This window comes from Trachemys scripta, chromosome 18, assembly GCF_013100865.1.
Source record: "Trachemys scripta elegans isolate TJP31775 chromosome 18, CAS_Tse_1.0, whole genome shotgun sequence".
Classification (NCBI taxonomy): Eukaryota; Metazoa; Chordata; order Testudines; family Emydidae; genus Trachemys; species Trachemys scripta.
The window spans coordinates 5,852,380-5,924,104 of NC_048315.1; the positions used below are offsets into that span (position 1 = coordinate 5,852,380).

A 71,725-nucleotide genomic window follows, 5' to 3' on the forward strand; every position below is an offset into this window, starting at 1 on the left:
CATCCTGGAGATACCCACTGGCTTATTGTGCTCCACATCCCTTCCCTCTGAATCACCTCTTATCCAAGCTCTACGTACAAACGTCTCTAGTCTTTCACTCTCTTCTAGTGAGTCAGGACTCTTCATTCTCCTCATCTCTGTGCTCCCCCATAGTTCTGGTAACATGGATTCCAGAACTAAATGCAACATTTGCAAGTTGGGGTTGCCCTCAGGCCATCAGACAAAATGGCAATGAACACTGGAAATGGGGGGGCTGCAAACTGGTATTTGGGCAGATGCGGAAATAAATTGACGATTTCAGATGTGTCCCTCCTTAGGGTCAGTAAAAAATACAAGCATAGGAGAGCTACTTCGCTGGGATTATCAGAATTATTCCCATGTGGCAGAACAAGGAACATTCATTCCCTTCATCCTGATTGAGAAGAGCAATGTCTCTGAAAGTAGGAGGTTGTTAAGCTTAGAGGGCCTTGAGTGAGACTATTATTTCTCAGAGTCACTTTGAGAGCAGCCCCTCTATTTTCTTTCCACTTTCTCCCCTTCCACATAGAAAGGTCTCCAAAATGCACGTGATACCAGCAGCAATTTTCCATATTCCCCCTGCAACAGCACCTGTAACCTTCAGTTCACTCTGGCCAACCCCTGCATAGCAGCAGAGCTGGGGTCCGGCCTGTCACCTTAGAGACCTCTCTGCAGTTTCACATTGGACTTCCCACCAGGGCTTGAACTGGGCCAGCTCTCAATGCCTTGCTGAACTGGACTTTTTGGGGGGCAGAGGGGCTGCAGGCATTGAGATTTTGCTCTTGAGCCGCAGGGGCGGGCCATTTGATGTCAGCTGGGGTCACCCCAAACACAGTGTCTGAGGAGAGGGCAGGGGGGCACTGCCTCCATCCAACAGGACCCACCACCAGTCACAGCTTGCAGCCCCTTTGAGAGAGCGGTGGGGTCCATTTGCTGCTGCCAGTCATTGTTGGTTGCTAAGCAACACAGCACTAACCATTTTCTTCTGAGGGGAGCCCCAACAGCGCCAGTGCCCCAGTGGCACAAGAAAACCAAAGCCAGAAGCCCACTGAGAAAGAGCCAAGCCCAGCCAGCATCTCTCCCCTATGGGCAAACAGTGGTTTGCAAGCAGAGCTCAGGAGGGTACCACTGTTTCCTCAGCCATCCCAAATTCATGCCCCGCTTTAGATATTATGTGAATAAATCCCCAGGAGGGGACGGGCCATGCCACTCAGCAATTTGCAGAATTGCCAATCCCAAACATTCAACAGTTTCCCCTCTGTTGATACTCACCCCTTCTTATCAACCGTTGGGAATGGGCCATATCCACCCTGACTGAATTGGCCTTGTTAGCACTGACCTCCCTCCTCCCCAGCTTGGTAAGGCAACTCCCATCTTTTCATGGGCTGTATATTTATACCTGCCTACTGTATTTTTCACTCCATGCAGCTGATGAAGCGGGCTCTAGCCCACGAAAGCTTATGCCCAAATAAATGTGTTAGTCTCTAAGGTGCTACAAGAACTCCTCGTTTTTCCTAGTAGAGATGCATCCATAATGCAAAAAGTACCATGACAATTGTCATCCCTTTGCTGTAGCTCAGAAGGAATAAGAGGGGTGAGTAGGCCAGAAAGACTAAACTACCCTCTGCTGCTTAGAGGTGGGCCATTCAGATCACAACAGGAGCACAGCAAGTGTCCCTGTTCTGTACCTGACTTGTAGCAAAGGCCATGGGCAGTTTGGTTGATCTGACACTATTTTCAAGCGGTAAATCATGGCAAAAATAAGATTATTCTAGTGATCTTTCATGCATGTTGGATTTCTGTACAATTCATCCTCCTTCCCAGGCAAACGGAAAAAGAGTAACTTACATACACCCACACACCTTGTAAACCCACCTAGGTCTGTTACTAACTATCTGCTTCACTGCATTGGGATCCCGTGTACTGCAGATAGAAAGGTTCTTTTCCAATATATTTAGGCCACCATGTGCATTTCTCTACCAGAATATAAAGGAGAAAACAAATTTGCAAGAAATGTGCCTACACGTGCTCCATCTAGTGGTCGCATTTGCTAAATCTAACAGACGCTTTTGACTGCTCATTTTAGTTCTACTCAATGGGACCAAATCCTGCCATAAGCCTCATCCGAGAAACCTCGTTGAAATCAGTGGAATTCCTCAGGTGTAATTCAAGGCAGAACGCGACTCAAACACTTCCAGTCTGTAGAAGTTACCTTTTATTTATAAAAATAATCTGGAAGGTTGAGAGGAGGGAATTCATATTTAACTGAACAGAGTTTTAAAAATCTAGTGGGTCTTCCTCTTTGCCCTCTAAAGTTTGACATTCACACTAGAGAGAGAGAGAGAAAAATGGACTACCAGGCAATTCAGAAGGGGCAATACCAGATAAGCCAGACAGGACACTGCAATAGGGTAGAGGACCCTTGCTTAAAATATTGTTTTCCAAATGGTCGGTTGCAGGAAGGTTGTAGATGGGTCACAGACGGCTGGGGGTAGAGTGAGAGCCCATCCCTGCACTCATCCTGCAGTGGTAGTTCCTTGTATCACGGGGTGGGTCCATCTCCTCACTTTGGGCATTACGACCCAGTACACAGAGTCACAGCACCGCTCAGATTTGGCCCGATTGCCCCTCCAGATAGGCAAAAATAGAAAAACAGTGGCAATGCTATGATTCACTACCCAGCATAGAGGAAGACTTACAGAAATTAGATGGGCATTAGACAGTCACATGGTCACAGAGTTTTGGAAAGCCAGGGGATTCTAGAGTTAGTCCCCAATCTCTGAAAGTTTCCCAATGGCATATAGCGGGGCCTTCGGTTAGCCAGTACCACTGAGCTACTTTGGCACCATTGTGGTGGGTGAATTCTAGAAACATGAACATTCCTGAGTGTGGAGTGTAAGCATGAAACAAGGACGATCAGTTTTGCTCTGGTGGATGGATCTCAATGAATCTTGTTTTTTGTTTGCAAGAAAATTAGTCGAGGAGCCCAAACCTGGGAAGAAGCAAGAGAGACGAGGAACTGGAGGATGGAGAAAACGTCTTCAGAAAGTTCTGTTACAAATGTAGTTAAATAGAGTTTAGAATAGTTAAAAACCCAGAGTCAGAAAGCCACAGACCCTGCCTCTGCATCCTGGGCAGAAACAGAAGGGACAATGAGGGGTGTCGTTCAGAATGGGATTCCAGCCTTAGCTCTAAATGCTGCTCACCTCTTACTTTTGACTTATGAAATAATTGTTTATTTCCCATCTGAAGCCATTGCATAGTTTGATCATGTGCTACATGTTGGATTGTGATGAGTTTGTTGGGTCTCAGTCCAACAAATCAAGCAGCTCATCACATTCCATGTGAAAGGTGGGAACTTTTCAGTGGCCCACTCAATTCCACGTGCACCTCTATAGCGCTGTCAGGGTTATCTAAAGTAGGTCTCAAGTGTGGTATTCCAACCCATCACGGCATCATCATTAGCTACCTACACCACCAACTTTAATCTTATGCACTGAATAAAACCACTTGGGTTTGGATACACAGGGATATTTACCATGGCTGGACTGTATTACGTACACGAATGGTCTCTCATTATTCCTAAAGTATCTCATAGTGCATTTAAAGTGACTCTCCCGTTCCTGCAGGGTGCTGAGTTGATAGCAATGGAAACTAAACTCCCTATTGATCCATAGAAAAGCTACAGCGAGGACAATGGCATTGTCCTTGCTGCCCCCTAGCTACCAAGTCCCTCCCTGAACTGGAGGGACCATATCCAAGGTCCGTGTTCCTGAGACACGCAGTTTAACTCTCTGCTGAGCCTGCCAACCAGAGGGCCTGGTTGGGAAGGCGGGTTTTTGATATGCAGACACCCTTCCTACAGGAACTGGACTGAGACCCAACAAACTCATTTCACAAAGCCCCCCCCCCCCCCAGTACTCAGATGACAGGAATACCTTTTGCTTAAAAAAAACCCAAAAAACAAAAAAACCCAAAACCACACACACTCAGTAACGCTTTAAAAAATAAACATTATATAACATGCCAGTCTGAGACCAGGAACAAAAGTTAAGGTTTTTAACTCAAGGTCTAGATCATTTAATAAAATAATCAGGTTCTAAAATGATCTACAATCCAACATGTAGCAGGCCTATTTTGTTATCTCTCCGTTTCTTCATACATCATTAACAAATATTTGGTCTTGAGACAATATTTCAGTTTTGGGTTGGTGTGATCATTGTTATAAGGTGCAGTTCTTGGCTATAGCAGGACAAAACATGATGGCTGAGCAATCTGTGTATTAATCATAGCGAAATTGTACCACCAAAAATATTAGCTTTGGGTTGAGTCAGAGGCAATGCAGCACTGCAGGCACTTGATTCCACTGTTAACTTGTTCAGGGTGGAGTAAACCTGAGATTAAATCATGTAATTAGATTAGTACAATAAAAGTAGGAGAGGTCTGGCCCCTGAGTGTAGGGAGCAGTTTGAATGTCGGCCAGCAGGCGGATAGAGAAAATAGATATGTATATACAGGAGGGGTTTTAGGCCAAACTCTGAAAAACAGAGCCTCAAATCAGCTCCTAACGAAAAGTGGGCGGATGTTGAAAAATGCCCTTCTCCCAACAGCTCCCCTTGAATCAGCAGAGTGCAGGGACCTTTGAGAAATGTGCCTGCTTATTTGGGAGCCTACATCAGGATTTAGGAACAGAGTTGCAGATTATTGTTTTAATCTCGGCTTGTGTGTGTTGGGGATTTGCGTGTATTGGTGTGGGAGGGTGACCGGGTAGGGTGTATGTGTAGAGATGGGGAGGGTGACTATTTATAGAAGGAAGTCCAGTGTGTTGGTTGCATTTCTCTCTTCTCTACCTTATGAGGGATCATTTTACAACGTGTTCACATAACCGGGCTCTTCACTGGGATACAAAATAGACCAGTTCTCAAGCATCCTTCTGGCTTCCCTAGTTTGGCATTTACCTTTAGTAAAGATGTTGAATAATCTGCTTTAGGATTTCAGGGCCAGGGCTCTTTACATGGAATTAAACAATTCCAAGGAAGCCAAGTGTTAAACCTATTGATTGGTAACAGCTGTAAGAAGGCGCACACGTATCCTCGTGTACCTTCAGTGAACTGCAGATGTGCGTGTGCAGTAAATTGCAGGTGTTCCAAAAGACAGTTCGGACTTTGACGTCGGGCGACATCTGGTGGGGAAAATGTGGAATTGTTTTCCGCAGAAAATTTCTTCTTGGGCTATACGTAGCATCTGCAGCGGTACACGGGACCGAAACCCCCCCACCGCTCTAAACACGCTTAATGACAACAAGGTTCCCTGCGCAGAATTCACTTCAAATGGTACCTGTCGCTGTCAAACCAGAATGAGTCATCTGCTGTTACTGCGAGTGGTTAAGACCATATGGTCAAAGGGGCTAAATATTCCAGCCCGAGATTGTGTGTGTAAAATTCGGCTTCGTATACCAGGGAGGGCTGCAAAACCGGTTTCTTCCCGGTCAACCCAGAGCGCATTCAGTTTCCACAGGGAGGATTGCTAGGAAGAAAGCGGCTTGGTGTGGATTAGGTGGGGTCTGAACAGTACACGTTTAAAAGCAGAGTTCAAGGCAGGGCGGAGAAAGGAATCTAGTTTCCGCAAGTGTCTTTCTTATGAAAGGAGGGTAGATCCCGGGCTTTAGGCTCTAAAGGCTAGATCTTAATGTCAAGACTCAGAGGGGTAGCCGTGTTAGTCTGAATCTGTAAAAAGCAACAGAGGGTCCTGTGGCACCTTTGAGACTAACAGAAGTATTGGGAGCATAAGCTTTCGTGGGTAACAACCTCACTTCTTCAGATGCAAATCATGCATCTGAAAAAGTGAGGTTCTTACCCACGAAAGCTTATGCTCCCAGTACTTCTGTTAGTTTCAAAGGTGCCACAGGACCCTCTGTTGCTAATGTCAAGACTGTTATCGCCTCCTTTTCTGAATCAGAATCAGCCTGTCCCCTTCGGAGCTGTGCCCCGGTTCTTGTTTCACGTAAGGGAAAAATGCACTAACAACCTTTGCAGTTTCAAATTAGAAGCTTAGAGTTCATCCTGACAGACGTCAGTCAGCCGTTTGCTGTTTAACGTTTTTGTTTGTTTTTGTTTTTGTTTTAAAAAAACCCTCTTGGGGCATATTCGCTAATCATGTTGGAACATGAAGTCTTCATTTTCTAAATAACATGTCCCAGCAGCGTCTCTCCCTGGGAAAGTTCATAGGGATTCCTGTTTAATTTGGAGATATACAGTATATATAAGTTGAGACTTAGAAAGATACAGATCTCATTCACTGCCACACCAGCATTTATAAATCATTTAAATAAACGGAGAGACTCCCCTTTCCCCTCAAACATCCTGTTCTTAGAGCAAATGTTGCTTTTTGCTAATAATAAGCTTTAAGTTTAAGTAAACAGTGTTCTCCCCCCCCAAAAAAACCAAGTCATTAGCACAAGATCAAAGCATAGATTCAAGCTACCTCCACTGTATCCCAGATCCTACTTACAAACTGGGAACCTAAACCTAAATTTTGTCTCACAGTAAATTCAGCCACTTACACTGGGGACTGGAATCCTCTTCTGTCTGCAAACAGACTTCGTTGTGTTACTCAAAGATCCGGACACCGGCTATATGGGCAACCGGCCTGTACAGGATTACCGTTGTTTTCATGCCCCGTGGTTTAGATGCTAAAAGCCCGTGTCCAGAGGATTAAACGCCCATCGACTACAGCTGGAGATTTGGGTACTGAACGGTTGTGAAAGCCAGAGGTGCTTCGAGTCTCCAAACAGTGGCTATTGCTAACGAAAAGCAAACGGGGTTAGGATCTGCGTGTGTCTCATCTGCCTGAAGCACGAGGCAAGAACAGGTCAGGATTGAAGCATTGTCTCGGCTGTGCTGAAATCTGTCTGCAGTTCACTCCTGCTTGCTAGCCGGCACTGAAAGCTGGGCAGTATAACCTATAAGTTTTTCCTTATAAAACGGCTGTAGAGCTCAATATTGACCAGTGCGAGACTTTCTTATGCGTTGATCTGTTTGGGGCACCCTTTGAGGCCTTGTCACTGAGAAACCCCCCCCCCACACACACACACACCAATCAGCCAATTTAGTGATTACCAGCGGGGTTCTGAAGGCAACAGAGTTTCCCTACAGCAGGGAAATAAACCAAAGTGCACAACACCACACACACCTTCCAGCCTATGCAGCCTTCCCCAAGCCCCTTCCCCAGAGAAACGGAGACAAAAGTGATCGCCACACAAAATCTCCGTGGCCCAACAAAAACATCCTGTGCCGAGTCAATGTCTGAACATGGCAAAAACCATTTGCCCTGGGTTTTCAGCCACAACTCGTACAAGTCGGACAAGAGGCAGTAACTATTCCTATGGACACACAGTGGCAAAGGTGGGTGACACGCAGGACAGGGGGAATCACTGTGGAATTTACCAACAGGCAACTGACAGAATCTGGTTCATTGCAATTGACTAAATCCCATTTCGATGTACACCCCCCACCCCACACACACACACACCCCATCAGTTTTAATCGGTCTTGCAAAAACCCCTGTCCCCTTTTGCTCTGCAGAGGCTGTGTCACTGGGGAGCAATATCTGCCCCTTTTATTGACTTGGGCAAGGCCAGCTCGCTCTTTAACTGCCCTAAATTTATGTAACCTTTTGTCAATCCCCTTTCTTGGCTGACGTCTGAGTTAGCAGCTCTGCCTCAGATTAATCTCTCGTCAATTGAAATTGCCATTATTGTCCTGATAACGACCATTATTTTTTAAAAAGGAGACCAAAGACATCTTAAAGCGTCTCGACCTAATGACCTTGTCCCTGGATTAGTAATTGGGGAACAAAAGGGGAAGGAGAATCTACTTTAGCCAGAAGAGGCCATGGTAGAAACAAGTGCTGGGGTCGGGGGCACTCTGGATCCCTGATGTTGTAATAAAAGAAACAGCCCAGCAAAGCGTTTCAATCCAGATAACGTGCACGCCGATGTAAATAGCTTTCAAGATAAACTGGATTCAAGGAGAGAATTATTGTTGTTGGGGTTTGATAGTATTGCTGCCACACCGGCACCCCCCAGAGAAATAAAAATCAAGGGAAGATCCCTTATACACCAGCACCCCATGAGCTTGCCAACAGGAGGAAGGAGAATTATGAATGGTAGGTACCTCTAGTGCCAGGCATGATTTGGAATTAAGGCAATCTATGAACTAGCTGGACTGCAGAGGTTATTATTGATCAGTTTCACTCCCTAGCTACTGAAACAGTGTCATCTTCTGGGCTGCACTTTGTTCTAGCATCCTGTAAAAACAAATATGGATCCCAATCTCTCTTTCTCCATTTCTCTTTACCTCGATCCTACAGAATTTACTTGTAATGCCACTCTCGTGAAGCACAATGGATGTGAAATGGTGCCGAAGGATTCCACAAAGGGAAAGAAAACGGACCTGTCTTTAACCGAGGACACTATTTAGTACGTGTGTTACTGGTGTTCTTCAGTTTACACATATCCCATTCCGCATTCGCTAGGATGTTTATTTGACCTGTATCCGTGTCAGCAAATGCATGTGCGTGAAGATATCTCCCGTGAAGTGCAAACTGTCACAGATCCAAAACGTAGATACAATGACAAGGATCCAAAAACCTTGTGTGTACATCTGCATCCTCAATGTATAGAGGCACATGAGTGCAACACATACTGCGTGAGTACTACATATCGCCCCGATATGCTGAAAACTTCTGATTCACTCCCGTGTGTGCCTGTGTATTTGCACAGCGCCACACACGGATTTGTATTGACACCGGTATTTATGAGCACAGACAGATTCACATATTGCACATAAATACCGGAGTCAATACAAATCTGTGTGTGCGGATGTGCAAACACACACACACTGGAGTGAATCAGAAGTTTGCCCGGCACATACTTGAACACACGGGGGGCGTCTCACATATACTGAATTGATCACACCGCTTTCTGTACACATATTTGCATTACACGTACATACAGTCCAGATCCCACTGATCCCATTTTAATGCCTACGCAGGTAGGCGTCTATCTAGAGGGGTGTGTCTAGCTCTCTACAAAGCAAGGAGTTACCTATATAACATCTAAATGACCAGGGTGCCATCAGCCTACCTGTGTGTGTCATATAGGGCAGGATAGCGGGGGCTGATGGCACACCTGTATATGTACCCTATAATCTAGGGGATCTCACCCCAAAGAGACCCCGTCCGAGGGGGCTGTACCCAGGGGTTTGCCTGGACCAGCAGGCCCGGCTCCCACTCGCCCCTGAAGGGTTAAAGTCAGTTGACTTGGCCTTTTATCTGCTGTCTCCCCGGAACAGCCCTTCTTGTCTATTGATCAGCGATTGATCGCTGCAGACAAAGGGCTCTTCTCTCCCGGCGTGTGAGCCCCGGCGGCCCGCCTCGCTAATTGGGAGAGCGCCGGGGCTGGGACAATGGCCGGGCGGCTCAAGGAGGCTGGTGCGAGGAGGGCCCGGGAGAGAGGCTTCCTAATTGGGGGCTGCCGCTGGAGCGATCGCCCCGCGCTGCCTTTGTCCCCGGCCCGGGGAGGCGGTGTGCCCGGCAGGCAGGCGTCAGGCGCCAGCCCCAGGACAAAGAGATGTCTGCTGCCAGCTCCCACCCTGCCGGCTTCCCAGCCGGCCTTAACCCCTTCGCCCGCGGCGGCGACCAGTAATGAGACTCGGTCCGCTAGGACCCGCTGCAGGGGGGCAGGCAGCCCCCTGCACTCGCCTCGTGCTCCGCCCAGAGGCAGCGGTGAGGGGCTTGGTCCCCTCAGAGCGGGAGGAGGGGGTGGGAAGCAATTGGCCCCTCAACGGGTTTGTGATCAGCGCTTCCTGGCAGCCAAACCCCCTTTCCTATCCCCCCCCCCCGCTTCCCATAGGCTTTACACGGAAGTTTATTCTCCAGGGCTAAAAATACAGCCAAGCCCAGGGTGGCCACGGAATCGCCGCGATGCTAACAGTATGCCGGTGAATTTGCCCAGATAACGTGCCCGGCTCATGCATCCAGAGCAGAGCGCGCTGCAGGACGCTGTTTAGTTAACCCACCCAGCACCCCTGCGAGGCAGGCGGGGGGAGTATCAACAGCAGCTTGCCAAAAAACCTCCCACAAATCATGGCCACAACGGCAAAGTAACTTGGCCAAGGCCATGCCGTGAGTCAGTGACAGAGGCAGAATTATAACTCAGTACCACCTGACGCCCACTCCTTCTTCCAGACCCTTGCTGCCTTCTGCATAATTTTCTAGTGGGTAGTTGTACCAGAGGAGTTATTTCATTGACTCCATGGCTTACTGTTCAAAATTCCAGCGTTTTGCTTTGTTGCCATGGGCTATATACAAGTCATGTTCTAGTTACTATTGGGGTGAGTGTGTCAATTTGATTTCTGAGATGATACTCAAGGTGAAAAGCCTTTAAAATCCACTTCCCATAAGCATTTGCAGTAATAAAACTTGATTGCCTAAGTGGTGGTGGAAAGGGAATAGAGAAAGGAGTGTGAACCGAGTGCCTCAACTTTGTTCTAACATTTGAATAACATTCACAAAAAGGTATTTTTGCAGCTTTTACCCTGTTGTGAATAAAAACTAAACACAGCTTAAAAAATGAAATTGGGTTTTCAAACAGGTATGGACAGATCTGTGCCATCTTTCAAAGCAAGGCAGGATTGCTAATTTTCTGTTAGAAGAGACCCTGAGCAGCAAAGTCTGGCTCACTCTCTCTCCTCTCCCCTCCCACAATAACATATTCAGTGGCAACAAAGCCACACTTTTGATTCTATTATTTTATTAAGAGGACCTCTGGCAACACTACATATTATGGCCTGTCTAAAACCAGTTTACAGTCTCTGCTATGTATGCCTGCCCCCTTTATTCTAATATCACATAAATGCCGTCTTATGTCACTAAAGTTATAATGCTCATCAACTCCATTTACTAACCACCCCAATCACATAACATTGTCCTCTCCCCACATGGCCCCTCCCTGTGTTGGCATCTGCTCCTCAGGTTTTTGCCAGAATATAGGCCCTGAGTCTACCAACCCGCATGTGTAACTTTACTCACATGATGAATAGCTGTATTGAGTTCAGTAGGCCAGGAACAGAGTTGCATATGCCTCTGCATAAGCATTTGCAATGTCAAACCGCTCTGATGATGGGTTCTACATGGACACAGGAGGATGCCCACAAGGATTAGACTGCAAGGCCTTCAGGGCAGAATTCTATTTACAGCTCTCTAGTAGAGCACTGGGCACATCTTGTCCACCACTTTCAAGAGGAATCAGTAATTTTAGGTGCCTCACTTGAGACACATGAAATGAGCTTGATTTTCAGCAAATGCTAAGCAGTCATCCTCTAGGGTGGGGTGGGGGGAGAAAAAATCTGCCCTTTAAAAATGTTCAAGTTGAACACCCAACAAAATTGATGCAGCATCCAAAGTTTTGCCATGGGTATTGTGATGTGCAGAATTACATGCATCTCCAGTGTCACTTCATACCAAGATTATACCACAGGGTGTGTCAGACCAGAGTAATTTAATGTATCCATTTATAACAAAAAAGGCAGTGTGTGGCCAACGGTTACTTATGTTGTTAGTTAAGTCACTTAAATATAGGATTTATCGATGGCTTCAATTTCTGTCTGGCTGCGAGGGAGGCAGATCTGTTCTTGCTGGAACGCTTTGCACTGCCACAAATGAAAAATCCACATGCCCCTTTGGTAAGCAGGGAGAGTCAGGCTGCTCTGGGAGGTCACGCTTTCCATCCCTGTATGTTTGACTTCTGTGGGAGTTTTGGCTAAGTACTGGACTACTGCGCCCTTACATACCTGGGGCCAGGGTCTGTCTTCAGCTCCACCAGTGTGAAAGGACAGATCCTCCTTTCATTGTGGTCAGTGGAAGCCCCCATTCTGCAATGACATGGGCCTATACAGAGCCCACTGATTTCAGTGGGGCTTTGCCAGCACTACTTTTCTTGAGGCCTTTCACAGTCATGTCTATCAGGCAGTGAAGGAGCAGAGTTCCCTTTAGCTTGGCTCCAGTAGAATGGTTTATTACAAGGAAAGTGTAAAAGGATGCTCTAGTCCTTTCCTAGCTGAAGGATATAGAGGAACTTCCTGATATACACAGCCAGTCTAGAAATAGTCTTTGCCTAGCCCCGGAGCTTTATACCCCAACATCTCAACAACAACAACTCACTGCAAGAAGGAAGCAAACATTTAAACATTTACCAACCATAGCCTCAGAATAGGTCGGATGGCTCTATTCTTGAATCCGGGGATGTGAATAGAAGAGATTTCCCTATAGATATTTATTTTAAACCTAACTTCCTTGTCTCTCCCTCAAGCCAGCCCTTCTCTAATTAAACAAATGTAAACATTGCTTTCTTGCTAGGTATTTGTGAAGTGTTTTTCTTTATAGTATATTCCTTATACTTCCTAAAAAAACAGACTCAAGGTATTACCCATCCTGAAATATATTTATTCAGAAATGATTCTGAGAGCCTGTTTCAGTAATTTTATTCCCTCCCCACATGAAAGTAGTTTCCAAACTGGGGGATCCATTACTTAGTTTTCGATATTATCCCCATTAGATTTATCTTAACACCATTGCACCAGTAACTTCACCATTCTATTATCTTACACCCCAAATAATCACACACATCCAGCTTCACTGATTTAAAAATTTTAATCAGTTAAGCAATTTATATTTGTTTTAAATGAGAACTTTGGATTATCCCAAATTTAAACAGTTAAATAGGACAATACGCCAGTGTTGGCGAGCAGGTTATGTTGACCGTTAATTTGATTATACTATTTTAAGAAAGATGGGAGAATATTGTAACTAGTTAAACTGAAATAAATGGGGGGAAATTACTTTTAAGGAAAAAGCACCAACTATATAAATGAAACAAATTAAACTAACAATTACCTAGAAACTCGTCCAGTTTCCAAGCAGAAAGTTCACCCTTGTGAAAGGCTGACCTCAGGCGTGTTTGTTAACTCATTTCGCCAGCAGAGGGCCCCCTATACACAACACCGCTCTGAGAGTGACCCAGTAAACTTCGAAGTTTTTCCTAACACAAACAATTTAGCTAATAAATCTTCCAAAGAATGAGAAAAGGGTAATTGGTGAAGAAAAGGGTTGTTTATGTCATCCTTTATTGCTTTACCATAAAGCCGGGAAGTTCTCCTCAAACCAGAGAGAAATTAGGGCCTCCCGACCTCTTTGGAAATATAAGGACTTGGGTCAGTTTAAACAGATTTCATAGGGGGAATCATGCTTTTGGAGGATGAAAGGGGGTGGGGGGGGGGCGCCTAATACCTGAGGGAGACTAGATCCTTGACCGAAAGAGAGAAGGAAATTATTTGAAAGCCAATCGTGAACTCTCCAACGATCCCATATAAAACTTCAGCAATTAACAGAAAGGAGAAAACGACTGGGCTTATGGGCCCCGTTACCTGGGAAGCAGTTGGAAAGCCAGTTGGAAACTTCTCCCTGGTTTTTTCAGTGTCTTGCCAAACAAGGAGAACTCCAGACAGCACTAGCTGTTTTCAAGCTGCAACCATGACTAACCAACGGCCTCTCTCTAGTCCCTTTGTCCTTCACACCTGTTAGCAAACTCGCTAAAATTAGCCTATTAAAACAAGACGAAGTGTAAGAGTGAGTATTATTTACAGGGGGAGGGGGTGGCGCTACCTCTCTCTTCCTGCCTAAAACAGTCATCGCAACCCACGTTAAAACAATTGTAACGAGGTATCTTTTGACCTAGAAATGCTAATTGGATAGATGATTAATAGAACGCAGCTTGTCAGCAGCTGTTGGAAATGTTCTGTAACAGAACGCGCTGGGTTTGCTGCGTGGGTGAGAATTCATGTTCTGAACGTTTTAGCGGCCCAACTCTGCAAACGTTCACTTGATTCACCTGAGGAGGTTCTTTGGCGTTCCTTGCTCAGGTGAACAGACATTCGCTACTCAGTGATTAAATGCCAGCAAAGCCTGCTGCTGTACGGGGGCCCCGATTGCAAGAATAGCAGAGATGTCTTTGATTATGCGCGGTGTACGACTTTTTCCTAGGAGCCTTGGTTTAATGCAGGCTCTCGCAAAATATCCCCATTTTTACGTTGTTCTCAACACATGGTAGCCACAGATTTCGCAACAGGAACATTTAGGTAATAAAAGCTGGCCCTAGGAACTTATTTTGGGGGTGGCAGGGGAATTCCAACAAACCACTGACAGATAAGACACAAAAATCCAATGTCATCAAGCCAAATTAAAACAAAAGGCTTCCTTTCCGCCGAGATGGGAAACATTTGCAAATAAACAAGGCAACTTAGCCAAAATGGTTTTCAAAGAGCAACAGTTTACATTGGTAATAAAGGGGGGGGGGGAAATCTGATTTTATGTTATGTGTGTGCTTTAAGCTAAAAAAAAAAGTGCAGCAAAATGTTGCAACACTGTCGCTGGAAACTGTATCTGCTGCTGTCGCTTTAAATCAAACTGTTTCTTTTCGTTTATATCTCAATAATACAAAACGGATGTTTATATGCATTGAAGCATTTTAATCTTTCCTGATCAAAATTAAATGCAGGCTCGCAGGATTTAGAACAGACTTTCTACACATCCTCTAATTGAAAATAATAACGAACATATATATAAAAAATAGGCCTAACCTAATAAAGTCTCCACGTTTCAGATTCAAAGTCTTCGGATGGTAATTGAACTCACTCAAGTCTTCTCCGGGAGCTGTTGGATCCACGAATCTGGGGCGAGTACAGTATGTTAATATGCATGCCAGGGGTTTCAGATGTTAGGACTTAAATGCAATGGGTCCTTCAGCACAGACCTGCAGAGAATCGAGGGCTACACAAAATCCACACTTTTACCCAGCTAGTTCGGTTCCTCCTCCTGGGTTAATCATTTACTCTTTAAAAAAAAATCTAAAGTCAAAGGTGCAGGGAATGAGGGTGATATAGAATCAACCCCCGCAATCCTTTGTGTTAATTAAAGCAAAATAAAGCCGCAACCAGTTATGCAGGTGCTTAAGTGTTTAGCACGTGACTTGTCAGCACTGTTCACGTGCTAAAGTTAAGCACGTGGCTAACTGCAAGCTCACTGCATGAACCTGCATTACTGTAGTTAACTGAAGGCTCTCAGACTTACCCTTGGTAAGAATGATGTCATCCCAGTTGTAGTTAGCCCTGACATCAAAAAAATTTGTTAGTGGTTTTAATTTCTTAGGGTGATCAAAATCTCCACTCAGAACTCGACGTGCATGCTGGGCTATTCAAATTTCGAGGGGGGAGGGTGTGTCGAAATTCCCTACTCCCAAACGTTAGAATAAAGTAAATAACCCACATAGAATCATTCTGAAATGCTAGGAGAGATGAAAAACACCAACCTTGCAAAGCTTCTTAGAATATTTTTTATTGAAAGATGTGAGAGAATTCATCAAAAAATGAACAGATAGATACCCGAATAACCAGCACATTTCAAATCCTGTATATTTTTATTTTAAAACAAATATAGCGCACAGTCCATGTGATATTTAAATTTATTATATTTCTTTTTTTGTTCTGGAGTGAAAAATAAAAACCTGAGGTTTATTCCTGCATTTCCTGTACCCCGCACTGTAAAGATATTTTCATTGGATTTTTTTTCCTTGTAAGAGTTCCTTAAAGAATTGAACTCTGATTTTAGTGACTGAAAAGTGTATACTGATGGCACATGATTGTCCTAGAGAACAGGCGGGATAAACAACATTTTAAAACACAGTTAAAGAAACCAAGTTCTCCTTCAATCACAAAGAGCTAAATATTTTTTTCATTTACAATATATATGTTCATGTAAAATGAAAAAAAATTAAATGCGATGAGTTAAACTCTAAATATTATGTACACACCAATGTACAACTGAATAAATTAATACCAATTTGCATATTCTGGGATCCTTATAGCTTATTTACACAAATTTTCATTTATTTCATAAATATTTTTTTCTGGTACACAGGTAGATTCCAAAACCACCATGTCACACTGCCTGTACCAGTTCTGCGTGTTGGTGGCCTTTGAAATCAGTGGTGGATGAAATAGAGCTGACGACAGTTTATTTCCATTTTCCCCCTGACAAATCAGGTTACACACATGTTCATAGTCACTAGGCTCACCCAGAGTTATTATTTTCCTCTTAAAATTGTCTGTTTTAGGTGAGGGGGGGGTTGAAAGCATCTTCCTCCCTTCAGAAATCAGTCGCTACAGAAAACATCAGTCACCTTTCCCGCAGTCTCTTTAAGGGAATGACTGGTACATTCTTTCGCCATCCCGGAAATTGCATGTGTTCTGGGTAATCCATTGATCAAGAAAGTTACGCTGCAGATTGGAATCCTTCTGCTTTTCCAGATGTATTTGGAGTCCAAACCAGTGGGACTGAGGAGGGGAGGGAAGGATACTTGCCGTATTTTCTCCTGATTTGGGTTTAGGGAGGGGAGATCCTATCCATTATATTCTCCTGGGTCTGAGTGGAGAGTGGTGGGGAGGGAGGGAGGAATAGTCTCCCATAATTACCCCTGGCTACGGGATATTTTGCTTGCGGATCATTCACTTGGCCTCTGCTTTGTCTGGGTATCTGTATGGATCACACTTGTATCCCTGTCTTTAACTGCCTGTCCCCCTCCCCTTTTTTTCCCTTGTGTTTTTTTTTTTAATAAATATTTATACTGTGCTGTACAAAATCCCAGTGCTTCTCAGCCCTTCGGGCTGGCGTGTTGGCAGCTCAGCCAGTCACTTGGGGGACTCCCTGCTGGGTGACACCTCCCTTTGGCTCTCCAAGCAACTGACCAGTCTCTGGATATTCTGCAGTTCATTGATGGAATCTTTCAGGGAGCTTTTGGGAGAGAGGGAGCCCCTCTGGCTGCTGGATTTGTGCAAAGGGAGGTCTGGGAGGGGGCTGGATTCCCTGCTGCTGCTGGGCTTGGAGCCTTCCGAGCCTGGGTTCAGGCTGGCGGGCAGACCGGTGGTCAGGAGGTTGGTGCTGGGTGGGATGGTGACGGGGATCTGGTACGGGCTGAAGCGCAGGCGAGGGCGGGTGCTGCTCAGGAAGGGGTTCCGGGACAGGGAGCTGGCCGCAGCCGCACTGGTCGCTGGCAGTGCTGAGGCGGCGGCGGCCGCAGCTGCCATGTAGGTGTACGGATAAGGGAAGAGTCCGCCAAAGGTGGGCATCGGAATTCCCTGCAAGAGAGAGACAAAGCAGGAGAGTTTTAAGAGCGCCTGGTGGTGGGAACTGGCCACATCGCAAGCTGAGGGGCAGGGGGAAGAATGCCAGGCAACCAGAAAATCCAGGTGAGCCACCCTGATATCTTTGAAATCAAGGGATTAGGAGAGAATCTACTGCCAAGGGAAGAGGCCAGGAGAGCAGACTCCAGGTGAAAGGGGTTGGCACCTGCATCCGGTTCATTGGAAGGAAGCTGGGGACCAGGGATGGGGAACCAACCAATGCCCCAGAGAAAGGACGGCGGGCCTGGGACCAGGGCATTTCATCCCGGGGACCCAGGAGGAAGTCGAAGTAGCCAAGCTCCTGTGTATCACTTCAAACGCAGAGCCCAAGAGACAGAGGCTTGTCTGTCAAGTGTCTCTGCATTGGGTGAGCTTCTCTGTCCTCTGGGAGCATAAATGACCTTCCACCACCAGTGCAAAATCAAGTCAAACTCATTAACTAATGGAAATGGAATATTTTCTTCCAATGCGCTCACCCTCCCAGCTCAGCACTGTCCATCCCTCTGGGGCAAGAGAGATGCCACAAATTTGTGCCTCCTCTCTACTAATAAATATATGCCACGTATCAGATCCTGCACCCTTTTATTCCGAATTTCCCACTGAAACAATACACCCCGTATGCAGCAACAGAGATTTAAACATCAGGGAACCGTGAAAGGAATCAACCTGTTGAAACAGTCCCGGGCACAGACGCAATGCCCTCTTAATTAGGCTGGGGCACTGCTCAAGGAATAGGTAGGGATGAAGGTAACCTGTTGAGTTCCGAAAGGATCTTGTAAGAAATGGGGAGAGGATCCGACCTGATAAATAGAAATAAAGTTAACTAGCAGGTCTGCTGGGCAGCCTGAAACCGCTACCAGAGACACGCCTGTTGAAAGCTAGAGTAGTACACCACAATAAGGCTCTGCCTTGAACAGGTCTCCACTAGGACATAAAAAGCAACATCTTCCCTCTCTGCTCCAGCCTGTGGCCCAGGTCTGTGCATCCTCACACAAGTTTAATCACATTAAGACACATAGTTAAGTAGGATCGATAAATTAGACGGTTTAAATGACATCTTGGTGTGGTTGGGTTGGGACACACACACACACACACACACACACACACACATACACATTCTGAAGATGGCACAACCCTAGTTTTGGCCAATGGAAATAGGCTGGATCTTTCTCCCATTGAAGTCAGTGGGCAGAATCGGGCCCTTTCCACTTACTAGACATGCTCCTTAGGGGCCCCTCTGATTTGGGGGGGACATAATGAGCCTTGAACGCAGCTACCCCCGCTAGCACTGATCCTTACAGGCTCCAGGAGCGCCAGCCTGCTGGGTTTGACTCAGGATTCGCCCTGGCGCTGAGCACCCGGTTCAAAGCTAGGGACAGGCACAGAAGTGGATAGGCGCGGCCATAATTCCCATGTATCTCCTGTTTGCATTAGCAACAAGCAAGCCGCTGGAAAGTAATAACGACTGTACCCGGTCTGTAGGAATGGAAGGTCAGTCCTGGCTTTTGCAAATTACACACACTCCCACTCAAGGAGAGACTGGAGCTAGACACGTTTTATTCTGTATCAATTCAATACCCCTGTAACTGGGGTTTTGAAAACGGGGTCAGGGCCGAGCATCTCCGCGGGCTGATTTGTTACCCTTCAGATCTGGCTGCCTCTAAACGAATTAAAGTGTTACAGGACCAAAGGGAGGAGGATATAAGCAATTATTGGCCGGAGACAAATGTCATGGATAGAAATAAAGGGACCCTCGGGTGGGGAGCCGAATAGCATTGCTCCTGCAGAAGAAAGCAGGCGATAATGCCGCTATCAGGCACTCGGTCTCCCCTGTCTCCCGGATGGGTTGATTGATTTTGTGCTGGCGAGGGAACCGCACCGAATTGCTCTCCGGATAGCCCGATCCGAAACGTGACCCTGCTTCAACCCGCCGCATTTCTCCGGCCAGTGAAACAGCCGAGGGGTATTTGAAGCAAGCAACGTGGTATCCGATTCAATCCGCGAAGGGGACTGGGATAGTGACCGGTAACAACCCAGCCTCCCGCTGCCCGGCGAGCCAGGAGAGGGGGGAGGGGGGAATGGGATGGCCTGGGGACACAATGAAAGAGCCATTGTTTTCCATTGCGAGTGATGCAGCCAGCCCAGAGGTGCTGGGCTCTGCCCTGGCACGAATTCAGCCGTGCGGGGACCCCAGGCTCCGGACCCCCCCAATTCTAAGCAGGAGATGGGGGGTAAGAAGAGAAAGAAGGGGGGTTAACTAGGGCAATGAAGGGGGGAATTAAAGCAGATGCGGGATAAGGGGGGTGAAATGGGGGATACATTCGTGGGGAGGGTAAAGGGAAGGGGGCAAATTGGGGGCCGGGGTGGGGTTTGGGGGGGGGGGACCGCGGCTTGTCCCAGCCCCTTCCGGCGAGCCCCGCTTACCTGAGAGGCCAGCATGTGCTGGGAGAGGTGGAAGGGGAAGGGGGTGGCGGTCCCGGCTGCCCCCTGAGTCGAAGCCAGGGCTCCGTTCTCCAGGCCCCCGCCGGCCACCGAGGCCAGCAAGTGTCCCATGCCCATGGCGGAGAAGGCCCCGGGGGCCATGGCGAACTGCCCCGGGTGCAGGAAGAGGGGCTGCCCGGCGCCCAGCGGGTTGAAGAACTGCTGCCCGTGCAGGCCGGAGAGCGCCAGGCTCTGCAGGTGACCGGCGCTCAGGTGCGGGGGACTGTCCGTCTGCACCATCAGGGGGGCGAAGGACTCTTTGCTCAGCCCGCCGCCCTCCGCCTCCTTCTTGGAGGCATCCGGCTCTTTCCGCCGCCCCTCGGGCTTGTCCTTCTCCAGCCCCTTGGGCTTCTCCGGGCTGGGTCGCTCCCGGCTGCGCTCCTCCGGCAGCCGCGGGCTGCTGCGCGGGCTGGCCTCCTCCGGGCCGGGACTGGGCCCGCGGGCCGGCCGCTCCTCGGGCAGCTTCTCCAGCTCCGGGTCGCTCTCCGGGCAGGATTTCTCCTCTGCAAGGAAAGGGGGGGGGTGAAACGCGGGCCCATCCCGTGCCCCGGGGGGCTCGCACAGCGGGGGGACAACGGGAATCACCCCCCGGCCTTCTGCTGCAATCAGCAGCCCCGGTGCAGGCTGCCAACCCCCTTCTCCCCCCTTGTATCACACACCCATAGCAACCTGCCTTCCCCAGCCGGCCCTGTCTGCCTGGCTCTATTTAAACTCAGCAATCAACCGTTTTGGGGGGAAAAAACTGGTTATTCATTGAAGAAATTCAATCTATTTTTCGGGGGGGGGGAGTAGAGAATTAGACCTTTATAAACTGGTAATTGTGAGGCACAGGGGATTAGCACCGCTTTGCCAAACAGGAAGAACATATTTGCTAAGGGCACCAAAATATATGACAGCATCCTATCAATTAGCTTCATCTTCACCCTGGTCTGCCTAGTTCATGACGTGCTCCGCGGGTTCAAACAAAGCAAAAGCCATCGAGAAAGGAAGGAGTATGTGCAGTATTGGAAAATAATCGATTCATTTATTGTATAGCTAGATTAAGTGTAAATGCACCTTATGGACCGATTAGAAAGGCAGGGGGTTGTTCAGATTAAATCCCCATGAAATAAGTTTGTCATGATCTGTTCTGAAAAAGCATTGATCAAAATACACATCATTGTGCAGAGGGAAAATAGTGAATTGAACCATATTTCGCAACAGAATAGATCATGCATACAAGCATCTCTGTAGTCTGAGGTAGCAAAGATCCCATCTCGGCAGGTAACTTCACACATCCGGATTTAAATAATATCGGACTAGTTGTGATTCAGAGAGCAAAAAGTTTGAGGCAGCTTAAGTTAAATTCCTTAGTTTGAGGTATATATTCATTGCTGGTTTAATGGATTTAGCTGAAAAGCTCCTAAGAGGGCCAGGTGTGTCATAAGCCCTGGTATTAGGTAAATAATATTTCTGCAATTTCATTAATTTTTGCAAGCCAAAGAGGCAGGCCTAAAATAGAGGAAAAGGATTTTTTTTTAAAGCAGCAAATCCACTGACACTGTGTCAGTGCCAAACATGGTAGCTGAAAACTACAATGAGAGAGCTGCTGAGTTTTATTTCCATTTACTAGATGTGAGCCTCCAAGTTCCCTCCTCTTAAAAAATAGGGATTGTTGTGGAGGGGAGTTTAGTTTAATTTACCTTTTGCAACCAGAGAAACGCTCCAGAAAGGAGTTCTGGAAGCCAGTAAGGCTTATGTAACATCATAATTACGTTTATGCAGCCTGTTGTTTACACAAATTTACAACAGGAATATGTTAGAAGCTGTAAATAAGGTTTGCATTCCCCCCTCCTCAGCTACATTTCTTCAGTGGTAACATTTGGTTCTGTTGTACTGATCAGCGTCTCTACCTCCTTCTCCTTTGGGTTGTGCACATTTTTCTTCCCACTGGTCTGAACCCCGAATTTGCAATGAGTCGGAAGTGGGCTAGAATTCACTCCAGCCTGTTTTTAATCTGTATTTAAAAGTGGCACCTATATCATTGCCAAATGAGGAGCCAAGACATACCTGAAATCCGACTCCTCAGGAAAGTTACTTAAATTACAATTTTTTAATCTATTCTTTTCTTCCTCATCTTCCCATTTGGATTTGACTTACAAATACCTCTCAGTTCTAGTGGGTGGAAAAAAGTAATTTTCCAGTTAACAACCTTGGGATCTGAGTTACACCTCTGTTAATTCGAAGCCATTCCTAGGAAGGCTTTAGGATGTAAATCAGATTCGAGTCTGATGATTTTTGTTCAGAGAAGGCAAGAGAGAAAAATCACCTCTTTCCTTTTTTAACAGACGTTCATGCTGAGTTCTGGAGTGAACTGTCTAATTACCTCTGCTGCTGCGGTTGAGTCTCAGGGGACTAGGGGCTGTACCCAATGGGGAGTGAAGTGTATCGCGCACTGGGGCAGGATCACACGAGGAAGCATCGGATTCGCCCCCATCTCGGTCAGGTTTGCACTGCTCCTCATACATCCGCAGGGAGGGGAGAGTGAGCTGTTTCCTTCAAAAAGAACAAGCCATTACTAAACATTATCTTTGTGGTGCATCCCAATAGATACACTCATGGTTCCACCTTGTTAATGGGGATAGGGGAAGGTGGAATCGCTTTACAACACCCGTTGTAAATATTACTTTGGGCTAAACTAAAATCCCCACTGAAATCTCTCAAGTAACTTTTGGAGATCAAAAACAAAGGGAAGGAAGAAGGAAATATCCATGTTACCACGAGACTAAAACATTCTAGCTCGGATAACAATTTTACCTCTTTTCTCGCCTTCCATTCCCGGTATCTCTGAATCCTTTTGCAAATGGGTTATTATCGATTTTAAGCTGGGTGATCTGAAAACAACAACAACAATTAACTGCGAAAATTATCCTAGAGACAAGGTGTTATGCAGAAAGGGTTAAAATATTCTCTCTCTCTCTCTCACACACACATTTTTGGACTGTGTGGAAATACATGTAAAATTGCCCTTTAAAACAGCAACGATGAGACAAATATTAGTCATTAAAAAGTGATGGGAAATAAAAATAAAGAGCAACCTTGTAGCTTGGTCGCTTGACCTGTGCTAACCTCCAAAGTTCAACGGTGCAGAATGTCAGTGTCCTATTTAGGTTCTGTTTCAAACGGTTTGAAACACACACAATCCCCGGTTTAACACACCGCATGCGTTATTAAAAATGATGCTGAGGTTTGGCCTGAATTATTAATAGAGTTTTAATGATAGGAAGTTATTTTTCACGGCCCCCTGGAGGGAAGATGGCGACTAAACATTGCTGTGTTGGTTAAAAGCTATTCTTATCTCTCCCAGAGACTAACTTATGGTGCTGGCGACATAAGGGCATTCAATAATTCATGCTTTTGAAATATGTCCCCTCGATGGTTGCTTTAAAAATGCATGTTTGATCTGCTCCACATTATTTCTGTAAAAACAAATTGCTTAATCCCCCTTTTACTTCCCAGCTTTTCCACCAAGCAGGTTTTATTTTGTGCCAATAGAGACAGCGGGGAAGAGGCAGTGCATACCTAGCAAAGCAGGTATAATAGATCTGTCCCTTTCCAGCCCTAAACTGCCCCTCACTCCACTCATCCATCTCCCTTCAACTGCACTGATCAGAAATCCCGCCCCAAAGCAGGGTTTTAGTCTGAAGAGATGAGTAGTCTGTGACAGCTGGCTATACACCCTCCTAGCTTGCAGACCTGCAGGATGTGTGTGTGTGGAGGTACACCCTCCTAGCTTGCAGACCTGCAGAGAGGGTGTGTGTGTGTGTGTGTGTGTGTGTGTGTGTGTGTGTGTNGACCTGCAGAGAGTGTGTGTGTGTGTGTGTGTGTGTGTGTGTGTGTGTGTGTAGCCCATCAGAAAGACCCAGGCTGGAACAAGTGCTGAGTTGCGTTGCGGTAGCTTGCGGCGATGCTGCCGCCTAAGTGTTCTTTAATCGATTGTGACTCTTTGCCATAAACTTTACGAGGGAAACAAGCCCACCAGGACCCTCAGACAGACCTGTCAATTAACATCAGCAGCCAGGAGTGGAGGTGCCGGTCAGCTTTTGGGTGGGGTGTGTGTGAAACCTCTTGAGGGGGGGGGGGAGGCACTAAAAACCGGTCAGGTCTGAAGAACAAAACCCAGCTAAAGCACCACGAGAATCAAAGATTTCCCGCCCATCTCCAAAGCTTTGCTTGCTGTTCTCCGGCCCCCCCCACCCCAAGTGAAAGGCTAACCCTGGTTAATCATGAAAGCTATTGAGTTAGCCTATCTTCTTGGTCATTTTACTGGGCTCCTCATCAAAAGCTGCCTTTAGAGGTAATTCCCTCCAAACGCTCCTCATACTATATCATTTCTATCTCCTTAGTATCTGAAAGCTACTGAGCAAAAATGTCCGGCCCCCGTGCCAAAGAACCAAAAAGAAAAGAAAAGAAAAACCAGGCTCCCGGGAGGGGGAAAGTGGGGTACTGCCTCCTCATGTGGGGGCACCTGTCTGCAATCTCTCCTTTCGCTCCCACTCCCCCAAGCGCTGCCCCTCGACTTGTCTTAAGCCCAAGGCATGTTTCATCCGGCTGGCTCAGGCAGAATCAGAAAACACACACACACAATTAACTCTCTGCTTTGATTTTTATCTCCCCCGAGTTAGCAAACTCGATTTCCAAATAGTTGGACTCTTTAAAACTAACAACCGCGAGCGAAACAGGCTAATATTAGTAGGTGGCAGCAGAACAGGAGACTTATAAGGGCATCGGAGTCCTTGTCCAATTCCCATTGCTTGGATTCCTCCCCGGGGGACCGATCCTGATCCCATCCTGAAGTCAGAGATTTCAGGGGAAGCAGGATCGGATCCCTACATCTGCTCAAGAAGAAAAGGTTCATTTAAAAAAAAAAAAACCTCGTCCCCTTACCTTGTCGTTCTGATATGCGGTGACTGCTATGAAGTCTGTTTCAGGGAACACATACGTCCGGAAGGTGCTGTAGGGAAGCTTTAGGATGTCATTGGCTCGCACTATATGAAACCTGGGCTGGTACTTGTGCATGGAGTTCAATATGGTCTGTGGGTTAGGAAATGAGCGAATGACTGAAATCGAGCAAATACAAACCAATCTCCCCTGTAGAATTGCTAGACTCAGAGCCTGCTAAGCAGGATTCCCCCATTCATACCAAAAGGCGGGTTTTTTCCCCCTCTTATAATAAGTCATTTTTTACAATCTGGCCTCTACTGATCAGGTCTCTTGGAAGAAAAAGGCTTGTTGAAATTTCTTTGTAAATGCTCTTTAAAAATGCAGGCTGATGACTATAATGATAAGGAGGGAAAATATCTCTCCCCAGATTGTTACAATCCTGAGAATGAAGGGAGAGCCCAGCTCCATTGCATATTTTCTAGCAATCTATATCTATATAAAATTATCTCACACAGCGCAGAAGTGGGTTATCTCACCGCAGTTGACTGCCACAGAAAAATATGTTCCCAGGTAAGCTACTGGAATAGTGAAAGGATTGTTTCACGCCACGATCCACGTGGATTTTATGTTTTAGATGAAGATATTACAGATGAACAAGCATTTGCTCCCTAATCAGGGGTCTGAAACTGTCGCCAGCAGTCAAAGCCATTCTGTATTCCTTATTTTTTTAATTTTAGAGCATTTGGAAATATTTCTAAACCAGAACCACAATTTGAAAGAAGAGTCAAATACACATTTTAATTAGCTTAAATTGCTCTGAAAAAGAACACAATTGTTGCGAATTCTAAATTCCTTTCCCCCCCCTTTCAAATCACACAACTGAAGTATTTTCTTGCCTGTTCTCGATTTAATAATTCGGTAACCCGATGTGTTCAGGATGAAATGCAATATTACCGAAACAAAATTGTTGCTGGCTGGTGAATTCTTAATTATTGTAAAATACTATTGCCCAAGTGGCTAAATAATTGTCACTTCATTTTGCTGTAGAAGGCAATTAAAAAAAAACTATTTTAACCCCCAAATAGTCACCTGCTGGTGACCTGTCAGATCAATATTATATCGATGTAATCTAGACGGGATTTATAAAGGAAATGGTGCAAAAATTCCCATTCAGGCTGTAAATTTGCATTCCTTTAAAAAAAAATTCATCCCTTCCATGACCAGATGGCACAGACTAAACCCTGATCTTTCCGATTTAATACACGCCGGCCTTTTGAGAACAACACACACCAAAAATATCGAATTGATGAAGAGGAACCGTTCAAAATGTTAGATCCCACTAGCTTTCCTTGAATAATAAAAAGCTATTTCTAATACTCTCTTGCTATTGATTTACACATTGCATTCTCGAAACAGCGCAATGTATTATCGAACGGGCCAGTTCTTTTCCTATCTAGACAAAGTAATCTTCTCACCTGAGAGATTTTTCATGCCTTCTATTGCCCATACTGCTGTTGGGTGCAGCCCCCACCCACCCTTGAGTGGGCGCTGACTGCCTGTGGCATGGATTGACTGACAAACCACCATCTCCAAATCCCAGTTAATTACCATATCAAAAACATAGGACGATGAACTTTCTCTTTATCGCCCCAAATGCTTGGCCAAAGGCTAAAGACAGCTTGTTTGTGAGCTCTGATTCCCTCCCTTCGCGCCCCCCTTCACCGGGCATTAATGGAAGAATAAACATCTCTCTCCCTAGTTCAGATCCGCTCTATGCTGTGGATATTTGCAAATTGCTAAGACACTTCGATTTTTTGTTCACTAGGCGAGGAAGATGATCAATAAAAAAATAAATAGGGACGTTTGATAGACTTCAAAAAAATCCTTCTCTGCAAGGAGACTTCTGCTTCCTGGAATAACAAAATAAGCTTTCCATACTCCCAGTGAAACTAAGACAGGTGGGTCACTTCAGCCATCTACCAGCTGAAATATACCAAGACCGGTTTTAACCAAGATCCCCGAGATATTGAATTTTGCAGCTGACACCCAGCCTTGCCCATATGCGGGCTGGCATCTCCTTCAGTTGCACCTGTAGAGAGCATGGCTTCTTAGTGTGCTCCCCACTCTACCCTGTTGCCCTCAGACACCTCTTACCTTTCATTTAAAGGGAGGAGATTCTGCAGCCAAAACCAAACCAAACAACAAACCTTATGAAATGACCCTCTATTTTCCTTTATTGCTCCACCAAAAAGTCAAGTGATCAAATAGGTCATTCAGGACTTGCCCATTCACACTGAAATCCTCTCAGAGATCACAGTCTCCCCCATCTCATTTCGGCAACTGTATTTAATCCCAAATCATTTTTACAGATGTAATCCCTCCACACACACACACACACTTTCTCACACACACCGTCCCAATCTTTCCCAGGTTCTGGTGACTGGTCTGCCAAGTAGATTGCCCTGTAGTCCTGCAGTTACAAATGTCAGAGCAATTATGCAATTACCTGAGTTTATAATTATTACACGGTAGGCAATCTCCTAGCAATTCCAGCTCACGTTTAAATCCAGGAGGGTTTACAGTGAGTGAGGACTGGCAGGATCAGGCCCAGTGAAGGAAACTGATCTGGCATATTATAAGGGAGGAAAATGAGTTGTGCATTGGCAGTCACCCGCGTGACTCAAACATGAAGCAAATGGTGTAAGGATTTAAACCCACAATGCCATGTTCTTAAGCGTTCTTCCTTCCAAACCTGATTTAAAAAAAAAGTTTTCCACTTATTGTTATGGCGCAGAGCCTGTATCTCCCTGCTCCCCACTGTTTAATGGATTTTACTACATGGTTTTCAATAACTCACCCTGGAATTGAAATAGGGAATATGTCAGGGTCCTCTCCAAATTACAAAACCCCATGACATCTAGAACGTGCAACCACTTCCATTTACCCTCCGCCCAACCTTAGACATTTGAGGCGGTTAAGTTAGCATGTGCCTACACCATGTGTCTGAAATTCGCAATTCATACTGACTCAAAGGCCCAAGTGAACATGTTGGGGGGGGGGGTATACACACACACACACATAATCGACAAGGCGATTAATCTTAATTAAGAGTGATGGATCCCATGCATTTTAAGGCCCGCTATGTGTGTTATGAATTAAAATGTCGTGATAAGAGCTGGTGATTTACTATTTACAGATGATAAGCGCACATTCAAACTGCGCTGTCTGCGGGGGGAAATATGTTGCCTATTTCTAACGGGGGCAGTTAAATTCATGGCACAAGCACCCATGTTTTCCTCCGTTTTGGTAATAGGTGGGTTCTTCTGGGTCTATTTTTAGCGAGTACATAGGAACCTCGTAAACGACAGTACCTGACGACTAAGTTCCCAGAATTTTGACGCTTGTTGGTTTTTTCAAACAAACCCCGGTGATCAAGAGATGTCTTTTGAAATGTGCCCACCAGAGCTATGTTTGTTTCCCTTTGCTCCTTGGTGAAGATAGCAGCTGTTCGGGTTTTTTTTTAAAACAATCCATGTATTAAGATGCCGTTTCTGTCTCCCCCATGCCTAGCTTTCCATCTGTCCTTCAGATGCACAAACACACAACACTTAACGGGCAGCTAGCGAGACATTGGTGGCAATGCAAAAAAACTTCCTTTACCATCACAGCCCGCACGACAAATGACCCCCACAATCGCTTGTCGAGGTGATACTTACAAATCCGTGCTTGTCCGAGATGTTGTTAGTGAGCTTGAGTTTGTGAAAGGCAACAGGTTTCGCCATCCACTGCTCCCCTGTAGCAGGGCTGTCCGGGTGGATGTACATACGCTTGGGCATCTCGGGATCCGCCTTCCCGGCTACCATCCAGCGAGAATTGTGGAATTTATACCGGCAATCATCCGCAGCCACTATATCCATTAATAAAATGTACTTGGCCTTCTTGTCCAGGCCGTTCACACGCACTTTAAACGGGGGGAACATTCTCCTAAGGGAATAAAAAACAATAGGAGAAAGAGAAGAGTTTCGTATTAAAAATAATCCGAAGCACTATAGAGTTGGCTCGCTTTTGTTACAAAATATGAAAAGAAAAGAAGCAGGGGGGTGTCTGAGACCTATTAAACCGGAGGCTGCGGGCACTGCGTACCCCCAGCCCTGTCTCTCTCTCTGGGTTTGCATCCATCGTGTGCCCACTGCTAAGTAAACTGGAAATGTGCATTAGAGCCATGTTGTTACATTGTAAAGTCTAGACCCTGGGCCTCCGCTTTCAAAACGAAGTGAATTTTTAAAAATCAGCTCACACCGAACTAGCAATTCGGAACAGGTCTGTGGTCTCAGAACTACTATGAAAATCAAACCTTCTTGTAGAGATTAAATCCTGGTTCAGGTCCGAATTCTACGTCCTGGGCTCTTTTGTGTTTTGCCATGTTTTTAAAAAGTGCACACACTGGGTTTGTCTCCCCCCCTTTAATCTAACCGGCCGCTTCTTTACATTTCGCTTCATTCGCATGACAGAAAACGAGCAAAAAGGTCGAAATCTCAGCGTGGATTTCTCAGGACATTGAGACTAGAGATAAAATTTCATTCTTGATACATGTTAAAGCAATTTCCTTCCCCTAAAAAAACCCAACCCAAATATTTTCACGGAGCAAGTTTCTAATCATTTGCGAAAACAATACCAACGCTGAATTTATAAATATCCTACATGTAAAATAAAAGAGAGCTAATGCAAAGAAAAAGATTAAAGCCAGAGATACCTGGAGTGGGTGGGTGGGTGGGGAGATGGGCTATTGCAAACCTATTTTTTAATGATTATTTTTCAAAAGGGCTGTTAATATTTAAATACAGGTATATGGAGGGGGAAAAGCCAACTCTCAATATTGGCCAGTCATGCAGTGAAGAAAGTGCTGGAGCTCTACATATACCAAATCGTTTCCATTTTACGAAATTAAACAAATACAAGCTACACCAATTTAATCTGAGGCCAAGGTGTTAATTACTGCATACGCATTTAATTTGGAATCTGGCTTCTTTCTTTTAAAAAATGAAAGTGGGGGAGAAAATCCACAAAGCCCAAACCATCCACTAGCCCTCTATTTCTTATTTGTATTTCATTCACTGAATCAGATTTTCCCATCAGCAGCTTCCTCCCACCCTCGGGGAAAAAAAAAAACATTGGTAAATAAATAAAAATAAAAAAAGAAAGAAAAATCCCCAATCCGGTCTGAATCAGTGAAAACGACTCACCCTGAATGTGCATTCTTTTAAAAATTATCTAAGTCACAGGTGCAAGGAGGGGGTGGAAGAAGGGGGGGGGGTTGTATCACTTTTAGTGGCCCTTGTGCAGCTACCAAGCGGGGTGTGTGTGTGCCGGGGGGGGGGTGTTCATACCTTCCTGACTTGGTGATCACCATCTCTGTCCCCAACTTGTGAAACTGGTCCCAAAGCTCTTTGGCTTCCAGAGTCACTTTGGGGTCGTCCTCGACCTCCTCCTCCGGTTCCAGGCTCTTGAGAGATCGCAGATGGGCTGCCTGGTGATGGTGCCCCAGGGCCGAGACGTGCAGACCAGCTTCTGCAGCTCCAGCTAAAGTAGGATCCGGGATGGGTTTAGCCAGCGCCGCCGGAGGCAGAGCTAGAGCCGGGAAAAAAGACGGCTGGGCGGCCGCTAGGAAAGCGGACATGGGGAAATCGGCTGGTCTGGGAGCGTGGAACGGGTGATAAGCCATTGCAGTCCCTGGGAAGGCTGGATCTCTCATCGGTGCATCCACAAAGCCAGGAGAAAAGAGGGGACCCCTGGCCCTGGTTTTGGCCCGGCGAGCTCCTTCCAAGTCTCTGGAGGAGGAAAAGGCAGAGCTGGGTCAGAACAGCTCCCGGCGGCGGACACTCCCCGGTGGCAGTTGGAGATAGTGGTAGCTCCTGATATTTTTTTTTTTTGTTGTCGTTGCAGCGAGGCGAGCGGGCGCTGGGCGCAGTAAAGTCCTTCGCCGGACTAAAATAGAAACAAAAGCCGAACCGCGGCGGTGCCCAGGAACCACGCGGGGCTTTCAAAGGGCTCCCCACCGCAGCGAGTCTGGGGGGAGCGGCCACCACGGCGCCCCCGGAGAGTCAGGAAGGCGTGCGATCCGGATCCGCCTCTGGCCAGGCTGCGCCGGGCGAAAGGACCCGGAGTGGAATGGTTAGATCTTGTCCTGATCTCTGTAAAACTGTGACTATCTCACATGTCCTTCCTGCGCTGATCCCCTCGCTAATGAGCCAAGCCCCCTTGATTGCTGATTTTACGCGTTTCAGACCAATTGTGGATCTCCATAGGCGTGGTTTTGACAGCTCCGGCCAAGATCTGGGGTAAGGGGGGAGGGAAGGGAAGGGAAAGGAGGGAGGGAGGAAAGGAAGAAAAAAAAGAAGGTGTCGGAAGCACCGGCAGTAAGAAAACATGTCAACAGAATAAAATATTAACCAATGACAGAGAAAAGTGCTCGAAATCCCACCCCCAGCTCCTTTCCGCATACCGGGTCAGCGCTGAATTTGCTGCCGGCGGGGAGCGCTTCGCAGGCGGGGAACTGCTGACAGAGGCACCGGGGCAGCCCGGAGAGTCGTGTGGAAACCTCAGGAGAGACAAGAGCTAGCCCACATCAGAAGTGCAAAGCAGAGCGCGCGCGCGCGCGCGCGCACACACACACACACTCACACACACACACCAGCTTCGCCTGGGCGGGAGTAGGGCAGGAGTTGCACAGATGAACAAGTCCTAGATGTGGCGCGGGGGGATATTACGTGTAAATGCGCCGTAGGCATCTACAAGCGGGAGTGTGCCCGTGTGTTTTTTGTGTGCACCGAGAGGGCGGTGTGCGCATACCTCTGTGCTAAGATAGTGTGGGTGCATATACGCCTGTGTGTGCTCGCAAGTTGTGTGTACAATGAGAGAGAAATCTGAAAGCCCCCAATACAATGCTGTGATCAAGTTGTATTGATTTAACGTGCCTTGCAAAGGGCGCGCTGGCTCTGTATTCTAAAGTGGCTTTTGACTAGCAGTTCAAAGCCCGGACTCTTCTTTGCAACCCCCTAATTTTATAAGAAGTAGAGGGGAGAAGGGGGAGGGGGAAGATAAACTGTATGACTCCAGCCCTACGCCAGATACTGGACACTGAATCTAGGTGGGGCCCACCACCGCGCGCGGTGCCTGCCAATCGATGCAACTGCGAAACGCTCCTGGACCGTAGCAGACCGTGAAGGGCGTCAGAGCAGGCAACGGCGAGGCACGGGGAGGCTTGAACTATTTGGGGGCGGCCGCGCGGCGCATCGCCGTTTTAAATCCCTGGCCGAGGTCACTGGCGGCGGGGTTGGCCAGGCAGCGTTCAGCGGGGGATGGAGCTCCAGAATCACACGCCAAGCGCCCCGGGGTGAGTGCTGGCCAGCCTGGACCGCGGCACCGCGTTCATTGCTTCCCCACTGCACCGGGGGGGGGGGGGGTGTTTTGCAACTCGCTGGGTTTTCTGGGGAAGTGACACTGGGGGGAAAGCGCTGCTTTGTGCCTGGGGATGCGGCTGACGAGGATCAAACTTTGAAGGGGACCCAGGCAGTTCTGGGGGAGTCAGCCAGGCGGAGGGAGGGGGGTTGCGATCTCAAGGCCCCGTCTGCTGTTTCTCCTAGCGATGTGGGTGGGGGGGATGGCAAAGCCGCCAGCAGGAGAGGTTGAGTTGATAACAGAGGGAATTTAGGGTGCTGCAGAGAGACAGCGATAGTCCCTTAAAAAAATCCCCGCATCCTGCTGACGGCTGAGTTTTACACAGGGTTTGAACTAATCTCTTGACAAGTTATTCATCAGCTTGGCGCGTTAAAAAGCCCCCCTGGTCTGCCTGCTTCAAGGTTGGTTCTTCCCTCCCCGGGAAGACTGATCCGGAGGGTTTGTTTACTGGGCGCCTGGATGCAGATAATCTTGAAGGAAAATCCTGAGTCTGTTTGCAAAGGGATTATGGCCGGGCATCCCCCCCCCCTTCCCCTTGATAGATAGTCTGCTAGGGGGTGTCACCCGGAGGGGTTAAAGGCGCAGGAGCTATTGTTTGGGGGTGGGGAGGGGGTGTGTGTGTCCTTTTTAAGAGGTCCATTTGGAGATCTGTTCTGATTAACTGGGGGCTCCGTTTGCTGAAGAGGGGCTTGGCGCCAGGCGGCTGAGACTCCACAATAAAGACCCGTCTCTTGTCACTTCATATTTACCCAAAAATCTTCAAACAGCGCCCTGCAATCCTCCCAAGGCTCCTGTCCCTGCCGCCTGATCGTCGGCCCAGACGCTTCCCTGGGAGATTGGGGAGGGGGGCGCCGGGAGATCGCCCCCCCTCCCACCCGAAGGAACTGTCCCAAGCCCCCAATAATCCCGATGGGGCGCAATGCAAACGCTGGTCCCCTCCTTCCCCCTCCAGAGAAATGCCTCTCCCCTTCCCCTCCCCTGCACGCACCAGGCTGGTGAATAGAAGCGTGTGACCCCTAGATGGCCGCCAAGGCAGCCTGTGTGTGCCCCTGCGCGGGGAGAGCCCGGAGGGGGAGCGAGATTCCGCCCAGCCCGGGGTTGTTCCCAGCTCCAGCTTTTTACGCCGTTCCTCCGCGGCGCGCAGCAAAGAGCAGGCAGGCTAGAGGGAGCTTCCTCCAGCCGCGGCCATCTGGGATGGCTGCAGACTGGAGGGGAGGGATGGGTCCGTCTCACTCGCCCTGTGCGCCGGGAAACAGATCTCGTCCTCCAGAGCAAGGGCTGGCCCTGCTGTCCTTAAGGCGCGGTGCGTGTAATGAACACCCAAGGTTCCCGGGCACCAGCCCGTCCACACGGCTATGCCTGGCTCTGCATCATCCAGACACCCTCGGCCGGCTGCAACCTCTGGCCCGCGGCGAACCTAGGCCCGGCTTGTCAGCAGTTTCGCTGACACTTGCGCTGCCCTGTCTGCCCCCCCGTGAGCCCTGTCACTTCCCTGTACGCTTGTGCACCCCCCCTTCCTTCAGGGCTGGGGGCGAATTCACTGCTGGGGTTTTGATACTGGTCTGTTCTCCCTTAGGCCAGCCAGGGGAGGACACAGGCGTGGGGCTGATGGCGAGTTGGAGCAGCAGGAACCTAAAGCCAAACAAGGGTCAGCTCCCCCTTTGCCCCCTGGTTGTTGTTACATTTTGCTGGGTTGCCGAGGGCAGCCCCTGGCGCCACAGGGGAAACCGAATCAAAGCCCAACACTTGTTCTCCAGGACACTTCACAACCTGCCATTGTCCTGCGGCAGGTTCACCTCTGGCCATTGTCGAGGGTGGTTTTATCGCTCCCTTCCTTGCTGCTTGATGGGCTAGGGAGCCCAGATTGGCGTCTTCTGGCTGGCAGCCCCTTACAAAAGCCAAACTCACCCTCCGCTGCTGGGGCCCAAACGAGCGGCAGTAGGGAGAAGGGAGTGCTCCGAGGGGTTCGGGAGGTCGTTTGAACTCACCAGAGCACGGGGCATTGTTAAAAGCTGCAGGGGAAGGTGTTAGGATGGGGGGGGGGGTCAGGATGTGTTGACATTTAGACACAATTTGGACTTTGGATTTTCGCCTCGGCGGAAATGTGCTGACGGCAGCGGCATTCGAATCCAAACCAAACGGGGCTTTTGCCGCAAAGCAAAATCGGTGCGTTTTAGTCCCGGGGAAATGCAACCAGCCCGTCACTCGACGGGCCGCTCTGGCGCTGGACGTCCTGGCGACTTTCAGATCTGGTCTGAAGGAGCAAAATGCAAACTTCAAATCTGGCGGATAATAAACGCAGCTGTTGTGAATTAATGCCGACCCCTTTAAAAAGCAGCTACCGTGCAATGAATAAATCATCTGAATCATCCTCTTACTTCATCTCTGAAAATCCTACAGAGGGTTGTTTTGGGGAGACATCAATATATATTCTTCTCTGCTGCCTGAAAGAGTTCAGGGGCGGCTGCATGCCGCAGTTAAGAGGCTACAAACACAAACGAAAAGCCAGTCGCCTCACTGAAATTCGGCGTGATAATAATATTTCGCACTGGGTGTATGGAGGACATTAACTTGAATAAATCCAGGATCCTTTTTCACGGGACACCGAGTGTCCTGGCCTTATGAATCCCAGGCTGATAAAGCTGCACACGCAACAAGTCAGTCTCAGATCGAGAAAAAAATCACAGCTCCCCCTGATATCACCCAGAACAATTTACTCCGTATTTTTAATTACCTCTAGTATGTGTGTGTGGGGGGGGGGAAGTGTTAGAAAAATCTATTTGCAACAACACTTCTACTAAGTTTTCCAGAAAGCAGGCTGCTTCGGTTCTCCACAGTCTCCTAATTCGTTTGAACAGGATAAATAATAAATAATAATAATAATAATAATTAATCTCTCCTCTTCCGCCCACTCCACCACCACCACCGTATCCAAGCCACTATGTTATATAATTACAGATTAGGAACAAGGCAAAGAAAGGGGTGGATGTATATACCTACACCGTGCCTAAACAGATTCAGATCTTGTTTGATCAAAAATACCTTTCTCCTTATCACCTAGTGAGCCGTAATTAACAATCACCGTATTCATTAAATATGTTAATACACCCGTCCTCCTTAAGACCCAGAGTTACTTACTCCCTTTTTATTCCTATAAAAATTCGATTGCATGACTGACTTTGTTAGCTGCTAAAATCCCACACACAAAAGGGGGGTTTATATTCCCTATTACCCTTCTTAGGTGGATCAAACTGCAGGGCTACCTATACAGTACAGGACAGAGCAGTAGGAATTGCTAACCTTGCTAAATGTAAACGGAGGGAGAAAAACTCTTCTGAAAATAATTTGTAAAAAAATCAGTGTGAATACAAAGACTGAGGCAATACAAATGCGTATCCCAAAGACAGTGGAACTACTGAGATGTGTGTGTGTGTGGGGGGGGGGGGGGAGGTTGTAAGGCAGTTGAGATCCCCTCTACAAAGTAATTACAAAAAATCTCCCCCCTTGTGATTGTGTGAGTTTTTTTGGCCTACTTGATTTTATAATAATGAAGGCCTTCTACTAAATGTAGAGCGGTGAGGTTGTGAAAGTGTACATGGAGGTGTCCTTTATCTTACATAGGACAACTCACGTGGAATGGGGTTAATGGAGCACTGTATGGGGGTTACATGTTTAGTATCACACTGCACGAAGTTCACCCTGAAGCAAGGGGAAAGATTTGGATTCTCTCTGCTCCACAAATACGCAAGAACATTCTTCATTTTGTCCTCTGCGTTTTGATCTAATCATTTCTCTGCCATTTCCTTCTCCTGTAACCTTCTGGGTCTAGCTCTCGTTTTAATGATGACTTATCTTATATAAATAGAGACGATTTCCTAACAATAACCCCTGTCCTCGAGGTGAAACAGTGGTGAGGGAGGGGGAATCAGGATGGGAAAGGGCCACTTACAGTTGTTTACAAGGCATGGGTTTCTTTGCCCGTCTTCTGTTTGTAGTTCCCCCTCTCCCTCTTAGCCTTGGGCTTTACCATCAGGATTGCAGATCGGGGAGCTAAAACGTGACACTTTATGAAACATGAAACAGACTCCCAGCATTAAGGGAGGCGTAGCTTAGATCACCAACCGCTGGGGGTTAATTTCAAAGAGGAGAAGCCCGGGAGGAAGAGGAGAAGGAATCGCTCATTACAATAGATTACTGCTATCAATATAAAACAATATGTTGCGCTTCCATACAGTGTGTCTGCTTGAAAACCCTCTGCCTGAGTCCCAGGGTTTAAGTCTTGCAACAGAGTCTTTTAAGGCGATTCCTCCCCGGTGCCCCCAGTTAGCCCGGACAAAGCCCTCCCCCCAAAAGTTTAAGCAAACATCTAAACTTTCAACCGAATTTCCCATTCCGTTTTCTCTCTTCCCCTCTTTCATCTTTGCCCATCTCCGCTCCTCGCCCCCTTTCTATTTTTAGCTCGTAGACGCAGGCCTTGGCGCCAGGCCGTTTAAGACCTGTCAAAGTCCTTCATATTTCCCTCATGTCACATGGACCTTTCGCTCTCTCCCCTCTTCATGCAAAGCCAGTCATTTGGATCTGGGAGTTCGTGAGCGAATGCAATTTGCTCTTCTCCACGGCTGTGTTGTCTCTGTGACCTCAGTCAGCAGGGCTGCTGGTGTCCTGTCCTGTGCACTTAGACAAATTGCGAGTGATTGATGAAAAATAACAATTCTCACAAGCAGCGATTCCCCTCTCCCTTTCCCTCCTCCCCGCTTCAGCCCGGGCTCGCTAGGCAATGAATGGACAGCTCACATGTAGCAAACCAGACACACTGAGCTCGGAGCAGAACACAAATGCACGCCACAGGTTGAAACCAACAAACAGTGGAGATAGAGGTAGGTCCTGTCACTACCTCTGTCTACACCGCTTGTTCGGTTCAACCCGTGGCGTGCATTTCATCAGCCTCTCTAAAGGAGAGCGAGGCACAGACAGCCATTTAATTATTGTTGAGAGAGAGAGACATCAGTGTTCAGGAAAGGTTTTTGAAAAGGAAAATTGGCAGCGTTGCTTTCCCCAAATAGCCCAGGAGCTCCACGGCGACAGAAATCGCGGGTAGTATCTGTTCTCCAGGACAAAGAAACCCAACGTGTAACGACCTCAACTGGAGGCATGTGATCTAAGGGGCCAAAACTTCAGACAGCCGGGGGTCCTGGCCTGAGATGTCAGCAAGAATCGATCTGAACTTTCACTAGGGGGAAATCTCCTATCCCTTACCCCAAACCAGACTCGAGGGTGGTGTCCTTCCTGTATTGGCTCAGGATGGAGAGAGCTGCCCTTTCTGCCTGAATCGCAGGATCGGGAAGAAAACAGATCAGGTGGAGACAGCTGAGGGATTGCCATGGCTAATTTGAAGATCAATCTGGGTGCCATCAGCGCCTGGGCTGAAAACCGAGCTTCTGCTGACACTTCGCCCTAAGGGAAGGGCCATGTCAATCCTCCAAAAGCAGAAGGGGGGGGGGAGGGGCGGGAAGTACAAGTTCTTCCCCGCATGGCTTGGGGCGGGAGGCGAGAAAGAGTCAGGTGGAAGGGGGCTTGAAATACACGCCTGCCCCCCCCCAACATCCCGCTCCCCAGCACCCCAGTAGCACAGGAGACGCTGCAGTGAAGTGTTGTTAGTAACACCGTGAGCAGCAGCTCCCCCGAGGGCTGAATCCGCAGCCGGGAATCCAGGGCAATCGCACGCCAGACCCTGACTGGGCCGGATCCCGAGGCAGGCGAGGCCCTTTGGCTTCAATGGGAATTGTGTCTGTCTGTCTGTAGGGAGGAGAGCCGGGTTTGGCCCCGTCACACGCCTGGCTCCAATGTTGCGAGCCAGAAGAAATGGGCAGGCGGCATGGATGTCTGGGGTACCTACATCCCGTGCACACGGGGCTCCTGGCGGGGAGGGGATACTCGGACACCTTCGCTTCACCTGTCTACGCGGCCTCTTCAGGGTCCCACCAATCCCATACCGATTAGCGGGTTTTGCTGCGGAGGTGACCGGCACAGAGCTACGGGTGGTTTTGTTTGTTTGCTTTTAAATCGGGGGCCAGGCTGTTGGGGGGGGGGGGGCTGGGGAGCCGCATCTGCTCAGGGCAAGCAAAAGCCACTTTCCGGGTCCCGCCTGCGGCGGGACCGTGAGAAAAGAGGAGCACGTGGGATTGACCCTCAGGGGCGGCCCCCAAAAGGAGCCAGGGAAGAAAATGGGAACCGTTTGGCAACGACCAACAGGTGCGCAGAGTTAACTCCCCCCCCCGCTGGGTCTAGAGCCCCCCCTTCCTAGAGACACGAACGGCCTGGAGCCAGCGTGGGGGAGACATTGTCCGCTCAGCAGCTAATGTCAGATTGTTCCGTCAAATAAACATTAAAAAATCACCGTCTGTCTCTTTGTGCGGTTTCTCCACCTCGCGCTATCTTTTCGGTTGGATTTTAATGACACCGGGCCACTTTCTAAAATAATAGGAGATATTTCATCTGGCAAACTGTCCGTGAAAAGGTACATTGGAAACACATTTGGAATGAACTATAAATTGATCCTATACTCCTATATATATATTTTCTCTCTACACACACACACACACACACACACACACTAATTAGGAGTATAATTAGTGTGTGTATGTGTGTGTTTATAGAGAAAATAGAGAAAAGTCTATTTCCTCAGTGATCATACACACACATATACAGAGGTAGATTGATATACACACACACAGGTAGAGAGATTTATATACATACACACGCATATACAGAGGTAGATTGATATATATACACACACAGAGGTAGAGAGATTTATATAGACACACGCATACCTACAGAGGGAGAGAGATCTACTTCTAGGTAGATTCGAATTTAATCTATATTAATGATACATCTCAGTTCAAGGGCTGTTTATTACCCAAGATGCCCTCCGGGAACATACACAGGGCCCAACCCCACGCCATGTATATTTTATTTTGAGGCGATAATTCCATAGAAGGAACAACAAAGGTTTCGCACTGTGGCTTCGCTTCGCAAAAAGCCAAGCCGCGAACCCGTGGCAGGTGAGGAAAGATTCACCAGCTGAGCTGCCGTGGAGAAGACACGGGTGTGCCCCAAGAGAGCGACCAGCTTAGAAAATTCATTTCTCTGCAACCTCGGTCGGGGCGAGTGACACGAAATGGGTCACTTGATTCAATGTTGTCCTAGAGCCCAACCGCTTAGACTAGAGATTCTTGGGAATTAATGCGGTGTGCCCCCCTGGGATCCAGCTAGCAAAGCTGCCATGCGCCTCATGCAACACCGGCCGTGCAATGGACCACCCTTGTCCCAGCCCCTTCCCCTGCCCGTGGCACATTCTCTGCCACGGGGCAGGACATTATTGGGTGCAAACGCCTCCTTCTCAGGGAAGCGCTGCGGTGGTTTGCCCTGCCTGGAGACAGGACAGGTCTGAGCAGAATTCCCCTCGCCCTCCTGCTGCAGAGATTCACGCAGCCCCTTGCTAACTCAGGCGGGCGAGAACTTTTATTATTCATTATGAAACATGTCTAATATTTTATTCATCGCCTTTGTCTCTGTCTCTCTCTGAACACCGTACGGTTGCTTTTCAACAATCGGATTAATAACCTGAGATGCAGCAGCCTCCCTCGTTTCTGCCTAGCAGATGGGTTTGCCACTTGATTTGTCACTTCTTTGCAACATATGTTATTTTATACTCGCACACGCCGCGGAAAGCACTCCCGTTATTTGCCAGGAGTCAGGCAATCCGCTCCAGGCAGGAGAAAAGTCTAGTTCCTCAAGGATCACTCCCCAGAATGGCCAGGGTTGGTTGTAAAGTTGATTGTCTCTACAACACGCCTTTTAGCTTGGCCATGGCCAGGATTTGACCGCGCACAAGTTGTTACCCTCCTACCCCACCGGGGATAGCCCCTGGGCCCAGGGTGTTCTGAAAGTCAGTGTCTAGCCCACAGCAATCAAAGAAAGGGGCCGGGGGGAGCAGAGATACAGCGGCATCTGAAAGAAGGGAAGGCAAAAGGGTAGGAAAAACCAGCCCAGAAGATGCTGTCAAGGCAAACTTAATGGGGACCAGAGAAGTTGGGACAGAGTGGCCTATACATTTTTGTTTTTTTTTTTCCTCCCTCAAGAGGTGACAACAGCGGTTGTAACTCGGATCAGATTTAGATCCAGGGAAGAATGAGTGTGGAAAGTATCCATGAGAAACACCCTTTGCCATATATCCATATTTACACACAAACACTATATCCATAGCTACACACACACACACACACACACACACTATATCCATATTTACACACACACACACACGCTTTACAGTCAGTCTACAAAATCCCAGACCCTGGGGTTCACCCTCACCCTTATTCTTCTCTCTTGACGTGTTCCAAGAACTGCCCCCTTCCCACTGGGCCGCCTCCCTTCTCTGCAGCGCTTGGCCTGGCAAACGCCCTCCCCTCCCATCCCTGCCGAGGCGACGGAGTTGGAAATCCAATTACCACCCTTACATTCCAGTTTCACTCCGGCCCCCCGAGCGCTCTCGGTCTCCTGCCCCGGCCGCTTCTCCTGCCGCCTGTCAGGCGGGGGCTCTGGGCCTCGGACCGGCAGGGACACGGCTTCATGTGCCACCCTCCAGCAATCAAGGCAAGATCCTGGAAGGGCGATTCCTCATCCCTAAGGGGCGGGTATTTAAACAGCAGCACCGGCTATTTGCTTCCGACCAGAAGCCCACCCCCCCCCCCCTGAGTTTGCAGGTGGACTGGAAGAGATTCATGCTCTCAGCAGCTTCCAGGGTCCTTTCTGCAGCCCCAGCACTGAACAGTCTGGGTTGAAAGGGTGCTGCCGGTTAGAAGCACGCACATACTATAGTGAACTATGCACTTTTGACACGTACGTATCCCCCCTCCTTTGCTTACAGCCATGAACCTATATTCTTTATTTTCCCTTTAGAGTTTAACTCTCTATTTTATGTCAGTTACACCCTAAGAGACATCCAGAAACACCGCTGTTTGACACACATTTTACGAGATACGAATCCATATGCTTTTATAAACGTATCCACGCCCAGTTAGCAGCCGGAGATTTCACACTGACCTACCTCGAGATCTATTTTAGGGCCACATGGAAAATTGACCCGTCCACCTTTTCTTAGCATCTTTTCGGGAAAAACTGCGAGGAATCCCTTTAAAACGCCTCACGTTTTTAATCCGGCGTCTCTAGCCCCTTTGCCGACTTCCACGACCATTTTCCCACCAAGCTTTTCAGACTGTTTAGATTTCTCTCCGCCTTTAAAGAAAATATTTCCAGTAATCCAGATTTCTGGAAAATAACAACACGCGGGGAGACAGAGACGCAAACTCCACTGAACTTTATTTACCCAGAGTGGAGCGACGTATAAACACAGTTTCCAGACTGTTTGTCAGGAAAAGTTGCATGTAAACCTATTCCTTTAGAGCTTATCCCCCGGGGAAAGAAAACTTCGGAACCTCACATGTACGGTGCGGTAGTGTTGGCATTGTCAGCCCGCATTTCGGGCACTACGATGCGAGATTTATACATCCCGTCTGGCTTACCTTAGACTTGAAGTAACAATGACTACTGACATGCTCATATGTTAGGGCTCTAAATCCTGCCAGGAGAGACGCGAGAGCCTACACAAGGGCAGGAGAAGAGAGGGACACAGAGCCAGCAGCACCATACAAGTCTAAAGGCGCAATCAGAGATGGGCACCAATGCTTGACCCTCTGGAGGGAAGTTCTCTGCCATTCCTGGAGGGGAAAAATGTCCCCAGGAAACACTTGGTTAGTAACAAGGCTACGTTAGGGTGTTATAAGGCGGTGAGGGCGGGAGTCAAAGGGAAAGACACCCCCCCACCATCTCCCCCAATCACACGGTGTGTACAAAACTCAGATCAGCCTTTACAACAGCCACGCACATTCTCTGGATTCTTTCCGGCCTGAAGCGCGCGTGTGAGGCGGTGTGTATCCAGATCTAGCCATGTAGACAGACTGGATGTAATGGTCAGAGGAGATATTTTTTTTCCACCCTGTACAAAGCCCTCCCCCCTTTTACCTCCACTATTTTCTAACGCTTTGATCATTGAGCTCTGACCTTGTTCTCAACAGTCCAGCAGGTTGATTGATTTTCAATTACAAAAGTCTTCACTGAGTTGGGACGAAATTAACCCTTTTTAGTGTGTGTCTCCTCCCCTCCCCCATGGGACTCCAGCTTTGAGACTTCATTAACCCTTGCCGTGCTCACACTTCAGAAACTAGAATGACGTATAAAAGCCAACTCGATCTATTCCCCACTGGCTGTCAAAAACCCGGCCCTCAGCCACACACCCCGATCTGGCTCCTGTTCCGTTTCCTTAAAAGGACAGACACGAATTTCCAATGGCAGCTTTTTCGAAATGCTCCCAAGGCTCGGGGCTGGGGGACCAGCCCTGCGTGAAACAGGAGCTGGTATTTAAAAATCGTTTCAATCCCAGTGTTTAAAAATTCCATTTGAAAAAGTATGTCAGATCCCAGGACACGGGGATGTGCAGCATAATCAGACAAGGGATAATGGCATTACCCTTCACTTCATTATTCTAATGGGATCTGGGCAAAACTCAGGCAGTAACCTCGCCCTAAACCATACACGTGTGAACCTATCCACATATACCCTATGCCCATAGCTCATTAAAATCTAGGTGTATACAGTGTCGTTTGTACACACCGATATCTGTGTGTAGTCTGTATATTTTGTGGAGACACCAGACCTGCACAGAAACAGCCCGGTTTAAAACATTCAGTTTCACCCTCTTTTCTTCCATTGACACCAGCTCCTCTCAATGTATTTACACCCAGACATAAACACGATGTTGCTGACGCTAACGATTACCACGATTTTGTTGGAGTCAGGGGGGGAAAAACAAGTGGAGTCATTTGGGGAGTCTGATGGAGTGCTTTGGATAAATGTTTAGACATCGGTTCCTTAGCAACGGCACCGGTTTGCGACACACATCCATCACACACACACACACACACATCCAAACATGCAACTTACTTGTGCGTGTAAGTTACAATAAACAGAAAACGCCCACTGGCTTCCAACAAAATAGTAGTGATAAAAGAACCATCGGCTCCAAATTATTGTATACGTAAGAACAGCCAAATCGTACATTTCACCCTTTAGCCAGTCTTTTCTGCCTGTGCACCCCTCTACACACATACACAGGGACGGCGCCAGGTAGACCACTATGTTTATGTAGAGTTATCATACAGAGAGCTGGATCGATGTGTATTCATCAATAGAGCAACATACATAAACGAAGCTATTCTATCTAGTAGATACAGCTCTTGAGATCTAGGTAGACCTGGATACATAGACTTTTCTCGACAGTGTGTCTTGTCTGGGGCTAATAACCCTTTGATTGTTAGCATTCCTTTCTTTTGGAGAAGTTAAAGAAGTAAACTACAGATTATCTCAAGAATTGTTCACGTGAACCGCTGAGTTTGGAGTAGGGAAAAAGCCCTCTCGGGGGAAAAGAGGACACGGGACAATCTCCCCAGTTGCTCTTGGGAATTGATCTACAATCTAGTGCCAGAATCACTAAAGCCAGAGCTTGTATTTGTTGCTAGTCCATCGTTTAAATAAAAGAGATTAACAAACGACGCGATTTGCTAAAACCGTGCTGTTGGGCGCTCTCCCCTCCCCTCCTTTTCGGGATTAAAAGTGAGGATTTGAGACTGTAAAACAGTCTGACCTGGATCGTTACAATAACAGCAGGGGACCCCCCCCCCACACACAATCATGTCAGCCCGATAGCTCGCTAGAATGAATGGGAAGTATCAGGAGAGGAGACTTAACAAGCGGTGAAGTTTCTGAAAGCATCTTTTGGATGTGATCAAATTCATGAATGACCGGGGAAGGGAGTGGGGGCGTGTTTTGAGCGAAATGAAACGAGAAACAAAAAACAACCATTCCCAGCATTTTTTGCAATACACAAATGCGATCGCTGGCCAGGAAGCAGCCGCTGGATGCCCGGCTGCCCGAGATCAATTCTCTTTATTATTCATGTGTAAAAGACCCCCTGAAAATTGGTGCCTACAGATACAGACCCCACACACTCGGCCCTTTAAACACACCTGTCTTCTGAAGCCAAGCCCAAACCCCAGCAGAGTTCATGGTGCAAAGACCCTGGGGCTCACCTCCCACAAAGGACACAGCTCACACAGATACCTATGTGCCGGGTGGGTCTCTCATTCCGCGGCCGGGGATCTACAAAGCCAGCGAGTGCGGCCTCTCTCCCTGCTCCTCCTAATTAGGAAAATCGGAACCTGGTGCATCTGAACTCTCCCCTTTTTCTAATTCGGAGGGTGGGCAGAAGCGGTTCCAGATGGGCAGGCTGCTCCCACGGAGAATAAAGAAGCAGGTAAACTAGATTCCGGGGTGATCGCTGCCTCCCAGGGTCACTTTAGTCACCGTCTTTCCCTTTTTCTGGGATATGCCCGCTCCCCTTTTCCTTTTCTCCAACAGAATGAAAGAAGCCGTGTAAACCAAAAAGCACCACAGTGCCCCCGCGGAGGATACAATCCACAGGTGATTGAAACAGTGGATAGGGAAAATATGGAGCCCACAGGAAAACTCGTAGCGAGCTATTTGTGTGTGTTTGTTTGACCAGTCTGGGAGAGGGGGCTACAGGAATAGAGCTGGGAGTTGTACCGTGTATAGAGCGGACTACTCGATGCAGAAACAGGGCACCGAGAAGCCACCTACATCTGCCGGATTTAGCCCACCTCGCAGAGAGGAATCCGGCAAGCTTTGTGCAAGGGACTTCTCAGGAGCCCGGGACAGGGCTGGAGAGGTTGCAAACTAAAAAAAAAAAAAAAAAACTCAGACAGTGTGGGGGAAATGGCCGGTTGAAATGTATGCTTCGGCGGAGAAGTACCAGCGAGTTACTTTTGCCCTTGTTGATTTCAGAGTTTAAATCCGCTTCTAGCGGAGACGGAAGGCGAGCACCTGAGTGTAAGGGGGATAGATCCGAAATTCGGATTCCCGGGGCTGAGCAATGAATTCGGTTCAGTTCTGAAGCTCACCAGTTCGGTAACGATTTCGTTAGGCGAGTCTCTCAGTGGATCTCCTCGTTCTGTGAATTGATCGGGAACATTTGACATGCCAGTTGCGTTGCTTTGTTGTCAGAGGTCAGAGAAAGCACCCTGGTCCCTGACCGGCTAAGCGCATAAAATTCGCTTTCAATTTGATTTCCACCAATAATCGTGTCAGCAAACTAGATCCTGGGAATGCGGGGGAGAGGGGTGCGCAGACCCTGCCGCGCTGAAATCATTTTCCAAACGGGCACACATCCGATTTTGTGGCCCAACTTTAATAATGGTTAATACGGGAATTTGAAAAGTGCCAGGAAAATACCGGGCAACTTTCTCTGTGCCCGTTGCCGGATTTTTAGATTGGGTTTCACTCCAGCCCCTTTTGCATTCGCTTCCCACAAACATTTCCTCGCACGGGTGTGTTTGCCCCACGCATCCAATCCGGGAACAGAAGTCACCCATCTGGCACCTCTGGCCAAGCGAAGCCGCGCAGATCGCACGCGTCGGTATCAAACGCTCGCGAAGCGCCCGTGATCAAGCCATGTAACAATCCGAATTTCAAACCACAAATCCATGTGAGGAAATAATGACCCGCTCTTTAGAGACAGTGTGAGCAGAACAAGAGGCTTAATTCATGGGATCGATTATTCGGTGTGAATTATCTGAGCTCAAGGAAATTAACCCCCCTTTCTACAAACCAGGTTTCACGGCTAGCCGCGCTTCCAAGGCAAAGAGAGGGCGCAAGTCAAACTTGGCGGGTCTAAAAGCAAAGGCGAGACGAGACACTCGCTCCGGATCATGGCGCTGCAGTGTGAACACAGGGCGACACCGCTGTCAGCAATGCGCTGGCTGGTGCAGAGTGTGCAGGGGATGGAGACTCTGAGGCGAATCCAATACCAGTGGGTAGGTCTGAGACTACAGGAGTGCCCTCCACGTGCCCATCCCTTGCCCCAAGTCCAGCTCACCGACAAACCCTGGCTCCAGAATGCAAATGGCTAATACTGCTGCAAGCACAGCTAGACAAGGGGGTGCAAGTGCTCCCTGGCCTCCTGCAGGGGTCTGTTCCATGAACCCCCATACCAAGGAGTGTGTTTAAAAAGCTACTCAGGCTGCAAGGGGAGTCAGGGTTTGCCAGCTGTCCTGCCCTACCACTCCCAAGATCAAGGTTTCCTTTCCTTCCTCCTTTAGGATCAGACTTCCGCCTCCCTGATCCGCGGGGTGAGGGTAACAGAGGGAGCAAGGCAGTGCTTAATTGGTACCAGGGCTTGCATTTTTATGCCCACTTCTTGCAAATGCCAGTGCTTCCCTGGTCTGGCATTTCATCATGAGGTTTTGCAAACCCCAAACGCCACCAGTCTAGAGCTGGGATAAGGCCCCCTTCCATCTCCCTGTAGTGGCTGTTGTTTGTGTTTAAATGCCTACAAACTCCCACTGAGATTAGGGCCCATTGTAATAGGGACTGTCCAAAGGCCTGCTGAGAGACACACCCTTCTCTGAACAGTTTACAGGCTAAACAGAGGAAGGATGAGGCCAGGGGAACACAGAGAGGTGAAGTGGCTTGACCAAGATCAGAAACTTGGTCAGTGGCCAAGTCAGCAACTAGAACCCAGATCTCCTGACTCCCAGTCCAGTGCACTAGTCATTGGCTCACTCCCTGCCTCGCTTAGCTGTTAACAAACATTGTTTATCTGGAAGAAATGAAACCTGAATTTGAACCATCCCTGATCTGGATTTTGCACACAGCAAACCGCGTGTCAGATCGCTGGACAAACAGAAATAAAGACAGTCCCTGCCTGAAAGAGCTTACATTCTAACCGCCATCCAGAGAGATGGGAAGATATAGAGGAAGTGTCTTATCATTTATAGAATAGTTCATTTTATGTCTTTTGTTAGCTAGCGATTTACATCTTAAAAGCCCCTCTGCCTGGGGGGGAATTTTCACTATACAACTGCTACAGAGCATTATTACTGCTGCTGGCTGTTTTCTACCAGTGGCGTTTTCAAAAGCACCTCCATGAGTTAGGTGCACTTCCCATTACCTGTCCCAAGTGGTTTGAGCATTGGCCTGCTAAACCCAGGGTTGTGAGTTCAATCCTTGAGGGGGCCATTTAGGGATTGGCATTGCTTTGAGCAGCGGGTTGGACTAGATGACCCCCTGAGGTCCCTTCCAACCCTGATCGTCTATGATTCTATTAGTCACACGAGAGTATGGAAAGCAAGATAAAGGTGAGTGAACTAGGTACATTGTGTTTCACTGTTTTCTTCCTGTTTTTTTCTCAGCTTCCTTGTATGTACATGGATCTTCCAGAGAACAATATTGGCATTAACATTCCCGCTGCACTAAGGAGAACTTCACTCCAAGTATCTCACCTCTGAATGTTTTGTCCTTCTGTGTTGAGCAGCGTGGCAAGGTAGCGCTCAGGGTTCATTTCCTTTGGACATCAAAATCCAGGTAATGCCATACCATGCACTACGCACAAATCAAGGGCTTGCCTTCCCGCTAGGTTGCTAATCTCTTGGGCACATGGGACTTTAAAACCTGTCTCAAGGAAAGAAAAGCTGAAAGGGAAGAAAAGCCAGTGAGCACAATGGCAAAGCGGCCAGTCAGTTCATAACCCTCCACGCTGCTTTCTCTGCACACACTCAGCGCCAGACAAAGATCAACTCATCTCCACAGAGAAAATACAGCCACACACTGTAAAAGGCCCAGTATCTGCCATTGATTCTGACATGGACTCGGGTCTCACTGGGGTTAAGGGAACCCTCTAAACATGGCACGTAGTAATAGCCCCAGTTTTATAACCAACAATAATTGGCCTCCCTATTATTCTCTTCCTCTGTGTTGAAAACAAACCCGGCCCTTGCTGTAGTTGGCCTCTCTAGTTACCAGTATCTGTCTCATATGCTTCAAATCTCACCTTCGGACACTACCTAGTCAGGAAATCCCTCCTCCATTTGTCTGAGCACTGTCTTGTCTTACACAGGACCTGATACTGCAAGGATCCCCGATGCCTCTTGAGATGAAGGGATTGCTTGATGAAAGGGCTGAGAAAAGGCCACAGTAACATGACTTTCCTGTTGAGATGCTCTCAGCAGTTCCTCGGGGCTCCTCACATGTGAACGCATGCAGAGTCACTTGGCCTCAGCAGCCGTATGACACAGCAAGAAATAATCTGCCCAGCTCCGGGGTCAAAGACATTTCTATCCCACGAGGCACTAAGGACAATAGGGTTTATTTTCCCCTTTGACACATCTTGGAAGCAATGTACATCCCATCTGCTCTGGGCTGGAAGAATTGCTTCACACCAGCAGGTTCAAGCTTCTTTGTTAGCTACTGTGGACATCTTTCTAAAAGCTTTGCTCTTGTCCAGCCACACGTTCCTGGGTGGAATTTTATGGCCTGAATTACGCAGGTCCGATTCGATGATGCTAATGGTCCCTCCTGGACATACCTGGAGGGATAATGTAATAAATACTGGCTCATGTTGGCTAACCTCCCCTAAATCGCCACGCGCACACACTAAGGTGTAGGCAGTGCAACCTAGTGGTCAGAGCAGGAGACTGGCCTAGTGGTCAGAGTTGAGTCAGTGGGCAGAGCCAGGCAAGCCAATGGTTGGAGCTAGATGTCAGAACAGAACCAAACGGGATAGCCTGAGCTGTGGTCAGGAGGCAAGCCAGTGGTCAGAACCAGGAGGCAGGCAGGGACTAGGCAGGAGCAGAGCAGGCAAAGGGGGGAGGATGGACTAGACAGGAAGCAGGTCTGGTGCAGCTGCAGGCATGGGACACGTTGAGCAGCCACTGTGTTGTTGTTGCTACAGTGTTTATATGGTGATCTGTTGGCTCTTTTGACCAACCAGGAAGCACAGTCACTTAGTGCAGGTTTATTGGGCCCAGCCCAGCTGAGTTCCTGGCACACATGTTGCAAAAGTGACAACATCATGTGTTCACCTGCTACGATGTCACCAACGCTCGTGGTTTTAACACGCGTGTCACAATGGTTCGTCTTTGTCTTGAAGCTCCAGCTTCTGGAATCCTGGGGTTAAACGTTCATTAAAAAAATCAAAGCACATTTCTAGCTCTCGGGTTTGTGCAGAACAGTTTGAAAATATGAACCAACTGCATCTAAAAGGCTTGCAATCTAGCAGGAAAATAAAAAGAACCCGTTGTTTTTTTAAAAAAATGCATGAATTTTATGCCATTCTCATGATTTTAAGGCGGGTGACTTATGAGGTGTGTATATTTGGGGTTGGCACTATTGGCCCAGCCCGACACAAAGCTCACTTGAACACTATAATGCTAGGAGTAGGAATAATTGAAGGAGCAGTTGCATGCCCCAGGCAATTGTATATGTGGGGAAATGACTTTCCCCCTTCATTGGTTAAGCTGCTGGGCTTTCAGCATAAGGGAGTTCCATGTAAACCAAAGTTCAGGGGTGGTTTGTTTAGAAAGGTGAGGGACGTGAAGGAGCAGAAAAGGCTCAGTTTCATCATGGTCCGGTCCCTTCCATGATTGCGCCATGGAATACCCACAGAGGCGTTTCCTCCACAACTTGGGGAGGAAGCAGGATCAGGGGAACCTGTTTTCTGCTATGCATTGCAGGTGCTGCAGTCACCCGTCAGAATCTGGCTCAGAACCTTCAGACTGCAGCTAAGTCTTGCCAAAGTCATTTCCCAGATTGTCTGAAAGTTAATGCGCTCACTTACTTTTTTTTTTCTTTTTAGCATATTGGCTTAATCCGTCAAATATCAAATATCATGGGAAATACCGAGATTAATGTAATGTAACTATTGGCCTTTATACGTCCAGGATCTTTTCCTGGGGTTATTAATGACTTTGCGAGGGGAATTCAGGGACACAGGCCTTCTCTTTTAAAACGTCTAAGTGGAATTTTCAGAGAAAAGAGAAGCAGGTATTTTAATGATTTTGTACAATGCCTGGATCAAAATTGAAAATACCATTGTCTCATTTGCACAAGGTGTTCTGGTTATTTTATGACACAATGAGGAAGTAGACACAAGCCAGCATTTTTCACAGGTTACCCATGAGGAGATGGAGGAGAGAGATTAAGTGACTTGCCCCAGGGCAGAGATCTAGGAGCCAGGAGTTCCTGGCATCCAGACCTATGTTCAGCCCTCCCATCACTCTAGCATTCTACATCTGTTTTAAAATTGGTTATAGATGCATGCCAAGCAGTGAATCAGCTACCATAATGGGGATGGTGTGCTGTTGGCAAATTGTTTTCATTACATTTCTAGCAATAGAAACTACCTGCAGGAAAGCACTTAGATACTATACAAAGAAAAAAATATTGTGGTTTGAGCCATTACCAGTTCATGTTTTACGAGCGCTAATTTAAAAAAAATAATTTCTTCTCCTGTTTATAGATTGGGTTTTAATGTGATGCTACTTAGTTTTTTTTGTTAAATTGCATTAATTAGAAATTAATTTCAAATTATTGTTAAACCATATAACTAGCCTGTGGCTCGTCTTAGTATTTGTACTTAGGAACATTAAAAACAACTTTGTTTTCATGAAATGCCTCAGGAAATTCAAAATCTCCTCGTTGATTTATGTGGGCCTTTATTAGTTATTATTACATGGCACTGGCAGCCAGGGGCCCTAGTTAAGGATCACCCCATTGTGCCAGGTGCTGTACAGACATATAGGAAGAAGATTGCCCCCAATCTAGGTTATGAGAAAGTGTAACAGGTGGGTGAGAAAAACAAATGAGGGAGAGGGGCAGGGAGCACAAGGTACCAGTAAAGTAAATTATGTTGCATCGTCATTCTGATATGCATCGTTTATACCATGAGCAATAATAATCATGCACACGCAATAGCCAGATTCGCTGATCTTTTACGCAAAACTAAACTGGAGCTGGAGCTAGGCAACATTTTTAATGCTTTTTTTTTTTTTTTTTTTTGACAAAAAACGTAATTGCAGAGTTGGGTTAACGGAATCCATTTGTGAACTTAGGTCGATGTTGGCCAAGTGTTTCATTTGAAAAAAAAAAAAAAATTGGTACTGGTTCATTTGGGCATTTCCAAAATGAAATGTTGCAACTTTTCATTTCAGAAAGATGTATTATGTTGAAATTTCTCTCAATTTGATTTAAAAAACGATTAAAAACATTGTAAGACCTTCAAAATTGAAACAAAATGTTTTGTTCAACCCAAAACTAAATTTTTTCAACTTTTTCATTTTGTTGAAATTATTTTATTTCAGCTCGACCTGAAACAATTAAAAAAATATTATTTTTTGGTTTGACCACTGACCCCCCCAAACCCCTGGTCATTCGCACGGCTCTATTAGTAGCAATAATAGCCCAGGTATCCAGGCTGACTGATGGGTCAGAACCTTTGGAAGATAAATGCAGCGGAGATAGTTACGTTTGTTTCCTTTGATGAGAACAAATGGTTATTTGCGGACATTGTTCAGTGGCCTTATCCATTTCCCAAGCTTTCTTTCCATGGTTAATATAACTCCACTCTTTACTATTTGAGGCCCATTGCTTGGCTGTGATTGCTGTTACTTCACTGATTACAAGGGCATGGGCTGTCACTTCTAAGCTATTCTGTGCTTGCAGGATTCAGATAACCCAGGCTCCAGAAGGCTCTCCATGGAGCAAGGTTTATCACTCAGACAAAATTTTCACAGTATGTATCCCCTGTGATGAAAGCTTTACGTTGGCTGCCGTTAAACAGCTGATCCATTACAAGACAGCAGGGTATTTTTTGGTATGACCGACTGTCTTTCTGATGGGCCAAAGGCAGTCCTGGTCAAAGGGACACAACGCTCATTAACTTCAATGGGTGTTTTAGCCACTTAGGCCGAGATTGGATTTGTTCCCTGGTGCCTTGCCATACCCTGATGACATGTAGCTCTATCTCAAGATTAGAGGTGGCCTTAGGACTTGTATCTGCTATATTGTCTGACTATGGAAGCCTTTTTTTCACATAAAGAGCTGGATTCTGCAAGGTACCGAGTGCCTCCTATGAAGTGTTGAGCATTCACAGCTTCCAGTGACTTCGGAGACGCTCGGCACCCTGGGTCTAAGGTTTGCCATGGAACGTTGCAGAGCAGGCTTTATACTACGCATGGCTTCCAGCAAAAGTGAGGCCTTCAGCTGCCAGAAGTGGGATGGAAGAAAGGAATTCAGGTCATGAGTTCCCTTCCCATCCAGCCCCATTGCCAGGAGATTTACCACCTTTCATCCCACTGCAATAACTTCACCTGCTCTTCCAGGAGGACGACGAGACTGGTCTGACAAATGAGTTATAAGTCTGCACAAGCACCTAGGCAATCACCTGTATTGCTTGTGCTGGAAAGTCCACTGATTATTAAATACACTGGGCCAGATCTTCAGCTGCTGGACCATGCTCCATTGACTTGGAGGATCTGGTCCTCCACTTGCTTGCCTTAGCTCTTGGCTGATTAGAGCAGAAGTTCTTCCTGTGCTGTCCACATCCCTCCTCTCTTTCTCCCTCCAATCTGCAGGGAGGTTTTAGTGTCTTGGTGCAATATGGATTTGACTTTGCTTAGGCTGGACTGTTATCCTCATGTGTTACATGGTTATTAATTAGCAAATGCCCTGGAAAAATTAACCCCAGCCCAACCCTGGTAGGGGGCTACAGTGCACTTCTTGGTGGACATGTGTTCGCATCACAAAATCAACTATTACAAATGGTTTTAGCTGGCACCTGTGTTCGCATTCTCAGCAGAGGAGCTAGGGATTAAATATGCCTTCCAGATTACACTCCCTAGAGGTGGTCTCTCCAGGACAGGGCTGAGATACATTGTTAAGGAACCAGAGATCAGGGAACTTGCATCAGTTCTTGCTGTGTTGCACTTGTTCTGTGGAGAGAGGACTTGAGTCTCTTGAGCTGTGGAGTGTATGACTGAATCCAGATAGATCCGCCCCTAAGCCTTGATCCAAAGCCCATTGAAGGACCCCCATTGATTTCAATGAGATTTAGATCCAGCAAGATAAATATTAACTAAATAAGAAACAGTCATAATCTGCTGCTTAGGAACTCTGCCATGTCTGACAATAAGTTTTATAAGACAAAAAGAAAAGAAAATAATTCATTTCCACTTTCTGCTGGTCCTTGTTTAAATCTCGCCCTGTTTCTCACACAGATACCAGAACAAACCACAATTTTCAATGTATCAGGGTTATCTACGGGCCCTACTTTTTCTACAGGGAACATCATCAAAGTGAAAATTATCTGCCCAGGAACCTACAGAGAGGTGCACCCAGGACTTAACATAACATTAAATCCAGGGGATTTTTGGTTGGTTGGTTTTGTCACAAACACAGTCATTGTGATTTATGCAGTTTGATGCCTCTAACACTCTAAGCAGAAAAATAACCTGGGATTTTTAATGATGCATTAAATGTCAGTGAAAGTAACTGATCAATGATGAACAGAGACTGATATGTAAGCTCAGGTCCCAAATTGCAATGGCAACACGCTACATTTTCTTACCAAATGCTATCAAGACAGACAATAAAACAAAACAATCCTCCAGTGCCCTGTACCACGCTCAGTAATTAGTGATTGACTGGTCTAGGTCTTATATAATAGGCCTGGGAGTGAGGGCTGCTGGGTTCTAATCCTGATTCTGCTACTGACTTCCAGTGTGACTTTGGGCAAGTCACAACATTACTATGCCTCAGTTTACTCATCTGTAAAATGGGAATAATACTTACCTATCTCATCAGGGTCTGGCTCAAGCTTTATTAATGGATAGTTGTAAAATAACGGGAGGATGACAGGTGCTGTAAATGTGTAATGTTAACAGAGCCATCACTTTCAATGAGAAATGGACGTGAATCAATATCCCAGATCTGAATTTCCCCAACCCATCTCTAGCAGAATTCGGAGGCTGATCCATATATTTGTAGATTGCCCCAACCAAAACATTCCCACACTCTGACAGGGTCACAATCCAGCTCAGAGGTTTGCAGTTTGGACCCATTTTTAACATGTACACTTAGTGTTCGTTGGGGTAATGTTATTTTCTGACATTATTGTAACCTGCTCGCCTTAAACATCTCCACAAGACCAACCTGTTGGGCAGGAAGAGACAGAATTAGCATCAGTTAAACACATACGTTTATCTCTTAGCCTTAGGTTTGGAAAAGTACAGGCTGGGCTACTTGATTTAGAGAAGTGATGAATCATCTCGCTGGAGTTCTGGCCACAGCTTTCGCCTTTATTCAATTAACGTTTAAGGAGTAACATTGAATGTACTGACCACGTGCAGTTTTCTAAAAGGGTTAGGATGAATTTACAAACAGCTTTGCATAAAATCCGTCCCCCAGTCACAGGTCAGACAGACAGACAGACAGTACACTTTTTACTTCATTTTAACTGTGGGGCAGCTTGGAGACTTTCCAGAACAATGACCTGATTGACAAGTAAATCTGCAAGGTTCAGGCTTAGCTTGCACACTGTATAGATTATTCAGAGGGTGCGAATGTACACATACTAAACCAGCCCTCAGCCTCGGGAGGTGTCAAACTAAACTTGATCCCTGTCTGTCTCATTTGCCCCAGCAATCAGATTCATTAGACCTGTGCCACTTTGCTGTGTGAAGAGCTTTTTTCTGGCAATGTGATGCATGCATTTCTTGTACCCTCTTTCCCCAGAGAACTGGCAGTGCCATTGGAATGTAGCACCTTGATTTCCTAATTCCTTATTCTTATGCATTAGGGACAGGATTTAACAACACTTCTGTGGTCTGGTACTGCAGCAAGAGAAAAACCAGCCTAACACTGTACTAGCCTGTAACTGGTGTAACAGTGGCATGAAAAATGCAATCCAGCAGTCTCTGCCCCTCAGTATTATTAATCATGGGATCAAAAACACGCTGAGGAAGGGGCATATGACAAGTACAACTGAAAACAGGGACTAAGTCGTCTCCTCGGCTTTTAATTACACTTGGTGACAGTGATGTAGATTGAAAGCAACACTGGTTGGAAAGCATAATTTTAGTGCACGGTTAATGAAGGTGAGAATCTGCAGCTAGATACACACAGACTTAACCAAAAGTCTTTTTTCTTTTTCATTTGCATAAATAAACAAACTGTGAATTTTGTTTGGATATTTTTGTTTGTGTTTTTTTGTTTTGTTTCCTATGACATACAATTTGAATCATTTTAGTGGACTAACAAAGCAAATGGAATTTCAGCCCTAGAACTTTATTCCGATTTTGGACAAAGTTAAAAGCAACTTTTGTTGTTGTTGTTGTTGTTGTAACACTCAAAACCAGCTGTGGTCTCAAAACTCCGTTTTGCTTGCTAATTGTAAGTGTTCAAATGGTTCAGTTTAAAGTTACCCTTAGCAGCTGTGAAATATTAAGGTGACATGATTACAACCTAGAGGAAGATACCAAACATTTTTACAATAGCTCAGGAGCACAAGGGAAAGACAACAGGAAATAGTGCAAACCCTGCAAGATAACAAGCCACAGTCTCTCCACTTTCCAAAGCAGGGATATAAGAAATCAGTGAAATAGTCACATGCATAGTTTTGATACTCCTAAAAACACAAATCACAACCTAATGAAATGGTTATCAACATACACTTTTATCAGCGTGCTTATGGGCGTGGGGTGTGTATTCATTTATTTCACAGCTTTTTTTCCCCTAAAAGAAAAGATCCATCTTCAGGATGCCTTTTGATGGGCTAGTCACAACTTGTGGTGTACACGGTTTTTAGATCTTTGGTAAGTGGTCAGTTCATTTTGTTGTCTGAGCTACTTGAAGCTCCAATACCAACAAACTTTGTGTTTAGCTCAGCTTCTTTAATTGTGCTTGGAGCAATGTATTTGGAGATCACCATTTCTCAGAGTTGAATATTAAGGGCCAGAGTTACTGGTTCGCTTGGGCAGCATTGTGCCATTCCAGCAACGCAAGCAGCCGTAAACATGGTTTCACCACCCAATTAAGCTGGGTTTATGCCTGCATCCCTGTGCCAGAGGAGTGTAAAACAGCCAAAGCAAACCGGCGAATCTAGCCCAAACTATTGTCTATTCTAAGAAACCATTTTCTGTAACTATTGGCTGCGTTTTGAAATCCTACAGTTTGCAGCACTCGCTCTGCTGGTTATGCCCAGGCCTCAGTCTCTCATTAACTCTAAAACAATGTGAATATGAACTTCAAACTGCCACATTTGGAGGATCTTTTTCTTTCCACTATGTCTGCAGTGAAATGATCCCCTGATATGATTTATGTGCAATACACGATTGTGTTTATTACAGAAACCAGGGTAGAATAAGAAAGCCATTTTTCATGTTAATTCATGAAATTCAACCCCAACTTTAATAGAAGGGCTTCACTTTATACTAAGGATGATATACAGTCAGTCCTGCTTTAAATGAGACATTTTGCCTTTTGAACTCAGCAGGAGGGCCACTAGTTACTACTACTGGAAGCAGTTTAAAAACCTGCAAGTCCAGCAGGTCTTTGGGACTCCTTTAGAGACAGCATTTTATATCGTGGCACGACATTTCTGCCTGTTACAAGCTGCATTGTCTGACAATACAGCCCTTCTGAAACATGCCTTAGATTATTTCTATTTGCGCTGTAAGGCTCTGATCCAAAACCCATTGAAGTTGATGGGAGTCTTTCCACTTTCCTGAGAAGGCCCAAAAAGTGAAATCCTGACTCCACTGAAGTTAATGGCAAAGCTCCCATTGACGTTGATGGGGCCAGGATTTCAATTCACGGGCTCAGTTGTCCAATGGATCAAATGTGCCAGCCAATAAGAGTCCCTGTCCTTAAGTGCTTACAGTCTAAGAGCCCGATCTGGAAAACTCTTGGGCCTGATCTACATTTAAAAATTAGATGGGCCTAGCTAAGGGCTCATAAAGGGCCGTGAGCAATTTCACACTGAGGTTGAACTAACCCCTGGTATAGTTGCAGCTAGGTCGATGCAAGAATTCTTCCATCCACTTAGCGACTGCCTCTCAGAGAGGTGGATGAACTATAGTGATGGGAAAAAACCATGTAGGAAACATCTACACTACAGCGGTGTAGCTGCAGCCCTGTGCCATGGTAGTGTAGACACAATCATATAGGGTTGCCAGTAGCCTCTTCACTGAAAGGACTGGCCCCACGGGCTGAATTCTGTTCTCATTTACAATGGCTCGTGCTCAAATTCAATGTGGCTACACCAGTGCACATGAGAAGGGAAGAGCCACGTCGATAGGATGCAATGTGGACTTCTAACAATATGCTTCCTTCTTGGCTAGAACCCGAATACTCCTCCAAGGGTAAATGAGGGAGGAGAGGGGAGGAAAGGTGTTGTGCCATTAAAACACTTGGCCCCTTGTTCAAAGAGGATATTCTTTATAACCCTCATTAAGCAAGGTACTTAAGCTCATGACCTCAATGGGAACTACTCATGTGCTTAAAATTAGGCATATGCTGAAGTACCTTGTTGAGTCAGGGCCCAAGGCGTTCCCCTTACAAAGTACTCAGCTTTCTATGGCACCTACCTGGAGAACTGGAGCTTGGTGGCTACTCTGCTAGGTCATCTATGAATGCACCAATTTAATCCTAAATGACTAGAGGAAACAAGCCACCTCAGCTGCAATGCATGTTGGGAATTTTAGAGATCTAGCCCTTCTTCCCAGGCTGGGGAAGGGGCTAGCTCCAATGGGACAGTCACAGCAACCTTTTCGATAAACAAAACGGACACGGCCCCAATCTGTAACCCCCCCCCCGCCCTTTAAACAAAACATCCTGATTCAAAGGCGTGTCTTACAGCCTGGGGATTTCCACCTGGCTGTATTGCAGCACTTAGAAAAAGGGATTTAATGCCTGCCAACAACAAACACATTTCCAGTGACACCAGTCTGCATTATGCACTCGCCTACTTTGTGTGTTCAGACAGAGCTGGCAACCAAGCTGGGGGAGGCTCTGCTAATACGAAGAATAGCAGTTGTCTTCCTTAAAAGAACCTCGTCCCTTATGGCCGTTCTTTGGAAAGACTGAAAGGAAACAAGAATCACGGTGACAACACAATCCCTTCTGTATGTGTTAATCTGGATTTTGTTTGAACGTCTGGAACTGACCTTGGCGTGAACTGTGTTAAAAATCCTAACTGGTGTGGACTGACTTGACCTTGTGGTTCCATTTGCCTAGCCTAATTCGCTTAGTTCAATCCATTATTTTACAGACATAAAAGAAATGCAGCATTACAGCACAGCCTGTTAGCACAGCTCTAGCCATTGGGCCAGATCTGCAAGGACTTCCTCCCCAAAAACAACAGGCAAATACCTATTGATTTCAAAAGAGAGTTTTTGCCTGCAAAAGGACTGATTAAAGACTGGATCAACACCTGAAATTCTCCCACCAACTCCCATTGTTTAGTGGTTTCTAAGACAGACAGAAAAAAAAATCTTCTGAGAATCAGAGGTTTGGCAGTCAGGGGAAAAAAAAAATTGAGCCTGAGCGTGAATTTGATTTTTGGCATTTGGGGACTGGGGCGAAGGAAGAAGACGGTCAATTTCGCATCAGTCGATGTGGTTGTTTTTAAGCTATAAGAGTGCAAAAAGCTTTGTGGGTTTAGATAGTTTCCTTTCATTTCCATGACTCAAAATGGGTTATATTAAAAAGAAGTCAGAAGGAAATTTCATAAGCTGTTAGTCCCTTCTGGGTTTCTCCTTCTTAAAAAAAAAAAAAGTAGCTGAAATACTGAGGTTTATGTGGCTACTGGGAGTGAGCCGTCACTAGAATTGTTTCCTACTAATATCTGTGTATTATATGGGTTTGCAGCTTCTTTCATTTTATACTTAACACTTTATCCAATGCAAGAGATGTTAATGGATGGCCAGGCTGTCAACAGGCCAAAACCAGAGGGTCAGGCCCTCGCAGCTAATGTTAATCAGCTTAGCTCCATTGAAGTCAATGGGCTGAATCCTCAACTGGTATAAAAGTCATAGCTCCTACACTGAAGCCAGCAGAAATCAGTAGAGGAGAGAGCAGAGGCTCCTTGCAATGATCTCCTGTCTCTTGTGGAAGGTTCTTGTCACTACAGTCCGTGAAAACTGGCAGGATCATTCACCCTGCGACTTCTTCCAATTCAATGGAGACTCCACAAAGGTCTCGTCATGGAGTTTCCTGGGCTCTGTGTCCGTAGTGTAAAAGAGGTACAAGTAGCCAGTGTTGGATGTTATCTCCATGAATAACAGATTATCAGGTTGGAACATGCGTCCACTGAGATTATTTTTTAAAAATAACTACTTTATAAAAAAAAAAAGAATAGAAAAATGAACTTGCAAAGAACTGTGGCCAAAATGTTCTTACTTGGGACTCTAAAGTTAGGCACCTAAACCCATATTTAGGCATTTAAATAATTGGCCTGATTTTCTGAAGTGCTGACATCCATTTCTTTTGATGCAAGGTGCCTAATTTAAGCCATCCATTTTGAAAAGTTTGGCCTGGCATAAATGGCTGACAATTAAGGATGCAACAGACCTAGTCTGGTGCTCTTAGGTGGGTTTAATTAAGGCCTGGAAGGTCTTAATATTGGGAAATAAGCACATACTATTTGATACAGGAATATATATGGAGCATACATACATCCTACTCAGGATTAGTCTCTAAGGTGCCACAAGTACTCCTGTTCTTTTTGTGGATACAGACTAACACGGCTGCTACTCTGAAACCTACTAACACAGTGATTCTCAAACTTTTGTCCTGGTGACTCCTTTGAGTGCAACTCCCCTTTTAAATTTAAAACACTTTTTTTATATTTAACACTGTTATAAATGCTGGAGGCAAAGAAGGGTTTGGGGTGGAGTCTGGCAGCTCGCGACCCCCCATGTAATAACCTCGTGACCCGAGGGGTCACGACCCCCAGTTTGAGAACCCCTGTACTAACACGACAGGAACACGGACACTAAAGCAGATTTGGTTAAACTTAGATTTATTCAATGACACATGCACATTTGGACAGCTAGTAGAGTTCCAGTGAACAATTTTTATAACTGAATATGAGATATTTATGACTTCTGTTAGTCAATTAAGAACATTTCTAAAACACATGACTAGAATAAAACTGGAGCAATAAAGATAATTCTTCCCAAGAACAAAAAGAAACTTCTTCATTTGTAATACTCCTGGCATCAATTAATATCAGCAGGGAACCAAAGGAGGACAGCAAAGAGATGCATAAACGAAGTAATAACATATCAGTCCTATTCGCCATCTGTCTCGTAGACAGTCCTCAAGTTTTCACTCCCATCAGTTCGTTCTTCAATGCTCCTCAATTTTGCAAACAGCTAGAATTCACCGGCTGGATGGCTAATTCACCACTCAAGTTACGCAGATGCCCTTTTTTTAAACACGAAAAAGCAAGTAATGGTTGTAAAATCATGGGCTCAACCAAAAAATGATTTTAAAAGTATTTCTCCTCTCAACGGTCTCTTCCTGAACACACCAAAACGAAGCCACCAAGCTGTAAGGATTGAAGAAAGAGTTTCTTCTTATCAATATTGCACAGGAAAACAAACTCAATAAATTGTCAATATATTTTAAGAAGACTTTAAGCAGGAGAGTTGTCAATATTTATTAGTGTAATGAGAACCATCCAGTGGTGCAGCTAACGGGTGGGTGAAATACACATCAAAACTGTTTAGCTGGAGCAACATTTGGTTAGCCAGTCTGAATTTCTCCTCGTATGTTTGGCTAATTTAAGGGAATCCTGTAGGGAAAAGACTTAGAGGCTGGTTTTCGTTTGTCGGGAGAGGTGATCTGTAACCATCAAAATTGCGTGGAATGCTTCCGCTGGTGGAACCAGAACTGTTACTGAGAGTCTCTATGCTTCCTTCTCGCTGAAGCTCTGAAATGGAATGAGAAAACAGGCCCTGGTTAATGTTTCAGATAAAAGAAGGACGTTTGCCATTAGAAGGCCATTTTACTGACAAATCTGTTTATTGTATTGCTGTTCTAACATTGCATTCACTCGTCATCCACCTTTTACTGGGTGATTTGACGAAACACTCCAGAGGCATCGTATCTACTTCTTTGCTAGGTTTATATTTCAGTCTGAATAAAAATGGAGTTTGATTAAGACATCTAAACTCTGTATTTCAATTTCAGATGCGGTGTATAATCACTTCCTTGGAGACGAGTACATTGATTTGCAATATATTAAGATCCCAAATTGGAGATTTGCAAGATTGAACTAAGCAGAATTATAGAAGTCCTATTGACAAACAATGGCATCACTTCACTTAATAGGCAGAGCTGGTGATATGACCGGACTAGAAAAAGAGTTCAGTTGTGATACTCGCTAACTGTGACTTGCAACAACTGCACTCAACCAATGCCGTTCAACAGCCTATTTAAAAAAGGATTTTCCACAACTTCTTTTTTCCTACCTACAGCGGAAAGCATCTTTGTGGTTTCTGAGGCAAACAGAAACAATAAACTTTCCTGGGTGCTTGTCTGCTCGGGCTACTATCTCAAAGCAAAAGAAGAAAGCAGAAATGATCATGGTTAGCGTCCATTTACATCACTAAAAGGTGACGAAACTGTAGAGATTGCAGAGGGCTGGAGGAGTCTGTAAACAGGCCCAGGGGTCTAAGGTTACTACATTTGCACAGGATTTATTTCCCTCTTGCAATCACACACGCATCATTCCTTCCCGGGCTGGTCTTAACTCTTGAAACACTCAGATTTTTGTGTGGGCAGAACATTGTTTCTAACTTGGACTCTGCGTGAGCCACTTGACTCCAAACGTTGACTGAGCGGCAGCGTGCGGGCAATGCGACTGGGCAGTCTCACACTCTCCAGCACTCAGCGGTGATATTAGGCAGGACCCCACGTAGAGCACAAGCATCCTCTCCCAGCCACTCAGTGACAGATTACAACAAATATTCTGGTGAGTTGCAAAGTGAGGGCCAAAGCCCACGCTCCGTACTCTGTTTCTACTCAAGCTGTCTGGATAAAAAGGGGTAAGACCTATGATGTGAAGCCCCTAATAATTCTGCTATGGGAAAGGGGGGGAGAGTCTATCTGTAGGCCATTGACCGGATTGGTATAATGTTGAAAGGCACTTGTGGTACCATGGTGAAGGGTACAGGATAAACACATGGAGCACACAGATTGACAGACAGACAAAGAGTTTTCCCTATTGACTTCAATGGGAGTTTTTCGTGAACAAGGACTGGCTAGGAAGCGAGTCAAGGATGGCAGGATTTGGGTGAATGATTCTAAATGTTGTTCGCCGCCGAATTTGACTGTATCGCTGCCGTTCACGGAGTTCACTCTCACAATGGGATTCAACCTCATTTATAAACATGATGACAGTCCCTTTATTGCGCTGAGACTCAGAGATAAGGACAAGCATGTAAGTAAAATGCACTGCCCCAGCGACAAGCATCGTCTCTAAAACAAAAAACACCCCATCCAAGTACCTTTCTATCAGTTCCTCTTAGCATTAATACGAGGTACATGTGCATAGATGGGCTCATAGATCCATTTGAATTCACACCTCATCTAGTAAGACATGGCAAATTTAGTACTTGATCATGGAAATAGTTTGCAAGGGAGATAATTGGCATAGGTTACACGAAAAAACAAACCTCTAGGAAGTCTGTCAACCTGTAAGAAGCAGTGACAATGCCCGAATCATGGTTTTCTTGACAGCGTTTTGTTAATGTCTTCATATTCCTTCACATCCTAACTGTCCCAGGAGTTCAGGAAGTAAAAACAGTCATTTAAATCAGAAATGAGCGGTGTATCCCACACGAACACTGTGCTGATCCTGGCTGATTTTGTGCTTTTATCTCCCCTTGCACACAGCTGGCTTTGGTTAAATGTCTCACGTCAGAGCTTTCACCCACTGTGTAGCCATCACCAATAAGACAGAACATGGGTAGGCTCCAATCAAACATCATTAGGGCTGTTGAACTCCTTATGAGGTTACTTTCCTCTCTCTCTCGCTCGCTCATTTTTTAAAAAACCATAATTGATTTTCAGGCAAGTGCTGCATTTTCAGTACCATTAAAAAAGAGGAGGAAGAAGCAGCATTTATTTTTCCTCAGTACTGTAGAGTCCCAAAGCCCAAAAGCCCAAATGCTGAGCAGCAAAATGCCAGCTTATAGGTGGGGGGAAGAGTGCATGAGATTCTGGCAGAGGCGTTACATAACTCCAGCCTTTTTTAGTAACAGTGCCTTTATATTTGCCATTCCTCAGTGATTTACTTAATATCTTAAAGTGGGATTTTTTCCCTGAGAATCAAAGCCTTAAGGGTTTTCAGGGGCGCTAAGCAACGGTAGCTCCTGTTCCTCTCAGTGCAAGGTGACAGTGCTCAGCACCTCTGCAAATTAGGCCACTCATCTGTATGTATTTTACTGCTACTATGAAATGGAAAATCTTTCCATTACAAACCAGTAGATAGTCATTGAAGAAGAACGCTCTCTGTGGGAGACTGCCTGCATTACATCTCGCCACCACTAGGGGCGCCATGGGGGCTAGTGCCAAGGAGAGTAAAACAGCACTGAGAAAAGCATAAGAAAATTGGAGAGGAGTTGAGGTTTAATGGATGGGGTACTGGACTGGGAGTCAGGAGACACTGAGCTCTTTGTGTAATCCTTGGGCAAGCTGCTTCACCTCTCTCTGCCTCCGTTCCCCATCCCATCCTTTGTCTTGTCTGTTTAGACTGTAACCTCTTTGCAGCAGGGCCAGGCTTGCTAAGTGTTTGTACAACGCCCATCACAATGGGGCCTCACTCTCAGCTCAGACCTCTACATGCTACTGTAACGCAACACTACACAAATCAAGTTAAAAATGAGAATGAACAAAGTCTGATTAGGTTAATGGTTAAAGTAGAAACAAAGACCCAAGTTCTGGCTGCATGTAGGAACACATCAGAAAACCAACAGGCCTTGGGTGGAAGTTCTCACCCCAAAGCCTGTGTGAGTCTCTTGGCAGAGTTCCTCTGAGCAGCTCCCTGGACTCCTTTGAGGAGCAGTGGGCAGTGTCTGGGGTTCTTTGCTCTGTGTCCCCCTTGGAAGCCCTGATTTTAAACCTATGACCTACGCTACCTTCCTGTATTTTCATTTGTTGTCTCCTAGATTTAGCTGATCCCCTTGTTTGTTTCTGGCCCTTTCCCTCTACAGAGGGGGAGGTGTTTTTGGTTTCATAGATGATTCCCTTTAGGGATCCATCCAGAACACAGGGACCAACGAGGCCTAAAGCCTACGGACATTCTGCTCTGTATGGAGCCAGTTACACAGCAAGACAGAGGTGCAACATACTTTGATATGTAAGGTGCCATTGCTCAAATCCCAAGTGCTATATTATAAAGCACCACTAAGAGGAACACAGGCTCTCTACCCCTGCATGCACCTGGGAAGGCTGCTCCCTATTCCGCCCCTCAGAGCAGCTATACAATGTGGGCATAGGCATTTCATGGTCACCAGAGACCAACCCCATTGTAAATATGGCCGTCAGGCTCATGGCTATTACATCAATAGACAAAGTCAGCATGGTCATTACATCCCTGAATGTCAATCAGATAAGGAAGCATTTTAAAGGGGGATAAAATCATAGACATGTAGGACTGGAAGGGACCTTGGGAGGTCATTTAGTCCAGTCCCCTGCACTCAAGGCAGGACTATGTAATAACTAGACCATTCCTGACATTTGGCCATCTTTCTTTCTCTTATATCTCATTGCAGTCTGTGCAAAAGCCTTTCAATATGTCTATCTTCCTCACAGCAGGTTTTTCAATATTGTTTTCCTTAAAGGCAAATCAATTCCAGCAGCACTTATTAAGAACCCCGCAGTAACAAAGCAACGTGCATGTGTGCTAGAGATGAAATCCAAATTTGGTAAGACAACCACTTAAGCTTCCAAGGAGAATATTATGAACCATCATGAGCACACAAAAATCCTCCTTCGAATGATTTTCAAACAATCCTTAAGAGGTGTCTATTTAAATACATTTCAGCATTTCCATTTTAAATCACTTCTTTCTTTCATGTATGTACAGTTCAGAGGGGAAAAAAAATCTCTGCCAATTGAAACCCTGGAAATGAGGCATTAGCCTGGGACTTAATTTATCAAAGGACAGACAGATTTTTAAATGATACGTCTTTTAAAGAAAATAAAAGGTTCCCGGTCCGATATTGTTAAACACTCTCAAAAATTATAATATCATCATGATTAAAACAGGGGAAAATGTTAAATGGTGGAGGTTTACCTTCCTACTTCTTCCCTTGTCCACCTTTTTAAAATCTACCGTTTTAAAATAATATAAAGGAATTAAAACAAAAAGCTCCTTTAAGTAATGTTAAGGTTGTGACATAAGCCAAGCAAAGCCAGTGAATTTGGGGGAGATTTCCAAAGGCACAGATGGGAACTGGATACTTTTGTACCTTTGAAAATCTCCCTCTTAAAAGTTCTGTTCTTAACTATTCCGTTTACACAGTGGGGAAGGGGGAGGGGCAGCACACCTCTAAAATATGCATGGACCTCAAAAGTGACATCACGTTGGGGGCCTGGATGGCTCAGGGGATAATGAGCCTTTTTGGTAGGTTGAGAATTCAAATCCAGCCCAGGATGGCAAAGCACAACGGTCTTTACCATCGTATGGCCCATGTGAAGTGTATCTGGCAATCATACTGCGGTTGCTCACATAAAAACACCCATTTTCACATGTGGATCTCACTGGCAATTTCAGCAGGCAGATGAAGGATTGAATGAGTGTAAGCCTAAATGCTGAAGAAAGAGGACTATTAATGGACTGGGAGTCAGGAGACCTCTGTTCTATTCCTTACTCAGCCACTGCCTTCCCCTGTGACCCTGGGCAAGTCTGAGGCCTAGTCTACACTCGGAAGTTAGGTGAAACATCCACACCCCTAAGACGACCTAACCCCTGGTGCGCACAGCTCTAGGGCAATGGGTCGACCTAGCTACTGCCTCTCGGGGAGGTGGAGCACGTTTGCCAATGGGACAGCTTCACTGATCAGTGTAGGTCGTGTCTTCACTGAAATGCTACAACGGTGCTGTTGCATAGCTGCAGTGTTTTAAGTGTAGACAAGTCCTTAATCTTGCCATGTCTGCTTCCCCGTCTGTAAAAAGGGGATAATTCTACTAACGCAACTTTGGAAAGCACTCCAAGATCCTTGACTGCCCAGCGCTATGGAAGTGTAACGTATTATTGTTCTAGAACCTTCTCAACCCCAGAGGTGAATCCTCCAGGTCATTGGCATGGCTGTAAGGAAGCTTGCAAGGCTGCTGCCTGTGCTGTACCTGTTCTGTGGATAAACAGAGGGCTAAGTTCACTCAAAATCAAAATCCACCTGCAGAAGGAAGTGAGTGAAAGGCAGAATGGTAGCCTCAGCTTGGAACGTCCTTGGTTATGTTGGCTGTGGGAGGTCACAAGTTTTGCGGTGCTCAAATACTGGCAGACGGATCTGTCCCTGGTGTAATTCTGTTGGCTTCCATGGTGAGTTAAGACAGGAATGGACTTGGCCCTAGGTTGTCTGCAGGTTATTTCATCTACATTTCCACAGGTCTATACTGCCAAGATGTATTAACTTCCTTAAATGTAGCAGTAAAACAACTTCTGATGATACACTTTAAGGGGCCTGTATACTAGCCAACAAATCGCATCTCACATAAAACACATTCCGTCTTGTAGATTTGCTGGCTATTTGCGATAACTTCAATTTGCTTCTGCTGAGGCAAGAAAACCGGGGTTGAGTCTTCAGGGTCTGCAAAGTGGAGAGGAGAAGGAAGAAGGGGGCCTCCGGGAGTTATTTATGGGGTCAAAATAACACAAAACCTGCTCTTCTCATCGCATTTCCACTATCAAGGAAATGAAATACTGTGAGAAGACCAGCACTTGCATTACTTTGGCCCCCTAAATGGCTCCCTGAGGCATTAAAAAGCCTGTGAAAAATAAACACAAATATAAACAAACACTAATACTGGAGACATAAATACTAAAACCTGCCCGCATCCCTAGGGGAAATGACTCAAAGTTCCGATTGGCCTAGAAAAAGAAATAGGCAGAAACATCTGCTGAAGAGATGAGAAGGGAGCCAGTTCAGGAGAGCACAGAGCAGCCCTCTCCTCACTTTTGATGCTCACTGTAACCGCCACCAGCAGAGCAAATGGGAATCACAGAATAATAGAGGGCTTCAGGGCACATGTGAGTTGAACTGTGTTGAGGAAAGAAACAACAACAAAAAACTAATCTCCAGTGCTGCACATCTACCAGATTTCAAAGGAAACAGGCTCCATGGGGCTCTAAAAATAAGGCAGGAAAGAAATAACTGTCCACAATTATTCTCTACCCGCTAATGTGCGGATTTGTGTCAATGTGGCTTCGTGGCCCTGGGAGGCTGTGGCACTGATTCTCATCTATTGCTGGTGCAAATCAGGATTAAGCTCCTCTTAAATCAATGGAGGCATGCCAGTGTAGAACAGACCAGAGCAAGGACCAATATCTCCCAGTACAGAAGGAGTGAGAGAATTCGTTTCTCCTGAAAAAAAGTCGACAGGACAGAAAAGGCATGAGTGGAAATGCTGCAGGAAGCAGTGTTTCTAGTGGCTAGAGTAGGGAGGTGACTACTTTGCAATACTTATTTCACTGTAAATTTCAGAGAAGAACCCCATCATATTTCCTCATGCTCAGTTAACAACCTAGAAAGTTAGACCCCACTCCTTATACCGATACTATTGCAGCCATTCTAAGCCTTGCAGATGAGGTTCACCCAAAACGCTGACAGCAAGATTTGGACCTGAAGAACAACAGACACATTGAAATAGCAGATAATTTACCAGAGTTGGCAACGACTCACTAACACAGTGGGATGAGGTGTAAAGTCTGGATGCCCACCGAGATGACACTCATTTTATCAGTGGGTGTTTATAACAGGTTATAAGTTCCTCAGGAAAGAGGGCTTGTGCTCATACACTCATAAAGCACTACACACAGATGTACACTGTGTCTACAGCACTACACAACCCTCCGCCTCTGACCGTACTGTATATCTATGCTGAGAGGATATTCCTCTATCCCGAGGGTACATGGTACAAAGCCTGGTCATTTGTTTTGATAGAAGAGGCTTCTTTCTGCTTTCACTTTGGCCACTCTTTTCAAAAGTGACAAAGAGTTTAGGAAGACATCTTAAGGGGGCCTGATTTCCAAAGGGTGGGGGCCCAGCACTTCCTGGAAATCAAGCCCCTTTAAGGTGTTTCACGTTGGGCGAGAGTCACTTTTGAAAATCTTGGCCTCTATCCCACATGTACCTCCCCACTCTCATTTATACACAGGCCACCTAGATTAAGGCCCAGCCCTGCCAGCGGGTGCAGGCACTCACCAAGTCGCTGTCTCCGTGCATGGACACGTATACACAGAGATAACAGCACAATGATGGGTGCCCCAGAGAGGCATGTAACTATAATAATAATGATTTTCTTTCAGCCTTCTCTAGGTCCCAGTTTTTTTCATCCATCATCCTTTCACTCCTGTTGTCAATCTGTGGCTGTGCTGAATCAGAGACCTGGGGTAAACTGGGGACCTGTAATCAGAGCTGTGGAATGTGTAGGGAGAGGATGACCACTGAGTGACAGCTGCAGGGAGTGATCCAGGGTTAGACAGTCGGCATGTCTTCCTCTGTGCTTGGAAAGTGCGGAGCACATTTCAGGTACTACTGCAATTTAAACCTGATTAACAGAGCAATAGGAACTCAAATGCATGGCTCTGTGTGTTCCATTAACTCCCTCCCCATGCTGTCCTGTTTTCATCCCTGCCAAAGGCTGAAAACAGCATCAGTGATATATTTCCTTCACATGCTGTATTCTGTTGCATTAGTGAGCTAATTGCGAGAAACTGGTAGGAAGCACTTATTTCTGTTAATATTTACCTTCAGTTTTCAAATACCAAGCCTGATCCTACCGTGCAGGCCCATCATACTGCAAAAATAATCCTCTGCTTTTATTAAGCTTTGTGACAAACGAGGGGTGGGGGAGGGGACATGGCCCTATCTCAAAGCTCATGATCATCAGGTATGTGTCGGAGCAGAACAAGCTACATCAGGCACCAGTCCAAGCCAGGTTGCTGTACATTCAATTCGAAAAAGCTTCAGGAACTGTCAAAGGACCACAGCAAATCTAGAAAGGTATAAAGCCCTGCCAAGCCTAAATGTGAAGCCATTTTATATGGCACATTAATTCAATGCCTGAAGAAAATCTATATAGCCCTCTTTTGCCCGGAACACTCATAAATTATGCTGCCTTTCTTATTTGTGCTTTCTCTGTAGTGGTCCACTTGAAGCCATGGTATCTCCTTTATGGCTACTCAAAAATCTCATCTCTAGTGCATTATTTCTTCTAATGGTTTTTCCTTTCTCTCTGTTTGACTTCCCCTACAGCAGGCTGTTAAGCACAGTTTCAAAATATCCTCAAAAACCATTTGCTGGAAGAGCTGACCCTTTACTCTACCTACTGAGAATTGCACAAACTCCTGTACAGCATGGCAGAGATGCAGCCGGGATAAATGATACAATGACAGCCAGCCTGATGTGTCAGGGTAGTGGGGAAGCAGCCGCAACTCTGAATACAAGAATTATTCTTCATCATCTCAAACTGTCACAACACATTACACTCAAGCCCTCAGCTTGCTGAAGGAGTGACCCTGGACTGAATGGAAGAGTGCTTGGGGAAAGAACTAATTGTAGCCTCTTTTCACACGTCAGTCACTTTTCACAGCACCAAACCTTTCAAGCTCAACTAATGTCAAGTTCCCTTTTTCTTTTTCTGTGCTGAATATTTTTGAGTTATATCGACGGCATTTTTAAAGGAACCAGGGTTCCGGCAAGGGTCTGAGTTGTGGGGGAAGGGAGGGAAGTGTAAGAATTAGTGCACATTGGAAAGTCTATCAGACATCTGATGATTCATTAGGAATTACTCCATTAATAGCTAGGAATCAAGGAAGTGGCAAGGCATATTAGCAACTCATGTTTGAAGCTCTGAGTTCCATTTCTGTCATTCACCACGATTACTGCACAGGGTCCTTTACAATCCAAATTTAAATGGAAAGTGCTTAGAAGCACTGGAATGTACTCTCTGCCTTTTTGTGAAACTAGGATGCAAACCTGGTATTTGGTTTACCATAGGATAAGAGAAATGAGATGTCTCTCTTTAAAAAGGCCAGGTTAGATGACACTTCACTGGAGACATGAGCAACTTTTGGAAGAACAGTTCAGAGGCAAAAATTAGAACCTCATTTAACAATCAAAGCAACTTTATTTTGTTTTGAAGAAAAGCAAATAGTCCCCCCTGCAGCTACACTATTCAGAATCAGAGCACTGTATATGTCCTCTTGCTTAGAATATCCAAGTATTAGAGAGTAGGGATGCTCTATATCTTCTTGTTATTAATCTAGATTGTAAAATCTTTGGGGCAGGGACTGTTTTAACGCGTGTGTGTACAGTGTCTGCCACAATCTGTCTCCGCTATCTGAATTCTAAGCACTGTTTATTACAAATAATAAATAGTCATTATGCAGATTCTGCCATCTGGATTCGCCTCCAAAAGGGTCCCATGTACAATGAAGGGTAAAAGGCAACTTATGCTAACACAGCGGAAGTCTTGAGGACCTGCTTTTGCAGATGTTTATGAACTATGTGACTCTTCCTAACACAAGGATTAGTAAAGCACTTTTATTGTAATGTTGCTACAGTTAATGAACTGACCAGGATATGTTCACACGCGAGAACTTTCATGAAACTCCAAAGACCAGAGTCTGCTCTCATTTTCAGGGATATCTACTTGAAGGGGATTTCTACACCTCAAGCTGGAGGTGCAATTTCCATCTCAATGAAACATACTGGCGCTAGCTCGGACTGAGCTGGTGTGCTAAAAATAGACGTGCCGCTGCCCCAAGCAGGATCCTGTCCAAGACACTAGGTACATACTTGGGCACTTAGCTCCTCCAGCTGCTCATGTCGCCACCTCTACACTGCTGTTTTAGTGGCATGTATGTCTCCTCTATCTGGAAATTAGAAGGCTTGTTTGATTTCTGTGTTTGTACAGCTGCTACACAGCCAGTTGGGGGCATACCCTTTTTTCAGACCCAGTAATAAAAAGAGCTGTTTTGTCTTAAATTTATCAGCAATTAAGCAAATGGAAGGATGTTTCGCATCAGATTATAAAGTCTGAAAGTAGGTAAACTTGGTGTCCTTCTCAGGTGTTAAAATTTTTCCTCACGGCAATGAAAGGGTAGCATATAGATGCACCATTGCCCTCTATTGGACAGAATTAAGAAATGCTTAGATGTGTGTCAGAGGCCTGATCAGAGCTAATGAAGATTCTCCTTGAGCTCAAGTGGTAGGAGCTGTGCTTTGGGAACAGCAGAACCATAGTCTGACTGTTAATTTCGGATTTAAAGACGCTCCAGTCGGTTGTGACAA

General features: G+C 46.2%; 2 protein-coding genes and 1 long non-coding RNA gene across 9 annotated transcripts in view; 1 reads left to right on the plus strand and 2 right to left on the minus strand.

Moving 5' to 3' along the window:
• Positions 1–15,452: 15,452 nt before the first annotated feature.
• TBX2 (T-box transcription factor 2) lies at positions 15,453–31,382 on the minus strand. The gene is made up of 8 exons (XM_034752448.1): positions 31,219–31,382; positions 30,104–31,049; positions 28,433–28,700; positions 24,720–24,866; positions 22,590–22,666; positions 22,159–22,328; positions 19,737–20,296; positions 15,453–17,267 (listed from the first exon to the last, which is right to left on the minus strand). The coding sequence occupies exons 2-8, from the start codon at positions 30,466–30,468 to the stop codon at positions 16,821–16,823; spliced, it is 2,034 nt and encodes a 677-aa protein (XP_034608339.1). The 5' UTR covers positions 30,469–31,049; positions 31,219–31,382; the 3' UTR covers positions 15,453–16,820.
• A 2-nt stretch (positions 31,383–31,384) lies between these two features.
• Positions 31,385–51,181, plus strand: LOC117867431. The gene is made up of 3 exons (XR_004643410.1): positions 31,385–32,109; positions 47,555–47,726; positions 48,259–51,181. It is a non-coding gene; the product is annotated as an uncharacterized LOC117867431 (long non-coding RNA).
• Positions 51,182–60,199: 9,018 nt separating this feature from the next.
• The window catches only part of BCAS3 (BCAS3 microtubule associated cell migration factor), a 488,663-nt gene continuing 477,137 nt past the window's right edge, over positions 60,200–71,725 (minus strand). For 5 of the 7 annotated variants that reach the window (XM_034752349.1, XM_034752354.1, XM_034752352.1 and 2 more), the window contains one exon: positions 60,200–61,131. In XM_034752349.1, the coding sequence (XP_034608240.1) occupies positions 60,983–61,131 (149 nt within the window). In that variant the 3' untranslated portion in view covers positions 60,200–60,982. The remainder of the gene's footprint in view (positions 61,132–71,725) is intronic. The other 2 variants (XM_034752355.1, XM_034752356.1) reach the window with 2 other exon arrangements.

Excerpts from the sequence above, each read along its gene's own strand:
- TBX2 (XM_034752448.1), bottom strand. The coding sequence starts at position 30,468 with ATGAGAGATCCAGCCTTCCCAGGGACTGCAATGGCTTATCACCCGTTC. Across the intron at positions 24,867-28,432 it reads TCTCGGACAAGCACGGATTT|ACCATATTGAACTCCATGCA; the intron begins GTAAGTATCACC and ends CCTAACCCACAG. Across the intron at positions 20,297-22,158 it reads ACTCAACCGCAGCAGCAGAG|AGGAGAAATCCTGCCCGGAG; the intron begins GTAATTAGACAG and ends CTTTCCTTGCAG.